The following is a 72089-nucleotide window of genomic DNA, read 5'->3' as shown; positions in this document are numbered from 1 at the left end:
TATTTTGTTTTTGGTTTTCTTATTTATTGTCCAATTTTCACACCCATAAGTGAGGATACTTCTTGTCATGATATTATATATTTTTTTCTTTGTTTTCATGCTGATGTTCTTATCCCATAGTACCGGGTTCAATTTTCGTATGCAGTCTCTTGTTTGTCCTAGTCTATTTTTTATCTCTTCCTCCGTTGTTCCTTTGTTTGATATTATGAAACCTAAATACTTATACTTGTCTGTTCCTTTGATTTGTTTACCTTCGTCTATTTCCAGCTGTTTTATTTCTGTATTTTCCGTTGTTAGGTATTCAGTTTTCTTTAGGTTTATTTCCATCCCATTCTTTGTATATTCCTGCTCCAGTTTTCTCATCATAAAACTGAGGTCATCCTCGTCTTGTGCGATCACTATTTGGTCGTCGGCAAAACTTAGCGTATATAGATATTCGTTCCTTACTGGTATACCCATTCCTTCGCACTTTCTTTTCCATGGTTTCAGGGTTTTTTCCAGGAATATTTTGAACAGGGTGGGGGATGTGGAGCAACCCTGTAGTAGTCCCTTTGTCGTCTTAAATGGCCTGCATATTCTATTGCCCGTTTTGATAGCTACTTCGTTATTCTTGTAGAGTGCTTTTACCGCGTTTATTAATCTTCGTGGAACTTCGATGTCTTCCATTGCTCCAAGCAATGGGAAGGAATTTCTGTATCCATATTTCTTTTATGAGCTGCTTCAGTCCATTCTGGTATGCTGGTCACCTCGTTTATATAGTTCAGCTGGAAGATTATCTATTTTGGGTGATTTGTTTCTGGCTAGATTTTTAACTCCTTCTTTATTTTCAAGAATCGTTGGTGGTTTCTCTTCGCTCTTATCTGTTCTGCCTACCTCATATATTTCGCCTTTCAGGTATCCTTTCTTTTACCCTGTATTAAGTACTTGGCTAAAGTATTCCACTCATCGATTCAATAAAACTTTTCTTGTTGTTAATAGAACACCACTTGTACTTCTGCATTGGATTGTGTTTATATTGAATTCTTTTCTGTTAATGTTAACTTTTCTATAGAATGTTCTGAATTATTTCTCTGTATTAGGGTTTCCTCTACATTTTAGTTCGTTATTTAAGTGATTTCATTTTTTTCTTCTGTGCATCATATTTTTTCTCTTCTCTTTATTTGGTAATTCGTTATCATTTTTCTAGTTCATCGGGTAGGCATTTTTCTGTAGGCTTCATTTTTTTTATTCTTGCATTCATTCTTCGTCAAACCAATGATTTTTGAGAGCACAAATTTCTGTTTTTATTTCATCTTTTCCTGCTGCTTTAATATCTTCCTTTATTTTGAACCAGTAAGAGTTTTCATCCATCTTTTGGTCTTCTTCATTTACATTTTGATTCCTTAGCCTGTTGGTAAAGTTTTCCAAGTACCGTTCTACAATTGTTGCAAAAATATAATCGATTATGAAATATAAGGGTAGATCACTATTTCTAGAAATAAATATAAGTCGATATGAAATAGAAATGATAGGTAGAGATGGTCAACTAAGAAAATACCTCTACAACATAAATAGTAGTGTTGCCCAAAATCGGTCTTGGTCTTGCAGTCTTGGTCTTGTTCTTGCGTTTTCGCAAGACCAAGACCAAGACCAAGACCGCGTAATTTTAGCAAGACCAAGACCAAGACTGGCCGTGCAAGATTTACGCAAGAACAAGACTAAGCCTGCGAGACTCTTGCGTCTTGCAGTTAGGACGGAGTGTCGTTTTAGCGAGTATTGTAGTTCGGGTATATGCTTAAATACTCTGACACGCAAAAAAATATGTAATAAAAATTTAAAAAACTGGACTTATGCGCATTACGAACAATACCATAAACATACATCAAAATCATCAATCAAAATATTCATTAAAAACAACACATTTGACACGTGCTCAGAGATAATATGTAAAAATAAAATATTTTGTACATTCTTTTCCAGCAGACGACTTCTACGCTCTGAAATTAATTGTCCAGATTTATAGCCGCCCTCTAATCATAAAATAATCTTGCATTGATACGTCGACAGTAATATCGTATCGAAATTTTTTAAAAATATGTCACCTTAGCTATAAAAATATAATACTTATTATTACGGACACCCACTTAATAATTCAATTTTTTTCCCATTATAATTTAGTTAGAAGGAATCTAAATAAACAAATCTTATCGGCCTAAGACTAAACATTGTTTCTGCTGAGTGTGCGATGAGATCATTCGGTTAAACCAAATTTGCTGAAAGAGCGCGATAATATTCAAAAGTTTATTAATAACAGATAATGTAGCTTACTGTGTAAACAAAATACCGAAATATTTAGAATAACGAAGTAACGATAATATTATATAATTCTCGGTTTGTTATTAGATACTTAGGGTATTGAATAGTAACGGACATTTATAGTAGTAGGTACTTTTTCGACATCACTAAACTTCATTTGACAAGTTTACAATTTGACATGGGGGACAAAGATTCAAATAGTTTTAAAATAGTCGGAGTAGTGAGCGTTGGAATTATAGATATAAAAGACCTAAAAGCAAATTTGATGAGTTTTTCGAAATAATTTATGCATCCCAAATTGCTTTGTTTGAATTGAGCCTACATAGAAAGGTTAAAATGAAAATGAAAAACAGAAACACTTCAGGTTTAAGGAAGCACCTAATATCTTTTCACAAAAAAGAATTACAAATATTTCTTCCTGAAAAACCAAAATTCTGGTTCCTAAAAAAATATTCCTACTACTTTATTTTGGTAAATTAATGTATTTATTAAGTAGATATCTCCTTAATTTAAAATAACTTCTTTTGATTATCATTGCTTTCTTACCTATTCTTTATTTTTTCAAGTTGGTTTTTTATATAAAAGTAGAGCTAAGATTGTTAATAACATTTATGTTGCTTTAATAAGTGCATTATAGTTTGTTATCTTATCACCTAAAGAATATGTGCCCTTGATACCTGTATTTGGATTTTTGCCACGTACCAATCTTTCTTAAGATTTCCATTTCATATATGGTGGAGGTCCATCAATACCTTTCTAGACAGAAAATGTTCTTTAAAATACAGTCAAGTTTATGTCATTAATTTGGTTTTTTTGTGTTTTAACCATGTTTGATTGACTTTCATGGGGCATGGTAGATAGCTGGGTTAGTTAGAGCATAGGCACGGATCGCTTAGATCGTGGCTTCAAACTTCCCTAGTAACGTTTAATAAATAGCAATATTCTAATGGGTAACTGCAAGACTTGCAAGACTCTTGCTGCAAGACCAAGACCAAGACCAAGACCGGGAGTGCAATACCAAGACCAAGACCAAGACCAGGTGTATTGGCGCAAGACCAAGACCAAGACTGTCTAAGTCTCGTCTTGTTCTTGCATTTGGGCAACACTAATAAATAGTGTTAATGAATCATGATGCAGAAATTGCAAAAAGTTTTTGGGGTCTATCAAAAGCACAGGATTTATTTGTGCAGTTTAATAAAAGACCAGTATTGGTAAAGAATTCCACGATCATGTGCCAGAAAGGAAGTGTCACGCCTGAATAAGAAAGAAGACTTAAGTTCTTTTATAAAAACAAAGGATGTCTTCTCACATTTAAACGTTTACACAGAAAGTATGTGTAAAAAATAAGTTGAAGTAAAACTATGTTAATTGGGAATAAGCCACAATTTAAGTTAAAAAAAGTTTATTGACGTTTCAATTTCCATTTTGGGAATTATTCTCAAAATACATATAATAACTCTCAAAAACATTAATAAATTAAACAAATTTTGTTTTTTGTTACTTAGATATCCTTGGTAATCGATCGTAGAGGAGAATGCCTACAAACATACATAGGATAGGATGGATGGTTTTTGAATTTGATGTTACTATTATGTTCTAATCCAATATTATACACAGTCTACAATAGTGACATCCCCCGCCCACAGCATAGATTGGAATCCCTCCAAAACACAAATTATTTTACTTAAATCTTTAAATTGTAGCGTTGTCCGGGGCCAAATAGCTCTGTTAGGAGAGGACCTTATTCTCAGAAACTCGGTTTCCTATTTGGGAGTCCACTTTTCAAGGACCCTCAACTGGAAAACCAACATTCAAGATATCCTTGACAGGGTGAGAAGTAGGTTTAAACTCCCGGCAGTGCTAGCCGGCAAATTGGGCAAGAAGTCATCTAAAACTTTATTGCACACCTATAAAACTTTTATTAAACCTATTATCGAATACAAGGTATGCATCTACGCCTCTCTTAATACCTACAAAATCAATGAATCAAAGAAAAATCCTCAGATTCTGCATGAGGCGGAGCAGGCTATATCCATCAGAAGACATACACACACTGGCAAACATAACACCTATTAAGGACAGAATCTTATCCCTCAGCAGGAGGTATGTCCATTCGAACAGGCTCGAATACCCGAGCAAAGCAAATATTAAGGACACCTTGCAATTGCCGAGGGCAAATACTCACCAGGCTTCGTCAAAGAAAAGTTCCATTCCCTCCAGCTAAACTTCTTCACAACACTGGACATGAACTCCCTGATGAGTATTTTGAAATCTTAGAATCAATGCCCATCAAATATCGGAGCTAACTACTACACGCCAAAAAATGCTAATTAAGAGCCGTTCCTATTGTATGACTGGTAACCCCTGAAAACCTCCTTCGACATGTTTGGCACAAATCACCTAAATTCCTCTTGTGCGCTTCTTAACACATCGTCCACACAAACATGCCACCTTCTAAACCCCAGTTCCTTAGTAGGCCACTACTTCTCCACCCATAACATCATTCATCACGTTTTATCATACCTCCATTACTCCGAAAAAAAAAGGAGTACCCCTTCCTTGAAGAAGCGAAACAAGGTTAAAACTCTGGAACCATTATGTTCCAAGAGTTCTTATGTTAAAAACAAATTATTTAAAAAAATTTCTTTATAAAAGATTTATTAATAAAAAAACCGTTTTCGGAATAACTATTCCATCATCACTGTTTTCCTAAAATAAGTATAACCACTTTAATTAAAGCAAACGTGAAAGTGAATATTTTGACGAAGGTTATTACAAAAGTTTGGTTACTTACTAGGTGTACATATTTGAAGCCACTAAATAACATAAATAGTTTGAATAACTTTAAATTACATCTTTGATATTTAAAAACTATGATGTTAAAATTACAAAAGGCATTGATCAGATGGCAACGTAGGACTCCACTGAACGTTTCCATGTGATCAATTTCTTTTATAACTTAAACATCATATTTTTAAATATCAAAGATGTAATTTAAAGTAAATCAAACTACATTTAAAGGATTTTTACCTACATATTTAGTTACTTCAAACATGTACATCCAGTAAGTAGGTATTAACAACACTTTTGTAATAATCTTGGTCCAAATTTTAACTTTCACGTTTGCTTTAATTAAAGAAGTTATACTCATTTTAGAAGATAATACGAACAATAACGGAGAAAGATTAATAGATATATGTGAACAGAATGGACTCAGAATCATGAATGGATATTTCCAACATAGAAATATTCATAAATATACGTGGATTCAGAAAACACGAAACCTAAAATCAGTTATAGACTATGTCATCCTCAAACAAAAAAGTCGACTGAAAATAACAGCCGTAAGAGCAGGTAGAGGACCCACTTGCGGCAGTGACCACTACCTTCTACGTTCAGATATTTTATTTCCACATAAAAGAGAACAGAAAACGCCGCAAGATAACCATACAAAGGATCAAGTACAAGAAGTACGATACAATTTGACTAGTTTACACCAAGAAAGTGTTAGAAACCTATATAAACGTAGACTGGAACAAAAACTAATTGAAACGGAAGATAATACCAGGAATGTTAATCAGTTATACAAAACCATCAAAGAATGTATACACGCCGCTGCCCTAGGAGCACTAGGGCAATATAAAAAGATCTGACAACAAAAACCATATTGGTGGGATCAAGATATTTCGCAGTAAATAACACGGAAAAGAAAATTGTATCAAAAATATCTGAACACAAGAAATGTGGAAGACAGAATCGAATACAAAAGAATGCAAGCGACGGTCAGAAGAAAAATATACCAAAAAAAAAATGAATCTGGGAAAAAAAGTGCACCATGCTAAATACATACATTGGTGGAAGCCAAAGTTCAGAAAGCTGGAAACTGTTAAAAAATTTAAGAAACAACAGAAAAATAGATATTATTCGGTCCATATCACCGCAAACTTGGAAAGAATACTTTAAAGATTTACTAACAGAGACAAGAGAGCCCTTCAAACAGGTAGAGAACTATGGTCTACAAGGCGTCAGGCTGATAGGACCACCAATCAGAATAAATGAGAGAGAAGTCGAAACCATATGCAGACGTCTAAAGAATGGCAAATCACCTGGCCCAGGAAATGTAGCTCCGGAACTCATCAAACATGGACCCAAAATACTAATTTAATGGCTACGACAACTTTTCCAGGAATGCATAAATAAACATGAAATACCTGAGAAATGGAAAGAATCGCATATGAGCACCATCCATTAAAAGGGAGATGAATCAAAACCTGAAAACTATAGAGGAGTTGCAGTTACTAGTAGTATTAGCAGAATATATGGAAATATAATAAAAAATCGAATATAAAAAGAATATCAAGATATGGAAGCCAAAGAGCAGGCTAGTTTTCGTGCAGGTCGATCTACAATAGACCATGTCTTCTCTATTACTCAGATAATTGAAAAGAAAGTTGCTCGTGACCAAGAAGTCTACCTGACGTTCGTAGACCTTAGGAAAGCATATGATAGTGTCCCGCTTGATAAATTATGGGAGGCACTGGGGAAAACAAATATAAATATAGAATTGATTGAAGTGGTCAAAACGTTGTACTACCAACAAACAACAATAATTAAAACAGGAAATCTGATAACACCGGGATTCAAAGTGACTAAAGTACGTAGACAAGGATGCTGTATATCCCCAACATTATTCAAAATGTACCTCGAAGCAGCACTCAACAAATGAAAGAAAAAATGTACGAATATGGGCATATCACTAATTGACTTAACTTTAAGTAAGTCTTAACTTTAAGAGTTTACAGAGTAGGATTTGGAAATGAATATGGAAAAAACTGAGTACATGTGTATCAGATGAGATCACCATAACCTTCTTGTAGAGGAAAATCAAGAGATTAAACTATGTGACGACTTCAAATACCTAGGAGTAAAGATCACTCAAGACGGAAAATTAGATGCAGCTATTAAGGAACGAAACACACAGGGAAGGAAAGGCATAGCCTTACTAAACAGCATACTGTGGGATAAAAACATACCTAAAGAAAATAAAAGAAGAATATACAACACCATAATAAAAAGTAATACAACATATGGATGCGAAGTGTGGCCCCTAAAAGACAGAACAGAGAAAATGCTTACAGCAACAGAAATGGACTTCTGGCGCCGCTCGGCGGGAATCTCCAGACGCGACAGAATAACAAATAAGAGAGTCCGAGAAATCATGGGGGTTACACATAATATTGTTGATGACATCCAAACGACACAACCTAGAGGTACGGACACGTAAGGAGAATGCCGGAGAATAGAATACAAGACAAATTCTTGAATGACAACCAAGAGGTAGGCGGAGACCAGGAAGGCCTAGAAGAAGTTGGAGAGAGGGAGTTGATAAAGAGATCAGGGGAAGAGAACTAGAGGACGATCTATGGAACGATAGAATGAGATGGAGATTGGAAATCGGAAGACGTCGAAGAACGTTGTAACCCGACATTATATATATTTATATATTATATTATTATATATATTATATATATATATATATATATATATATATATATATATATATATATATATATATATATATATATATATATGATAACACTGATGATGGAATAGATATTCCGAAAATGTTCTGTGATGTAGTCCGATAGGGTTTTTATTATTATGCTTTTTATAAAGGAATTTTTTAAATATAATTTTTGTGATACATGGTATACAGCCAATATGCGGTTTTTATATTTGTTTATTTGTGTATTTATATATTTGATATGTGTTTTTGAATACTATAAGCGTGCTCTTTATGATTCAATTTAAAAATCAGACATTGTGTACTGTAGTGAGTCTTCAATATTTACAATTTTTTTTCTATTTAAAATAAACTGAACTAATTAAACCGCAATTAGTTGTGATTTCATTAAAGAGTGTTTAAATGTGAATATTATTTGATTCGATTTTATCAATTAAAAAGTTAAGTTGTTCAGTTTTAATTCTTCTTTCAAATTTATAATTAATACTTTTCGATTGCATTAAAAAGTAAAAAGTTTCAAACCTAATCCAACCATAAAATCGCCGAAATCTACTTAAATTTTAAAAGCCCATCTGAAAAGATCTCGGTAAACATTTACTTAGAGTTTACAATCCGAGAAAGCCATTCAAATATCCCCTATTTACTATCTTTCCGTACACACCACTGATTTTACTTTAGCTTCAGCACTTCGGCAAAGGTTTGTGCCATTAAGGGTCCTTTTATTGCTGCCATCCAAATCTTGAAATGTTTGTCATTCCATTGTTCAGTCCCTTCCGGTTTTTGGACCTATTCAGGTTCACAATCATAACTTCAATTTGCCATAAATGTAGTGATTAAATTATCTCGATGAGAGATATTTTGGTTCTGCGAGAGTTTGGATTAGATCATAACAGAAGGGAAAACATTATATTAATATAAATTGGTTGCACAGAAAATGATATTAGTTAACTGAAAAGTAACTCTAAATGAATAATTAATAACCAAAAATTATGCGAGCGATAGGATACACTTAAAAAGCACGGAATTTATGAAATTTTTTCTCAAACGAGAGAATTTCAACAGGTTTGGTGCTTCTCACCAGCAGTGGAATATAACCTACACTCCTACATAAATTATTATTACTACTATATTATAGGAAGTAAAAATTACCTTGCAATCTAACAGGAAGCTTACAAAATAAATAAAAATTCTTTAACGCAGTCCTGATCTCAGATAAAGAACATAACATGCACGTAATAGTCAAAACATTCAAAACGGCGCGCGGCGATTAATTATTGTTTATGCTGGAAGCGAGAAGAGCTCAATTGATTTATAAATTAAATTTGATTTGATTTAAAAAACATGAGGCAAACAATAAGAAATAAAATACAGTGCATTAAAGTTATAAAAATAATTAATGTGGTTTTCGCAAATAGAAGCAAATGGTATCTTAAAATATATTTATGCAAAAACAAAAAAACAAACAAAACAAAACAAAAAATTATTACACCTTTACAGTACTTTTTGCATAAAATATTTTTTTACAGCTGCCAGAACGAACCATGTTTTACCCTACGTTAGGCGCGTGGATATCACCGACTCAGTAAGGCGCGTCGGCTACAATGGTAGCCCAATTTTTTTATGAACTTTGTTTGGTTAATTTATCACAACTTAAATAAAAAAAAAAAAATTCTTAGTTTTATATTAGAATTAGACGATTATATGAAAATAATATAAAATAAATAGTGAAAACTTCTAAAACTTTAAATCCATTTGTCAAACAACGAATTAGAGGTGGGACTACCCCAGAAGATTCGAGAATAATACTTTTTGGTATATATAAGTAACGATGTTAGAGTGAGTTGAGTTGTTAAGATATTACCGAACTGTAAACTAATAAATAAATATATTTATATAAATTCGAACCGCTCGTTTTATTTAATTTCGCTACAGTTGGTGTCCGGTGTGAGGATAATTGATTTATTTAAAAAATAAATTTAGCAATGACTTTTGAAAAGTATTGTCCGTCGGGAACATCCGCGTAGTTCGGTAGTGATCTTTGTACGAAAGAACATTTAAAAAAAGTACGTGTGTGCCTGACCAAAGATGCTGCTAGTAGAACTTTCAGTAAAACAGTTGCGTAAGCAACTAGAAGAACGCGATGAAGACTGCAGCGGGTCCAAGAAGATACTCCAAGAACGACTGAAGACTGTTCTCGATGCATGAAATTAGGGATGATTTGTTTTTCAAGGAGCTGAAGGAGAAAACCACATTGTGCAAGCATAGCGACGAAGTGAAGGTTCTGACCTTTGACTTCCAACAAAACCTTCCACTTCCAAAAATTCCTGCTGGGGAAGCTTTCTACAAGCGCCAGTTGTGGACATACAACTTCTGCGTCCATTCTGGTAGGACAAATCAAGCACACTTTTATATCTATGATGAAACTACGGCTCGAAAGTCACCACCATGACAACGAGGTACTGTCATTTGTGTACCACTATTTAAAAATATACTCCCTAAAAATGTTTAAGTTTTATACCTTTTCTCTGATAACGCTGCTACGCAAAACAAAAACTCAGTAATGATTTAGTTTCTGTATTTCTTGGTGAGAACTAGGTCTTTTGATAAGATAAAGCACCGCTTTTCTGAGCCAGGACACTTTCTTCTCTGTTATCGCTGATTTGGAGTTATTGAGAAGTTTTTAAGGAAGAAGGACTACGTTTTTAGCCCCCAACAATATGCTGATTTTGTTAAACGATCATACAAACAGTTTATTTCCATTCTGGTAAAACAAAATATGATCCGGAACTTTAGTGATCACTATGAAGGACATTTTAAAAAAGTTATCTCAGATGCAGAAAAGCAAAGATTCCAGATTTCCAAATACCGAAATTTTCAGTACAGCAATAAACATTTAGATGGTATCTAAAGTCAGTATATCTACTGGCCTTCCAAGTTTTCACTTATTCCAAATCTTGAGAAACCCTGACAGCGACCTCTCAGTTTCTTCTGATATCCCTGTCTATTGCAATCCTATACCTGACAAAAAATCTAAATATGCAGATGTAACGCAGTTGGCAACACGATTCGTTCCTATGGACCAAATGGCTTTTTACACCCGTCTCACAAGTGATGCAGCCATGGCAGAGAACCAGAAATCCAAATCACCTGGAACGGATGATGACGACCAGGTAGATGAATAAAGGATGTATTTGCCCGTGTGTTTAATGTTTTATTTTTTTTTCTGAATGCTATTTTTTGACAGCAACCTGTTTCTTTTTACAGATGTTTTCGTATTTGTGTAGTAGGCACACCATAGCCGTTTGATTGTTGTAACCGAATAAAAGAGTTTTTGTTGGGAATTTGTTTTTTTTTTCTTAAATATGATGGTATAGAAGCATTATTTCACGTGTTTGGTGCAAGAATAATGCAGGTCTAACTTTTTTAAATTTTTTCAAAAATTATCTTCTTGAAAATAGTCTCAATTATAGACTAAATCTGTTTGTCATCGACTGATATTGTGTCTTTTGGGATAAAATAAAAACTTTTATTAAAAAACATTTTTTTTTTCAATTTCCCAACAATTACCAAATATGGAGCTGCATCTTTCTTACAGCAAACTCCACAATTAATCGTTGCCCTTTTGAAATGAGTCTAGCTACTCCTTCATTAGAATTGTCGTTTCAACAAGTAGCAACGGTATGCGAAGCATGAATATATATAAGTTTCGTCTATATATACAATTGTTTTATTTGTCTGTCTGTACAACTTCATGGCATAAAAAAAAACTATTCTTAAGTGACGAGTATCATGTCTTCCCAGTAATATTTTTCTGTTTGTTTTCGTCTTTCTCCAGCGGAATTCCATCGATTTTATTACTTTTCAAAGAGAATCTTCGCCTCCTGTAAATCTGGTTTCATTAAATTTTCTTAAGATATTCAGCACTGTGGGCACAATTTTAGCCTTTATTTTATTTTTTTATTTAGTTGGCGATTTAAAAGAAGAATTGGCACCATGTTCTATATCCCTTTGCTCTGTAACATGTGTTCTAATACTTCTCTCTGAAACACGTGTTGCATCGATCACTCTTTTCTACAACTGATCCAATGACACGTTCGGTATCCCAGACGTTTTTTTTCCTCCATCTATTTAAACACATTAAAAACAACTTCACGTGTTTGAATTTTTAAAATATGTTTATAATATTATAATTTACTTTTAAACTTTATTACTAGCTGAATACGGACCTGAATTTCAATGTTTACCGCTAGGATATTTTAACCATGGTTCGTTCTGACAGCTGTGGAAACAATATTTTATGCATCATATAAAAACTAATGCAAAGGTGTAATAATTTTTATATTTGTTGCATAAATATATTTTTAGGTACCATGTGCTTCTATTTGCGACAACATTAATTATTTTTATAACTTTAATGCACTGTATTTTACTCCGTATTGTTTGCCTCACATATATCAGGTCAAAAATTAATATTATCAGCTATATAATTTGTGGATAAAATATTTCCTTATGAATCCTCCTGTATAACCTGCGTTGTATAAGCTTCGAGTTCGAACTTTTTTTAAGTTTAACATTGTAAAGATATTGCTTTTGGCTGGCTATTTCGCTACACATGAAAGCTTTTTACCATATTTCAATAATACTACCGAGCTTTGAAATTTGTCCAACGTTTGTTTTTACTGAGAAGGATTTTATCGACATTTTCCATTAGGGTCATTCATCTCAATCAAAAAAACAGTCATTGATCTCTCTCTAGTGATACAGAAACAAAGCAATTTACTATATATTATACACTATATTTTCTTGTGTATTGACACAGAGCAAAACCAGATCCAGTTACTGTTATTTATCTCGTGTATGCTTTATTACTACACTTTATCGATTATGTGCTGAAAGGATAAAATTTATCGCCTGTGAATAATGCCAGTAAGGTTTCTATGATTTTCGTTACAGGATGGACCATGCAGTTGATAAATCTCTTATTAGAGATATACGTATAAACAAGTATTTACTTACAAAATATATTTTTCAAGCGTTAAAAGTAAAAAGACGTTACCATAGATATGCTTAAAGTGAAAAAGTTCCCGGTGGTTCGCTGTATAGTGTAGTAGTTAAATAACTTTATTAAAAACTATAATAAAGTAAAAACTTTGAACTACCTGCTAAACAAGCTTATGGCCATGCTTTGGGTATGTTTAAATTACATAAATATTTAAAAGAATATACCAAACGACATATTGTCGATGATTAAAAAAATAATTTTTCGGGAACAATATGTTTTTACATATTCGAAACTACACCCACCTATAAATCTGACATAAGAAGACAGTCTAATTTAATCACATTATATTATTAAAAACTCTAATTCTAATGTTAGACAGTAACCAAACATGAGTGCTCAAATGTTTATCTATGATAATCATAAATGACTCATTAATAATTGAGCAAACATTGGAATAAAAGATAACCCACTAAAATGAATAGAGTCCTACTCAGAACGTCGTCAGTATATCTCCTTAACAAATATATCACAACAATCCGTAAATATTTGCAAATCTGATTACATTTATATTTCTATGGGTGTCCTGCAAGGTTCTGTAATTGGCCCAGTATTATTTCTTGTTAACTTAAATGACATGGTATGGTGGAACTGAAGGAAGATCTGAAAACAATAAAATGGGACATTATCAGTTTCAGCGAGATAGAACGAAGACAAGAAGCCCAAATTACTATTAAATCAGGATACCGATTTCATTTTAGAGGAGAAGAAAACTCTTCAAATGGTAAAGTAGGATTTATTATACATAGAAAGTACACAAAATATAGTTAAAATTATCAGCATAAGCTAGAGGATGGTATACCTTTTCAAACTAAATGCAAGATATATCCTTAAGGTAATCCACACATAAGCTCCTAACGTTTCTCAGTCGGACGAATAAACAGAAGGATTTTATGAGGACCTAGAAACAGCGTTACATGCCACACCATCATCTTTTTCTTATTACACCGTCTCCTTTCGAAGGTTGCCGATCCAAATGGCAATTGTAGCTTTGGAAACTGCTGCATAAAAGATTACTGTGGATGAGCGGTCACCAGCATATTACACAATAATTATGGGCGACTTTAATACGAAAATGACGAAAATGGGCTTTAAACAAGATGTTGCAAAAGTAGCAATGGGCAACTATGGATATGGCGGAAGAAATAGACGAGGACAAAGATTGCTTAACGTCCTACACCAGGAAAATTTATCTGACAAAAAAACACTGAAATTTCTTTTCCAAGTTGAGAAAAGCAGTCTGCCGAAACAGCTGTAGGGATGAAAAAATAAAAATTATAATAAATTATGTAAAACTTTTAAAAGCAAAGTTTCATTGTTTTATTGTTAGAAAAAACTAATTTCCATCAAGCAACGGTCGAGTCCATCACTTATTAGAAAAATTTATCCATGATAAACTCTGTTTTCGATACAAAGCCTCAGCGTAAATGAATATGTATAAGCCCAGATGACAGTTTCAAAAATCAAACATTTCGTATATTATAACGAAGCTAAAAAGCAAAAGGCATCGAAGTATACAGCAAAGTTTTAATAGGAAGCGATTACAGATTAATCCGAGCTAAGATACGATTAAATGTCAAATTGGAAATAGAAAGATGATTCTAAAAACACGAAAAAAGAAATAGATTCCCTTTAGAAGACAACGACCTGTACGAAGATGCACTAACCAGACATATTTAAGACTTGCAAGATGAAATAGAAGATGTAGAATAAGCAAATGATGGCATAACGAAGACACTAAAAGAAATGAAAACGGAGTGCTGTCCGACTGTCCTGACACAAGAAAAAACTTAGTCAAAATACCAAAGAGCTAATAGTTTAAAGAAGGCAGCGGACGAAAAAATGGAGAAATATAAGTCTAACTGCATGAAAATAAAGAGATTAAATGAATATATTAATCCCCACCAATGCAAAGATACGTAGGAGAAAACAATACAAGAGAAATAACTAAAATAATTCAAGAAAATAAAAGTTTAAACAGGTTCTGAAAGTACTTTCTTGTAGCATTGTTAACATAATCCTATAGAAAAAATAATATTGAAATGCTTAAAAGTTTAGAGGCAAAATACGAATAACAGAGGCTACAAAAATACGTACAAAATTAGAAACAAAGAAGAAACATTACTAGGAATAGAACCACCGAAATCCTTAAAATTGTCAGATCCTTTTGTTGCGAAATGTAGAGAGCACTGAGAAATACCACCATACGAAGCCAAAACATCACTTTTAGAAATAAAAAATAACAAATCACCTGGCGATGATGGAGTAGTGATCGAGGCGATTAAACTAGGTAAAAATAAAATAATAAAATAATTCAGGCTTTGGCCAAACTTTTCACCGAATACATGTGTCAAAGAAAAGCCCCTGACTAATGCAGTTATGGTTTGCAATGCAGAACGATGCAGTCATGGTTGTATTACACAAGCAAGGAGACATAACATGTAAAAAATTACCATACTCTCAGCTTGCTCTAACACTAGCTGCTATCAGCCTAGAGAACAAACTGGATTTAGATCGAAATACAGCACTAACGAACACTTCGTAGTGACAAAGAAACTGATAGAGAAGTCAGCAGAATCCAACAAATCATTAGCACTGATATTCGTATACTACGAGAAAGCATTGACAAAATTCCGAATAGATCATAGCTACAATAATATAATCGAATATATCTACCAAAATTTCACAGCTAGCGTGGATTACGACAAGGAGATACCGTCTCTCCAAAACTATTCACGACGATTTTAGAACATACTTGTAAGAAGGCAGATATAAACGAGTATGGAATCAACATAAACCGAAAGAAGCTCAGTCATTTGTCTATAAGGTCGTTACAAGTGACGAAGTGGAAATTGAAACGTCAATAAACGTAATTTAACCTTTAATTGTGAGATATATTATTTGTCCAAGATAGAAGTATATGTTGGTAGACAGCTAGCAGGAAAATATTTTGTTGATACGTCAAATATGTCAATTGTACCTTGTCTGTGTGAACCGATTTGGGGAACGGGAAGGAACGTTACCATAGATAATTTTTTCACATGCGTTCAGCTTGCGCGATTACTTTAACGTGAACATCGTCTAACTGTTATAGGAATATTACGAAAGAATAAACCTCAAATTCTTTTAGTGCTAACACAACGAAGGCCAGAAACAACCAGTATGTTCGCATTTCAAGTGAAGTGTACCCTTGTATCGTATGTGCCCCGAAAAGGTAAAAATGTTTTAATGTTATCTACTATACATTACGACAACATTGATAATGCATTAGGTACACCAGAAATAATCATAGACTATTTTAAGACTAAAGGAGGCGTGGATGTAGGAGGCAAACTCTGTGCGGCATACAATTGCGCTAGAGCAGTCCGTCGCTGGCCAATGGTCATTTTTTATAGTTGTTTGAATGTGGCTGGGATAAATTCCTACATTCTATATAAATCGAATACAGACACACGCATTCCTAGACGAAAGTTTTTGGAAGACTTAGGTTTTCAACTTATTGACGAACATATTCGCAGACGAGCCCTAGAACAAAATATTTCAAGGACAATTGTATGATGTTAGTGGAAATTTGTGCATGTAGACAAGAAATCAACCTATCCAGAATAATGTGTATGGAAGATGTACGTTCTGCAGTAGTAAGAAAAACTGTAAAACTTGGTTTCTTTGTAGGCAGTGTGGTAAATATATTTGTTTGGAACATTTAACCGGACTATGCGTTGTATGCAGTGTAGAAGAACATGAGGAAGCAAATGGACAATAGTTTCAGTTTATGTTGGACATCTGTAAAATAATTTTATTTTTTTTGTGACATTTCAACCCTTGTCTTTATGTCTGTTGATATTTTGTATTCAAAAACTTGACATGTTTTTGAAATTGTGTGTAAATTACGTTAGTACCTAAAAAAAGCCAATTTTTTTAATGTGCATTTTTTTTCGAAAACATGTTAAAATCAGTGGCGGCTTTTGGGGGTAGGCAGGATAGGCCGGGCCTACCCAATAATTTTAAGAGCTTTAAAATTGAAAAACATATATTTAAATATTATGTTAATGCATGTAAATAACTTTTAAATGTACTAAATCACTCAATACATTAGCGTCCGTTAAAACAATTAAGTTATTATATTACCACAAAAAGCATCGAATCGTATTCAGGCATTTTAAATATCATTAATAGGCCCGATCGGAACTGGCCGACCAGGTTCACATAAGATCCCCGTACAAAAAGCGTTTGAAGTTAAGCAGCTTGCCGGACAACGATTTATATTGTCGTGTTTATGCTTGCTGTTTAGGCACCAGACGATCGGGCCTACGATGACCATCGTTGTCACTTGTAACGTAATTATCGAATTGTAATATAAATTTTCTTTTAAATTATGATAAAAAAATGTGTAACATAATCCATAATTGTAACATATTTTTAAATAAACAACAGAATTGCAAACAATTGCACGGTTGCCCAAATAAATTTAAAAAAATTCGTAAAATTCGAAGAAAAAAATCACATTTGCGTGTGTTCTATATCGCCTGATTGTATGCAACTTATATATGTAAGATTGTTTTATAACTGATACATAAAAATGAGTTTTTATAACGCTTTACCAGGTTGCAGTAATAGTAATGTTGATATTGAGTGTTTGGACATTGTTGTTTCACTATTGGAATCGCCATTATCTAGAAGAACTGAAATTGATAGAAAAAAAATTATTATGAATGAAAGGCCTACTCCAACATTGCGTATTGACCAAAAAGATGGGAAAAAGGTGCGTACTTTTAATTGCTCTTGGTATGATGTCTACAAATGGTTGTCTGAAAGTATTACGAAAAAAGACTATATTGTTGGCCGTGTTTGTTATTTTCTAATAAGAAATGTGTATAGAATTGTGAAGGATACTTTGATTTAAAAAATATGTCTGCCTCCTTAAAAAAACATTCCAGTTGCAAGGAACATTTAAGTAATTTCCTGTCCTTTAAGGATGTATAGAAGAGGACGTTTTCTGTTCGCGATTTGTTAGATGAAAAATCAAAAATCGCAAAAATTTGATACAACGCAGAAGTTAAAATAAACAGAGAAATCAATAATCAAAAAACAATATAAATATATAAATAAAACAATATTGGAAATAATCTGGTTGAAGTAATTTGGGACTGGGGTTTATCTACGTTCTTATCCCCGCCCAAGGCAAGTGGAGAAACGTATAGTGTGCTGATAAGGAATAACGTAAATTGGATATTTCAAGGACCATTGTTTTCGTAGCAAATAAGACACAGTGTAGGATTAAGCTACTTTAACAGGAAATGGTAATAAGAACGTATAAAATTATCTAAATTATGTTTATCAATTATCAAAATTAGACCTCATTTGCCTTGGAAACTTGGAGCGACGAATATATTAATATATGCCTTACAAACGGTCATATTGAACATTTTGGCATACAATAATTATTAAAGTTTCAAATTAAGGCAGAATTTGGTTGGATTATTTAGGTAAATGAGTTTTTTGCCTTTCCGTATTTTGTTGCCTTCAATTCTAGAGAAAACATCATTTTCTAAATAAATATTTATTTTTTCTGTTTTTTAATTTGTTAAATTCCATAGATTCTAATAAAGATAGTTTAAGGCCTTTATTTTGGATGTGAAGAATTTAAAATTCGTCATTAAAAAAATGATTATGATCTAGAAGGCGAAGTGCGTATGTAGAATCTGTTTTTCTATTATTGAAAGCCCTTTTATGTTCTGCTATCCGTTTGTTGAAGATTCTGCCAGTTTGACCGATGTAAGTTTATGGGCAGTCGCCACATTTAAGTTTGTATACACCACTGTGTAAGTGCTTTTTATTTTGGATCTTGTTGTTTTCAATACATTTGTTTAATTTGTTTGTTCTAAAAGCTGGTGTTATTTCTTTCTTTTTTATGTGTGTTTGGCTATTTTTGTTGATATTATAAATATATAAAATGAATTTCCATCAAGTAACGGTCGAATCTATCACGAATAAAATTATTTACTTACCTCTTGTTTTTAAAGTACTTAGTAGGTATCTGAAATAGAAAAAAATATTATAAAATTAAAATTCAAATAAATACTTATATTAAATCCGTAAAATAGTTTCAAAACACAATTCAGATATCTGCCTTAATCCGAGCCTTCTAAAAATTGCAAGGCATAGCAGACGTTGATAAAGATGTTAATAGAGACATGGGGAATCTAAAATTTGCATTCCACGACATGTCTCCTCAACTAAGCAGAAATCATTAGCGAATTGGTTTCTTGTACTCATACAGAGTAGATCCGAATAAAATGAAAAAGACAGTCAAGATTTCATTTCACGTACAAAGCGTCTATGTATCTGTTTATACGTATTTCGCTTTAATAAAGCTCATCAGAACAGATATTCATAGGCGTTCTCAACTTGAAAACGTTAAATGAAATCTTGACTGTCTTTTTCATTTTATTCGGATCTACTCTGTATGAGTACAAGAAACCAATTCGCTAATGATTTCTGCTTAGTTGAGGAGACATGTCGTGGAATGTAAATTTTAGATTCCCCATGTCTCTATTAACATCTTTATCAACGTCTGCTATGCCTTGCAATTTTTAGAAGGCTCAGATTAGGGCAGATATCTGTGTTTCGAAACTATTTTACAAATTTAATATCAGATATGGCTATTGCGTCCGTTTCGAAGCCATTTTATTGTTGCTTCTTAAAGACAGGAAAGATTTATTTTTCACGTTGAGAACGCCTATGAATAGCTGTTCTGATGAGCTTTATTAAAGCGAAATACGTATAAACAGATACATAGACGCTTTGTACGAGAAATGAAATCTTGACTGTTTTTTGAAAATTTGAAATGAAAAATCATTTCAAATACTTATATATTTTCTGTTATTTTTTAACATTAAATTTTCTAGATAATTTTTCTTGACGTTTCTATGTACGTGTGTTCATAAAAAAGCAAATATTGGCTGAGAAAGAAAATGAGTAAACTGAAACTAAGAACAAATAGGCTATTTGTTGTGTCCAAAAAAGAAGGTTAAAATGAACTACAACGTATTATTTTTTATATGGTCAAAGAAACTCCAAATACGGTACAATTTAGAAAACTAGTTGCTTGTACTGTACCATGGGTTTTCTCAATTGTAACCGTAGTGTATAGAGGGATCAGTTTACAGTAAAATAAATTTTAGTGTAAATACCAATAATCGTGTTTTATTTAATAAAATTTATTTTTCCTTATCAGAAATTATTGAGTTTGAATGTACGTAATATTTTTATCTACGTTCAAAACAAGAAAAAGTTTGGGTTCCAGGTTGGACTCCTGCACAACTTCGTGGCTCCATGAACGGCATTTGGTGCATTGGATAATGTCTTTAATTCTTTTTTCCTCGCAAATTGAACAGAACCACTCATCAACACACATCTCTTTAACAACATCAGGTTGATTTGAGCTTGACGATGCATTTAGAAGAACAGACTTTTCTTCTTTACACTTCTGTATTCGTGATTCTATCTACCCATCGAATCCTTAACAATCTTCAAAATGTCCACATTTCAAACGCGTTAAGTCGATTTATTGTATTCCGGTTCAATGTCCATGATTCAGCTCCATAGTAGAGTACACTGTATACATAGCATTTAATTAGCCTTATTCTGAGGGCCAATGTCAGATCTTTGCTGCATAAAATCTTTTTTATTTTCACGAAGTTGGCACGTGCGTTTTTAAATTCTGACTCTTATTTCTGCAGTATAATCGTTATTTTCTGTGATAATCGTTCCCAAGTAAGTATATCTTTTTACTCTCTCAATCTGCTGGCCGCCTACCGTTAATATTTCGTTTGTATTGTTGTTCTTGCTAATTTTCATGAATTTGGTTTTTTTGATGTTAAGAGAGAGTCCGTATTCTCCACTTATATCTTAATATTTTGTTCATTATTCTTTCTAAGTCTTCCAAGTTGTCGGCTATTATGACTGTATCGTCGGCATACCAATTTGTGGGTTGTTACTATGTCTGCTAAAGAAATTTTATGCATATTAATAAACACAGACATGTAATATTGGCATAATTACTATAACTTTTTTTGATCTGTATCCTTATAAGACAGCACCCTAATATGGGCTTTTTTGTAATTTCAGCATTTAATTTACTTTGTACCACTGACCTGATTATGCTCTGCAAATTTTAGAAAGCGAAACCTGTCGTCTTGGGTAGTAAAATTAAAATTGATTGTGAGTAAGTCTAATTTATTTCGTTTACCTCTTTTTTTTTTCATTTTTATGTATTATATCTGTTCCTGCGTTAACTGTGCTGTTAAGCTTTAAACTTCATTTTTTCTGTCTGTGCCTTTTGTGCTGTTTCTTTCTTGGTTTTTGGATGAGGCTTCGGTATCGAGGAAATTGAATCTATTGACATGTTAAGTTTTAAACTTGCTTTACGAGTTTTTTTTAGTAGGCCTAGTCGGTGTAGTAGTCGTAGCTTCACTTTCTTTAGCAAATTTTAACTAATAATTTAGAGGTAACGAAAATGAACGAGCAATATCATGAACCGCGACATCTTCTAGGTGTCTCCAGGATACCTAACAAAAACCTAAAAAAAAAAATCCAGGAGAGATAAATCTGGTTATCAACAAGCCCATTTGATGTTGCTTCTTTTCCATATATAATGCCGTGGAAAATAATGATTCTAAATGTTGACAAACAATAACGCACAATGTAGAGGAGCACCATCCTATTGAAAGTCGAATGATCTTCATCATCATAGTGTTAATTATTTTTAATATTATCAGTAAAGGCAAGAGTAATTACTTTTTCTATTAATTGTAAATTCATTTCGCCAGTTAATTGTTAGGTAAAAAAACCTTATGAAAAATCGTGGGTTGTGAATTAGACCAGTAAGGGCAATTATTGTGATGGTTTACAGTTTTATTAATAAAAAAGTATATTAATCGGAAAAACAGATATTAAAGAGAAACTATAGATCGTTTACTCCTCGCTCATTTATTATTTCACAAAATTGTAAACGGCGCCAGCAGTCAGAATAATCCCCATTAAGTTTCTAGGCTAAGTGTATTTTATATGGATGGAATTTGTTCTTCTTTCAGATGGCTTGGACGCTAGCTCGGTTGATTCCAGATACAGCCGTTAGTTGTCTCGTACATAATACTTACAAAAAATGTTTTTGAAATTAAAGGATTTATATAATTAATTTTACTCATCTTCGATTAGCCATGATTGGAAACTATAAACAGTATCTCAGGTAACATCTAAAATGTTGCAGCAAACATAGGATTTAGACAACGACTGTTGGATTTTTTTAACCCTTACGCTCATGGCATCCACAAATATGGACATATATTTATACGCCCTCAGTTGTCCGAATTTATACTAGTACTAGTGATACAGCCCTTCACCATGCGATGGGGATCCAATCAATTGCATCTACAATCACTTCACTTTTTTTCTGTCTTCCTACTTTTTAAGGCTAGGACGACAACTGAATAATGTTTCAATGTGTTATACAACTTTCATAACAAATAAGTCACTTTTGAAGAGTCAAAACCATTGCCTTTTGTGCTGTTTCTTTCTTGGTTTTTGGATGAGGCTTCGGTATCGAGGAAATTGAATCTATTGACATGTTAAGTTTTAAACTTGCTTTACGAGTTTTTTTTAGTAGGCCTAGTCGGTGTAGTAGTCGTAGCTTCACTTTCTTTAGCAAATTTTAACTAATAATTTAGAGGTAACGAAAATGAACGAGCAATATCATGAACCGCGACATCTTCTAGGTGTCTCCAGGATACCTAACAAAAACCTAAAGAAAAAAATCCAGGAGAGATAAATCTGGTTATCAACAAGCCCATTTGATGTTGCTTCTTTTCCATATATAATGCCGTGGAAAATAATGATTCTAAATGTTGACAAACAATAACGCACAATGTAGAGGAGCACCATCCTATTGAAAGTCGAATGATCTTCATCATCATAGTGTTAATTATTTTTAATATTATCAGTAAAGGCAAGAGTAATTACTTTTTCTATTAATTGTAAATTCATTTCGCCAGTTAATTGTTAGGTAAAAAAACCTTATGAAAAATCGTGGGTTGTGAATTAGACCAGTAAGGGCAATTATTGTGATGGTTTACAGTTTTATTAATAAAAAAGTATATTAATCGGAAAAACAGATATTAAAGAGAAACTATAGATCGTTTACTCCTCGCTCATTTATTATTTCACAAAATTGTAAACGGCGCCAGCAGTCAGAATAATCCCCATTAAGTTTCTAGGCTAAGTGTATTTTATATGGATGGAATTTGTTCTTCTTTCAGATGGCTTGGACGCTAGCTCGGTTGATTCCAGATACAGCCGTTAGTTGTCTCGTACATAATACTTACAAAAAATGTTTTTGAAATTAAAGGATTTATATAATTAATTTTACTCATCTTCGATTAGCCATGATTGGAAACTATAAACAGTATCTCAGGTAACATCTAAAATGTTGCAGCAAACATAGGATTTAGACAACGACTGTTGGATTTTTTTAACCCTTACGCTCATGGCATCCACAAATATGGACATATATTTATACGCCCTCAGTTGTCCGAATTTATACTAGTACTAGTGATACAGCCCTTCACCATGCGATGGGGATCCAATCAATTGCATCTACAATCACTTCACTTTTTTTCTGTCTTCCTACTTTTTAAGGCTAGGACGACAACTGAATAATGTTTCAATGTGTTATACAACTTTCATAACAAATAAGTCACTTTTGAAGAGTCAAAACCATTGCCTTTTGTGCTGTTTCTTTCTTGGTTTTTAGATGAGGTTTCGGTATCGGGGAAATTGATTCTATTTACATGTTAAGTTTTAAACTTGCTTTACGAGTTTTTTTTAGTAGGCCTAGTCGGTGTAGTAGTCGTAGCTTCACTTTCTTTAGGAAGAGGTAGTTCAGGCCAGACTATTCCGTACTCTACATTAGTTCTTATTGTAGATCAAAGTGGTTCCTTGTTTGTCTCATTAGACTTTTTATTTTCACCATCTTCCCGAGTTTCACTACCTTTATGGTCACTTAAATTTTCAGCCGCACAAAACTCAGCTACGTGAAGTTGTGTAACACATAACTCGGGGCTAGAACAAAGCCACTTTTTAACTGATTGAGTGTAGTAGCTTTTAAAAGGCTTAAAGAATGATCTATCCAAAAGCTGCACGTAAAAAATTTTATGCTTAGACAATTGTAGCATTATTACACTGTGCTCTCTAGCACGTAACATTGCTTCAAGATTCTTGGATAGCGTTTTATGCACATCCAGTACCAGAAGAACATTTTTTCTACTGTTGGGTTTACAAAATCAATAAAATTCTGGAGCCGTTTTAAAAAGAGATCACTAGTCATGTAGCCTAATTCTGATATCTTAACCATGCTCCCTGGTGAAGCACAAACCCCCAAATCATTGTTCATTCGCATATGCTTACATATAAGCATAGGTGGAACATAAATTCTTGAAGCACTCGCACAACAATTAACTGTCGTGTTGACTCTACGATCTTCTGCTGGATACTGGCCCAACTTGCCTTTTACCTTTTTGTGTGAAAACCTTTTGGAATTTGTTCTGCACAGTGCTGACACCCGTTTCGTTAACGTTAAATATGCAAGTTGCATCAATCTTATTCTCATTAACAATTTTTTCCAGAAGGTCGAAAAAGACGTGAACATTCCTTTTATTTAATCATTTTATGTGAATCATGGACGTTTTTTAAGGTTCTCTTAGTGAGATTATGTTCTTATGAGGAGCTTTGAAAGCATAAAACCACTTGTTTTCTTCCATTTTCGATTCTTTATCAAAATTATATGGTTTTTATTTCTCTCGACGATTTAAAATGCAAGCCGTCGAAGAACATTGATCGTGAGGACAAAAATCAACGTTTCAACTTTTAAAATGTGCTCAACTAGCTCCTTTTCCACTGCTGTTGGTAATACACTGCATTGGCCAAAAGCATTTGTTTCTTTATTTGCTTTGACATTGGTCCCCTTAAGGTGACGGAGCAAAGTAGGTTTAGGGACTCCATATTGCCTGCAGCTTTTATTTAATCCCATGCCCCCATGACGAAATGTTTGAAGCCCGGCTCATGTCGTCCACATTCCAAGTTTCATATTTTTCTTTGACCATCTAAAACACACAAGAATGGTGTATGTTATTTATTTATTTTTGAGAATAACTACGTCATAAATACCCAATGGTATCAACAACTCAGTTTGATACACATAAATACATGCTTTTCTTTTAATTAAGAATCCAAATGGTTTGCACATACCTTTAAAGATGCTGTAACTTTACGTATGGAACAAGAAAACTATACTGAAACACCATGAAATACAAAAAATTTGATAAAACAAGATCTACAAATATGAACGTTATAAAACTTCAGCACTTAACTCTAGGTAGTAACTAGTTAAACTAAACGACATAAAAGCGCTCTGGCTTCCTCTTCTTCTTCTTCAGTGCCTTATCTGGTCTGGATGTTGGCGATCTTCAAGGCTATCATGGTTTTGTTGACTGCTCTGCGAAACAGCTCCGCGGTAGTTATCCCAAACCATTGTCGGAGGTTTTCAACCACGAGATACGACGGCGTCCCGGTCTTCTCCTGCCAAATACTTTACTCTGCATAACGAGTTAAAGAATTCGATATTTTTCTTCGTTCCGCATCACGTGGCCGAGGTACTCAAGCTTACATTGTTTAATTAAATTAAGCACTTCTTTTTCTTTTGTCATGCGATGTAGGACCTCAACGTTGGTGACATGGTCCACATAAGATATTTTTAGTATCCTCCGATAGATCCACATCTCGAAGGCTTTAGTCCGCTTTGCTGTGGCTTGCGTCAGTGTCCAGGCTTCAACTCCATATAGTAACACTGGAAGAATGTAGCACCTCACTATCCGCATTTTGCTTGCCAAACTGAGATCACTGCAGCACAGCAAGGATCTCAACTTGATAAATGTAGACCATGCCATATCAATTCTGGATCTAATCTCTTAAGCATAGTTCCATTGCTAGTTGAGGGTAGTTTCGAGTTAAGTAAATCTGTCGACTCTCTGGATCTCTTCGCTACCTGCCATTAGGGCCGGGCATCTAAATTTACACGGCTCACAACTATGAATTTAGTTTTCTTAATATTAAGCTCTAGTCCGTATGTTAGGCTCAAAGTTCTCGGTCTAGTAAGGCTTGTAGATCATTTAGGCTGGTTGCTAGTAATGCAGTGTCATCAGCGTAGCGGATATTATCGATGTATTCAACGTTCACTCATCTCTAGGTTTGTGAGGCCTTCAATAAAAGTTTCCTCAGAGTATATATTGAATAGTCGGCGAGAGCACACATCCTTGCCTTACACCTACCATGATCTTCACTTGGTCGGTCAGCTGGTCTTCGACCTTGACTTGAGCACGCTGGTTCCAGTATAAATTCATGATGATCCGAATGTCCTTCTCATCCAATCCTACTTTATGTATGGCGGTGACCATCTTCCGGTGTTGACAACAGTCAAATGCCTTGGCGTAGTCAATAAAACAAACATAGACATCACAAATGACATCGCGGCATCTCTGACGTAGGACTTGTAAGGTCAAAAGTGCTTCACGTGTACCCATAGAATTTCGGAATCCAAATTGCATTTCACCGACATTTTCTTCGCATTTCTTGTAAATTCTGGCATGTATGATTTTAAGAAAAATCTTAAAAGCATGAATCAAAAGGCTGATAGCTCGGAAATCTACGCACATTTTTGCAGATAGTTATTTTGGTAGTGTTACAAATGTTGACAATAGCCATCCCTCTGGGATATTACGTGAATCGTATATGGCGTTAAACAGTTCAGTTTACTCCTTCGTGCTCACTTCACTCATCACCTTAATGAGTTAAACGGGTATTTCGTCGGGACCTGTGGCCTTACTATTCATAGACTGTTTTAAAGCTACTTTTATCTCGCTTTCTAGTATTCACGGCCCTGTTATGCAATTTATTTCTGGAAGATTACCTCGGTATTCCCAGAAAAGTTCTTCGATGTACATTTTCTAGGTTACCAACTTCTCTCTAACTGTCGTCGACAGGTTCCCGTCTTTGTCTATGAGAAGGTGCATGTTTCTACTTTTGTATTGATCAGTGGCTTCTCGAATCTTTCGGGGATATTTATATGAATGTGTTTCACTTGGAGCTCTTCGATTAGTTTACATTTTTCTTGCATCCATGTCTCCTTGGTTCTTTATATTTCTTTTTTAATTGTTTGGTTGATTTCTTGGTATTTCTTCACGTCCCTGTTTTTCATTAATCTTCTTTGTTACATCATCTTTAGAATGTAACCAGTCATCGATTCTTTATTTTTTACTCTTGTTTCCTTTCCCAGATGTCTTTTTCCTGCATTTAGCATGACGTCTATGATATAACTCCATTTTTGTTCTACACTCTGTTCTGGTTGTTTACGGTTACTAGTTTTTCTCTCATTACATCTCTTACGTTCTGACGAACTGAGTCGGAGTCTTTTAGAGTGTCATATTCCAGCTTCTGTTTAGGTTTACTTTTGATGAGTTTCTTTAGTTTAAGTTCTATCTGGCCTACTAATGGGTTGTGGTCCGATGAGACGTCTGCTCCCGGGTCTTCGCCGAAATCAAGCTGTTCTTGAATCTTTTGTTAATGCAAATAAAGTCTATTTGATTTCTGATGATATTGTTGGCTGTATCTGCAGGTGACTTCCAAGTATAAAGCCGTCTCACGGGAAGTCTAAACCAGATGTTAACACAAAAATGCGTTAGGACAAAATTGGATAAGTCGGTCTCCCCTTTTGTTTTTCTCCCCTAAGCTGTGTTTTCCGATGATGTCTTCTATTCTGATTTTGGCAACTTTGTCATTGAAATCACCCATGATGATGGTAAGCTCGTTGTTTTTGGTATATTTTAGTGCTTTTTGTACAAGTGCGTAAAACTCCTCGATATCTTCTTCTGGCTGTTCTGATGTTGGAGCGTAAATTTGAATGATGTTCCTCATGTTTTCTCATAAAAGATAAATACAGCGGCGGTGCAATATTGGCGCCGGTACAATTTGAGCTACTTTTTCCTATTAGTTTTGTAATATATACCTTTTCAACTTTTCCTCAAAGTTATGGACAAAAACAATAAATTGTTTGATTTGTGCTAACAACGCGACCGTTTTCGGATTGTTGTAAGATAAGATAAAAACTTAAAATCTTGTATTTGCAATAATGTAGAATATCTATAAAACATTTTTAAAATATTGTGTATTGTATACTATTTTTAAAGAAAATAATTTTGAAAAATTCGGAAGGTCGACAAAAGACTTGAAGGTCGCTAAAGAGATGATGATTTATTAACACAATAAAGTATTATTTTCACGTCGTAACATACCGTGCCACTATCGAAAAGCCATTTTCTCGGAACAGACTAAAATTTAACATTCTGTCATCGCTATAGGAAAAAGTTTTAAACCCCATTAAGCGGTCAATTTATAAAGCAAGTGAGCCGTTGCATATAGCACGTCACAAATACGGATCACGTACTATCAATATAAAATATCCATAAAAATCAATGACTGGGATATTCATGTGGGAAAATAAAGAAGATAGCAGTAAGGAGTGCTACTACCAAGTTAAGGCTCTTGTAAAGGTTCTATATTAAATAAAGTTTTCACGTTTATAACATGTTAAAACAATTTAATATTTTTTATTTCTTAAATGTTATATACAATTTTATTTTATATGACAGTTTTATTAAATTATACACAGCTATAAATGTAAGCTATAAATCAGCTTAATATACATGATTTTTATGGAACATATAAATTGTGTTTGGACAATGGAAAAAAAAGATTATATACAACCAGTATTTCTGCCCTACGGAAGGTTCAATCAATGGCAATCTGCAGTCACTCGATAAACTTTTAAACCAAGTAAATATAAAGTGTGATCTGATACTCTTCTTACTCTTCTAATCATTTTTTTACTATATTCTGTATATATATATATATATATATATATATATATATTTTTATGGCACGCTATATACATATTATATCTACTACATGTCTCATGTCGTTTTATTTGATGAGTCATATGGTAGGATTCAGCTAGTTGTTTATTTTGTACTTAGTCAGAGGCCTTCTTCAAGTCAATAAAGCAAATTGTATCGTATGGTGTGTCTATTATTATCCATAGTTTCATGTGATATCTCGTATATGACTATTCGTTCATAAATAACGAAATGCTGTGTAACGCCCTTTTGGTAGTCGATTTGTTTGTTTTTTCTATCTTAATATATTCGTTTTATCCTCCCCCTTCATTTGCTATGTCGCATGTTAGGATTCGGTCAGTTGTTTATTTTGTACTAAGCCAGAGGCTTTCTTTAATTCAATAAATCAAAATTTGTGCTACTGTAAATATATTTTTATTCATAGTGTCCTATGATATCTACTATGTCACTATACGTTTATTAATATTGAACACACTATGTATTGCCCTTTTGGTAGCTGTCTTATTTGTTTTTTCTATCTTAATATATTTGTTATTTCCTTACCTTTCATTTAACACATCACACGCTCCAATCGGACCAATAACAACGGAGATATGATATAATACCCTTTTGGCACTGATGTCCCCCCTTTTCGTTTCCAATGATGTATCATACGTCACGATCCAACGATCTATTCTACACCCACCACAACTTTTTATCGCAAAATAGTGTCAGCTATTCTTTCCGTACAGTTGATTGCAAACAAATATGCTAGGTTAGGTTAATAATATAAATAACAATAAAGTGCATGTGAACACATACCTAAATGGGATAATAAATACCAAAGAAAGTCTATTATTATTAAAAAGGAAAAAAAAGGAAAGACAGTTAAGATTTTATTTCACCTATAGGGAGCTTGCACATCCGTTTATACGTATTTCGGCCCAATAGGCCTCATCAGAACGGCTTTCGCAAAGGCTCTGAACGTGAAATAAATCTTTTCTGTCTTAGGAAGCAACTCTAACATGGCTTCGTATAGACGCAATGTAGCGTCTGATAATAAAAAAATCGAAAATTAGTCTACGATTCTATTATTCAGATTTAGCCATACGGCTCACACTCCCTCTAAGGCGAAAATTCACTCATCCCAGATACCTACGATATCAAAAGGATTGAGCTCTGGTGGGACTCTTTCCGTGTTATCGAGCCCTAGGACGGTGACTTGGTATGCTGGAGTATCTCCCAGAAATTTTCGTACACATCTGGACGTTGAGAGTAGTATAGCTTTCTGCTTGGTCTTGTAGAGATGTTCATTCAGACCTAGCTTTTTTTATGTTTTCTAGGAGGTTCTTTGGAATGACTCCAGTGCTAGAGAGAATAATAGGTATTGTCTGGGTACTTTCCATTCTCCACTGTCTTCGTATTTGAATTTTCAGATCCCTGTATTTGGCGATATTTTCGTTCTGTTTAACACGAAGATTATTGTTGTTGGGTATCGCCACATCAATTAATGTTGTTTGTCTCTTTAGTTTATTAACGTAGTATAAGTATGAGATCTGGTCTATTATGTGCCACTGTTTGATCTGTGAGCACAGTGCAGTCCCAGTATAGCTTGTAGTTGTCATTCTCAAGTATTGTCTCAGGGACGTATTGATAATATGGAAGATGGTTTGTTTGAAGAAGTCCCAGTTTGATAGCTATCTCTTGATGAATGATCTTATAATCAGTTAAAGCAAATGCCTGACAGCCTCCGGTAAGATGTTGGATGGTTTCCTGAGCTTGACATCCATATTGGCATTTGTCATTTTGGACCTGAGGGTCTTTGCCGATATATTTCAGGTAATTTTTGGTTGGTATAACCTGATCCTGAATGGCCAGTAGTGAACCTTCTGTTTCAGGAAACATCTTTCCTGATGTCAGCCAATAGTTCGGCGCTATATTGTCGACATGGTCTTGACTGACCTCATTGGGATGTCGCCCGTGCAGAGGTTTACCCATCCAGGTGCGCATTTTTTCGTCTTTAGTAAGATGATTTATGCGCATTTCTGGTTCCCTCAGTTTGATAGGTGTTGTATCATCTACTGCACAAATCGCGCGATGTAGAGTAGGTGTCTCAGCCTGCACTTGAAAATAAGTTCTTAAATTAGTAATTTGTTTTTCTAGTTGCTCACTTATATCCATGAGTCCTCATCCTCCTAAATACCGCGGTAATGTCGTTCTTTCTACTGCACTTCGAGGATGGTGTTTTTGTGCCTTTGTAAGGGCGTGTTCGTACTTTTCGCTGATACGATTTTATTATTATTATTATTATTATTAAAGAAAGTCTATTATTATGTATGCTTTATAAAACGAAATACGATTTTTCACAACGACTGTATAGGAGCAAATTTTCGTTGGTGTTCATACTTATGGGAAATGTTTTAATACATTTTACTCCTTGAGAAAAAATTTACATTTTGTGGATACAATGGATAACGTTGGTCATCAGGACAGGTTTTGGAAAGCTCGTCTTTTGTACGAAACAATACGCGCCCGTCAGTTGTCACTTCCATTGAAGACAGATCTGTCAATTGATGAAAAAATGGTGCCGTTCAAAGTATAACTTAATGTAAAGCAATATTTAAAAGAAAATTTAAATCTATGGGGTATAAATGTATTTGCAATCTGCGGGGCAAGTGGACAGATGTTATATTTTATAATACATCAGGGAGATACAACTGAATTGGATCAAACAAAAATGACAGTTTTTGGACAAGGGGCGGCTGCCGTTTTGGAGCTGTGTGATCGCATCACAGAGGATAACCGCAAAGTATATTTTAATACTTTTTGTTTCTTATTATATTGCCTTTTAAATGTGGTTTCTTTCGGTCTGTGTTATCATCTTTATTTTTACTCATGTTCTTATTCTGTACGTTTTTCAATGGTAAAATATGGTAACCAATGTTTCCGATAATGGATTTACCGCAGAGGAAAGTCACCCTTTGTAGTAGAAAAAGCTATTTTTACCTCAAATAGCAACCCCACACTGATTAGGTCTTATATATTTTATTTATTTTTTGATGGCTTTATTTAGTTCTATAATGTCTATACTTCCGCTTTTGCCCATCTCTATAAGTTTCTTCTTTCTTTCAGTAACATTTTCATTGTATTAGAAATTTATATTGTATTGTATTATATTTATATCTTACATAGTACCATAGATAAATTAAATTTATAAGTAAACAATTTAATTTAATTTTATCAAACATTGATTCTAGATCCTTATAGAACTATTTCGATATTACGACCATGTAATCTGCGAATTGTGTATTGTAGGATCGACCATATATTTTTACGCTAGTCGTTAATTCTTCCAATGCTTCCTAGAATATTTCTCTGAGGAATATAACTGCACTATTATATTAATCCCACAGGAATCTATAATCTATAGTTTAAATACCGATACCGGTTTTAAATAAATCTCTGGCGAGACTCTTTTTCTGAATTGAACGCGAAATATCGTCGTTTGCATTTTTTGATATTCGGGTTATCGCTTAAAAGTAACGTTGTGCGGTCTGCGGCCCATAAGCCAAATTGGATCGGTGTTTAATGGAAATATTATGCATGGGCAAAATAGAAAAAGAAGGCTCTTAATGGCCGTTTGGATTTGCTTTCATTAGACTGTTTATGGCAAAGCAAACGGCAAATAATTATGACTATTTTAAATAATAGCCTTCGAAGTGGCTTTATTTAGCATTTTTGGTGCGGTAAAAATGTTTTTTTTACATTCTTTTTCTCATCAATAACTTCTGTACTATCAGCAACTTTAGCAGGCTATAAATATTTAACACATATCTTTGTGTAGTAGTAATCAAAAAGTAATCAAAGTGTAATAGGCTTAATTTCTGGATAATGGTCATTTTATTTTTTTTTTATTTAATTTAGAATAAGATTATTATTATAAATTTTCGCCCCTCTTGTTAATTAAATCGTTCGTTTACACGAGTAAATTGCATAATTCCAAAATCAAGTTTTTTTTCTTCTTGTTTCTATTGATGACGTTTACTCCTAAAAGTTTTACTATAGCAGCTTTGTCAGTCATCTTAATGTATTCCTCTGGACCGATAATAACCTCATGACTTTTGATTGCTTTAGCGATGTTAACTAAAACTCTATTGAGTGATAAGAAGCTGTGCTTTTGAGAAATACGAGTTGAACGTCTAAAAAGTTGGGAGGCGCACAATGGTGAAACCAGTAGCCTACCATAGTAACCATCACTTGCCAGGCAAACATTGATGTAGGGTTAAAAATCAAGGATGTTTAAACAATCCTAGGGGCAAGAGAAGATCTATTATAACTTTTGTTGAAATCATTTTTTGTCTAAATATAACAAGATAGATTTTCTTGGATTTGGAGTGCCTTTTGACAACAGAAAAGTTAATCAAATAAAACTGATTACTACAGTACGTTGTTTGGTAGGGTAGTTTAGGCAGATCTTGTTTTTTTTTGCTATGGTAAAAGTTATTATTAACATGTTTGCTTGTCTTAATATTAGGTGACGCCTTAATGTAATTATCTTTATATGACTTGATTTGCTCTGCCACCTGCAATCAAACTAAATATACGTCCACTTAAGCCCTTCGCAATCACAGATTTTAAAAAACTTAGGGTTGAACACTTTGAAAAACAGACAGAGTCATGTTTACATAAAATGAAGAACAAGAAAACATCAGTGTTGCTCCTTCAAAGTAGTCCCCATCAGATATTATGCACTTGTATCAACGCTTGTGCCAATCCTTCAAACACTTCTCAAACTCGATGTTTGGGATAGCCTTTGGGATAGTTCTATCAGCGATACGCTTTTAATGCCATCTATGCTTGTAAACGACGGCATTTTATAATTTTCTTAGTTTTTGGAAATAGCAAAATGTCACAAGGAGCCATATCTGGCGAATATGAAGGATGAGGGATCATTACAGTATTGTTTTGGCCAAAAATTAACGAACAAGCAATAAAGTGTAAGCTGTTGCATTATCGTGATACAAAAACCATGAGTTCTTTTTCCGTTTTGACTGTTTGGCTGTTTGACCTCGTGGCAAAAATTCATAGTTCAATAAGCATAACCTTCACATTTAAAAGCAGTTGTCAAGCCTTTTTTGGTCTTGGCGAACCAGAATGTCTCCACTGGTACGATTATACTTTAGTTTTGACGTTATATTCATAAACTCATATTTCTTCACCTGTTGAGTAAATATGGGTCGTCGTTTACGTGATTTAGTGACTCCTGAGCAACTTTCATTCGCCGCTGTTTTTGTTCAAAATTCAATAATTTTGGAACAAATTTTGCTGACATGCCTTTTATACCCAAAACGTTTGAAAAAACGTAAATGCATGAGCCAGTTGATATGCCAACTTCATCAGCGACTTTTTTGATTGTGACTCGGCTGCCGTTTATATTTATAACAATTTCTGTCAGTTTTTTTAAGTTTTCATCGGTTCTTGATGTGCTAGGGTATCGGGTGCATTCACCATTTTCAACGTCTACACGGCCGTCTTGGAAACGATTATACCGCTCGTAAACACTTGTTTTTTCTACATCGTATGTTTACCATAGGCCTTTGTTAATATTTCACCCACTTTGTTACACTTTATTTCATTTTTTTTTACGTAAAATTTAATACAAAGTCTTTAATCCATTTTTTTAAACAAATGGAAATCACCGAGCTCATAAAAACCGTCGAACCTTAGTGGCTGTCACAGACAAGGTAAACGATGTATAAAAATGCAATTTTTTTATACTTTAGGAACATGCATACCAACATAATTAAAAAAAATTGCGCGAAATTTTCAAACTCCGGGTATTTTCTGAACACAGCTCGTATTTGGTGTAGAGGAGAATGATATTGGGGTTTGGATTGTGGACTTTGGAATTACAAATAAAAAATATGTATCTATGTATTGGAGATGTAATTTGAAAATGGTATCTGTACTGATTTAGATACATTTCTAGACCGTTGAAGTATACTACAAAATTAAATTTAATTAGTTTAATGTAGACTTATATCATACAATAAATATAATGACCAGAAATAATATACTAAACGACCCAAAGAATAAATATCCGAAATATTTGTGTTCTATTCGCGAATTACAAGAAAAATCCCAATAAAAAGAACAATCTTATATCCTCCAGAGTCATAAAAAATCCCTTAGATCCGAATATTACCGTTATGCCACATAATTAGTAGAGTTCTGTTGCCGTTTTAGCAACAGTTTTAACGGGCTGCTGTGGATACAGAACATATCTTATTATCTCATCTCGTGACATTTTCCGTTATTTCAGACATCGCGTCCATGGGCTACGCAATTTACGACAGCACATGGCGTGGTCGAAAACAGCTGCAGGCTTAGTATTACTTTCGTGTGTTTTTCTAATAAAAATATTGCGTGATTATTATAGAAATGATATTATTTTACATGCAGGCCCTAAAGAAGAAAAATATGATGTTTTTTTTTAATACCTTGTCAGTAATTTTTCGATAAATTAGACCAGCACTTATACCCATTTTTTTTTATTTATGAACTCGCATCAGTCTGTATGGCTATTAGCGGAAAATAAAAAGATTAACAGTCATAGAATATCACAACAATCAAATTGTGTATAAATAGCTTATTGCTTTTAAATATTAAATAATCTTTTTGGCACCGCACTTTAAGAATAGTCCCTTCAAATTCTTTGGGATTCAGAAATCACCTCTTTCCGCACTGTGTAACGGACACTCCACTAGTAGGTATTTTATTGTTAGCGGGGTCTTGCAAGCATAACACTGGTCGAGGATCTCTTGTCATCATATGCCCTTGCGTAGGACGACTATAACCAAGCCGTAGTTGCGCGATGATCGCCTCAGAAAATGTTGGTTTTATTTAAAGTAATTTTGCCTGTTTTTTGTGCTATCTGCTATTTCATATTTTTATTCTTCCATCTTGTAACTGCTGTTTTTATGTCTTGTAGTTTTTGTTGAGATTGTTTCCATTCTTAAAGCCACCGTTCTTTCAATGTCAAGTTAATCCAGTGATGTAAATCTTTCTATCGTTTCTATTAACTCTTCGTTGTTAACTGAAGATTTGGAAGTAGCATCTACTTGTTTATTGCCATGTATATCTGTATATTTTTGGCTGACGTTGACACAAATGGTTCTTTATCAATCGCAACAAAGGATGAGTTGGGTAAATGGTGTCTTAGATCATAGAACTTAAAGAGACTGCCATTATTAAGAATCTGTCTCAGTTAGCTTCTTTTTGCAGTACCGTCTCCTATCGGAGGTTGGCTACCATCACAGCAATCTTTACTTTGTTGGCTGCAGCTCTGAACAACTGTATTGAACTGCATCCATACCACTCCCTTCAATTTTGCAACCAGGAAATCCTCCTATTCTAATGCTTTGAAGGTTGCAAATAGTTTTCTTATATATACCGTGCTAAAATTTGAGATTTTGTAAGAAGCAGTATAGTCATTGTGTGTGAAGGCACATCCCACTTCTTCTTCTGGTTTGGAGGCTTCAGTACAAATATGTTGGTAATTCTGGTCCCTATCAATCTGTAAAATTGTTCAAGGAAGTACTAAGATGATTACTATAAAAATAGTTATAGTCATTGTTAAACTTATGTCTAGGAAGGGTTTTCAGACCGTACAAGAGGGAGTAGTTAAGAGGTTGGTTTGGTATATTTTAGGTAAGACAATATTGTTGTTGGTCATGTATCTCTTAAGTCTTTCATTGAAAGGATGTTTAGATATTTTCTTCTGCCGATACATTGTGTGGAAACGAGAAGCAAAGACAGTATTTTTGGCGGGATTTTTACTATTTGTTCAAACTTTTGCAGCTTATGCTGCCTAAGATAATGTCTTCTTAATTTTAGAGGCGTTTCTACTACTAAATATAGTTTACTATCTGTGGGTGTGGTACAAAAAGCTCCTAAGGCTATCCTTATAGCAGCATTTTGGATTGTTTCCAACTCTTTTAAAAGTGATTGACTGGTAGACCTAACACTATTAAGTCATAATTGATTTTAAAACTAATGAGGTGTTTATATACTGTCAATAGGTTATCTTGATTACATCCCCAATTTTTAGTAGATAGGAGTTTCAATATATTAGAATATTGTTGACAAAATTTTTTAAGATGATAAATTTGATACATTCAACATATTCTATTCTTTTATTAAAGATTGTAAATTCACTGTGAAATGACTCTACAAGAGAAATGTGCCAAAGGAGGCTAGCATAGAGGATACAGCTGGAACAAATAGACGATATCGAAGATATAAACGCGACCTGGGAGAAAATTAAAAACAACATTGAAGAAGCAGCAACAGAAGCTCTAGGAAAACGTAATGTCATACTAAACAAAAACAACAACAATACACCATGGTTTCGAAAAGAAATAAACGAGAAATGTAAAGAGAAATGAGATGACTAGATGAAGTACAAAACATCAAATACTCCAGAATCCCGAGACACCTATAGAAGAATACGAAATAAAACAAAGCAGTTGATAAGAAGAACAAAAAATGAACACTGTAAACAGCTTACATACAAAAAGGGTGAAACGCGACTTCTACGGTACACAAAAACAAATATAAAGATTCATAAGAAACCAACGAAAATAAATGGCAGAATTAAAGAAATACAATAACATACCAGCAAACGAATGGGAAAGTTACCTGGCATAACTGTTTGAAGGAAAGAAACATTATAATCAACAGAAAAACGTACCTGAATTAGGACACGAAATAGAAATCAGTTTTCAGGAAGTAGAAATAGCCATAAATTCACTCAAAAATAGAATGTCACCAGGACCAGACAGAATAACCAACGAGCTTCTAAAACACTGAGGAGAAAGTATAACCCTAGAGATGACAAAACTTATACAAAAACTAATATTGCACTGGAAGATACCAGACGCATGGAATAACAGCATAATAATACCAATGTTCATTAATTATTGAACGTTCATAAATCTACTAAACACCACACTTAAGCTTACCACAAAAGTCCTAACCAACAAAATCAATAAACTAACAACTTTATCAGACGAACAACTAGGATTCAGATCCAGAAGATCCTGCGTAGATACCGTATTTGTACTAAGACAAATCACAGAAAAGGCCATTAAGGACAATAAACCAGTATATCTATGTTTTATAGACCTGACAAAGGTTTTCGATCGCATCCAAGTCGAAGAGGTCTTACCCCTGCTGTATAAAAGAAACATACTAATCAATATTATACAAACCATCAAAAACATGTACTTCCATAATCAAATACAGGCAAAGATAAATGGAAAACTAACACAGTGTATACGAGTACAAAGCGGAGTCAGAGAGGCTGACTCGTTAAATCCACTTGTGTTTAATATAATAATGGACGAAATAATACAAGCAGTACGTAAAGATCATGGCTTTAGAATGGGAAATAATGAAATCCAAATATTATGTTATGCAGACGACGCCGCATTAATCGCCGAGACAGAAGACGAGCCAAAGATAAACACACATCTTCAATACAACAGCCAAGAAATACAATATAATAATATCAACAGAAAAATCCAAATATATGACAACATCTAAATACCCACTACGATGTAAAAGCAGGAATCGAGGTTTAGATATCTGGGAATAGATATAACTAGTTAGGAGATGTTGAAGAAGAAGTACGACAACAAAGCTTAAAATCAAGTAAAGCGGCAAGATCTCTTAATGACACAATTTGGAAGAACAAACACCTAAGACAAGACACAAAAACAAATTAGGCCTATATTAACATACACGGCGAAGACCAGACCTGACACATCTAAAACGAGACGACTACTAGAAACAACAGAGATGAAAATACTCCGACGAATATCAGGGAAAAGTCCGTTGGACAGGCAGAAAAGCGGAAACGTAAGAAGAGTATGAAATATAGAAGACATAAATAGATAAGTGACAAAACGACAACAGGAGTGGAACGAACACATTAGTAGAATGATAGAGGATAGGGTAGTACGAATAGCACGCGATAAGTCACCTAATAAACAATTTAGGAGCCTACTATTGAAGAAGGAAAAGACTTTAAAGCCTACATATAAAAAGGAAGAAGAAAAGTTCTGGACTCCTAACATTACGTTTTTTGATGAAATGTATAATTACTTTTGTTGAAACAAAATTTCGTTCCTCATTTCATTGAGCATTTTTCTAATGCAGAAATAGTATCTTGTAAAGTTTGTTTAATTAGTTCTATATTTCTTTCTTTATAATAAATTATAAGTCACGAGCAAAGGCTGCATAGTCATGTGAATGTCGAGCCAATCCAGCTACTTGATAACACTGAACTAAAGAGAAGACTGATAAGGAAAAAACCATTTGAGTTATTCTAAATGTGTAACAGTTTAGTGTAAAAAGCAGAGTATAGTGCTGTGAAGTTATTGCATGTTAGTTATAGTGCATGAGTTGATAGATAAAATAAGAGTAAGCCATAGGGTAAGCACTTAGATTAAGGTATTTGCTGTTTATTAAGTTAGGCCAAAAATAACTGATAATTGGTCATTTGTGACTAGATAGCAGTATACAAACACCGCACAGGTGTTATACAGAAAAAAATAAATTATAAGATCATCTGCGTATAGTCTACTCTTTACTGGTTGAGTATCATTTTTCCTAATGCGGTTAATAACAATAAGAAAAAGAGTAACACCAATCGATGATCCTTGAGGATCCATTTTCCTGTTTTATTGTTTTAGAAATAAAATCGTCTACTTTTACTTTGTTTATTATCCATGTTAATTTTCCCTGGCCTTCTGTATCCGTATGTTACTAACCACAATTTAGCCCATCCGCCTTAAGGATCAATTCTAGAACTTAAAATAAAAAAGTGCCCTTTTTGATTCTATAACAGCCCTAAAACCAGAGGACAACTACCTGAGCCGTCCACACCGTTGTGAAGAATTTCTTCTCCACCATGGATGCTTTGGTGGGTTTCACCCGTAACTCTAAATAAGAGACCCTTAGCAGGTAAGATTTTCTAGGGTCAAGAAATATCTGGAAACTGTAAGCAATAGGGTTTGATTTATTTCTCCTGATACAAAATTTCCCTATAGAAAAAGAGTTCCCACCAGCTAGGGTATTGCATGTTATTTAAAAAAATAAAGGTTTTCTTCTTTTTTTTTATGTAGACATGACTCTATCTGTTTTTCAATGTGCCTTCAGTAAGTTCGTCTTCCTGTTCGGGAACCATCTCTTACCGTCTTTACCGCTCAATTTGTTTTCGGCTTAAATGATCATTCCATTCTACTCTTCTATTTCTTATCCAGTCATTAATGTTCTTCTCCTTGCATCTACGTCGTGTATCTGTAATTCTAGCTCTGTGTCATAGTGTTTTACCAGAAATTTTTCTAAAAGTTTTCATCTGTGCTGTTTCTAACATTCTTTTTGTCCTCTCTATATCAGGTCTGTTTCTGAAGCATAATATGTCATTATTAGTCTGATGACTGTTTTGTAAATTCTGCCTTTATTTCTTTTCCAATATTTTTATTTCTCCATTTTATTTCATTTAGGCAACTTAATATTTAAGTTATTAATCTCATTCAGGCAATTTATTTAATAATATGGTTGAACAATAGAGGACTCCGGGAATGGGTACACGTAAACTCATCACCAATTACCATAAATACCCTCGTACATACTACAAACTCATCACCGCCATAAAAGTAGGGTTTTCAAAATAGACCCTAAGAGATTGGTAAACTGATCACTGGCGTACCTGCACTCCGGATCAGGTATAGACCATAAAATCCCAGCAAACGTCTAGTTTTTGGTAATTTCACAGAATAATCCAAATCCAGATGTCTTAAAGCAACTTCAATTTATTGGTTCTTATTTTAGAATTTCACAAAATTCTATTAATAGCTACCTAAAATCATGCGAAAAGAAAAATTTCTCTTCATTTGCCCTTGTTTCTTCAACATAGATAGTGAATTGCTAATTGATTACGTTCTGAGCGAACGCGGACAAAAAATTATGGTTATCAATAATTTCAAATTTCAATTTCGAAAGACTCTAAAAAAATCGAATTGCCTTTTGTGGACTTGTGCGACGGAAGGGTGTAAGGCTAAATGTCATACAACTGGTGAGTAGAAATTTTATACCGTTTTTGTTTAGTTGTTTCGCACTGGTTTTCGCGAATCATCCTAATCAAACACAAATTGTTATGTATATATATATATATATATATATATATATTGGATACCCTATATATATATATATATATATATATATATATATATATATATATATATATATATATATATATATATAGGGTATCCAATTAAGTCGGCACCATATGTGAAACCTTTTTATTTTAAGTTTTATGAATTTTGTTATATAAAATAATTATGTTACATAAAACTTTTGAATGATCTAAAACCTAGAATACAATCAGATATTAAATTTTTTTTAGTTGTATACGCGGTTTGTCAAAAAAAAAATGAATTGTGGATATTCTCAAGTCTTAATAAAATTCATGTTGTTTAACGAACCGCCTAAATGACTGAAGAATACTAATATCTCTGATTCTGATGATTGAAGTTCTCGATCATTCAGAACTAGAGAATAAATTTTTTTCATAAAACTAAAAATAAAAAATGTTTCCATATGGTACCGACTTATTGGACTCCCTATATATATATATATATATATATATATATATATATATATATATATACTGAAAAAGCGATAAACGTTTGTAGCCAACGCTGTATTAGACTACAAAACACGACTATTTGGGTGTGCAGATAGGACACCCGAAGATAGGACAAAGAAGTACTCTTTTTAGTCTACCAAGCTTTTGCAAATCTTTATTTGCATCATCAGGGTGCTACAATAAACAAAATTAATACAAATTACAGAATAATATCTTACACTGAATATTTTGTATCTTTCACTAATAATTGAGGTTAGTTGTTTATAAAATGAAATGAACAATTCATCTGACTCCTACAAATAATGGCGAAAACTAACCAAAAAATGTAAAAAAAATGCTTTTAAAAGCACTGTAGTTGTGGGATCTTTGTACAAGTCATTAAAAGATAAAGTACAGGGAACTGTACTTAAGCATTTTGATGCATTCTGTCACAATAAATGCATTGCTAATTACTTTAAATTTAAAAATTTCCTCAAATGATGCCATAAAATGTAAAGCTTTGCACGTGTCAAAAATTAAATTTTCCTTCGACTTCTATGCACTAATAGCACACTCAAGTTTTCAGCTTTTCATATTTTTTAGATATTTTATATTTACTAACTGTCCAAAATCGTCTATTATTTTTAAGATAGTCAAATAACGCCAAAACGGTAAGATTTAGACCGAATGTATGCTTAACAAATTATCTCGAGAATTCAATAAGAAATATAAAATGCAATGAAAATCAAATAACGAAGTTAAGGACTACCTCCAATATAAACAAAAATAGCACATATTGACAAATATTTTCATTTTAAAGTTCACTATCGAAATCCTATGCAACTAAATTTTTAGATCTCAAAACCATTTAAATTGGCGGATACGTCTAATAGGTCACACCGTGAGACATATTAATATCTCAGTTAAATTTTAAAGCAACGTGCGTAAAATAATTTCTGAATTTATTAAATTATCACATAAACAAGAAGTATAACAGGTAAGAGCAATCTTTCGCATTAGAAACCAGGCAAAAATCCCGGTGATGAGTTTACCTATCTGCGGTGATGAGTTTACCAATCTCCAAAGGATGCCGGTGATCAGTTTACTATATCTCCGAGGGTCTAATAATTTTATGGGGGCTATATAGTGATGAGTTCGTACACGTCCCCGGGAATCTCCCTGTCTTATCCCGTTGTCAGCTTAAAAAATGGTATTGAAAACAATTCGTTAATTCGTTTCACTAGATATTACCTAAACATATTCTTAATAATACAGATCCAGATTACCAGAAAAAATATAAATTTATTTGTGTGGTGGTCTATCTGATGCCCAGTTACATTTTAATTACAATAACTATTTGCAAAAACAAATTTCTAGCAAAACAAATATGAATAATCGGAATTTCAAATTTAACTAAATGGTATTGATACACAGGTGGCCTCACTTTGCAATTGAAATTGATGACGTACGTTTCACGCCGTAAAAACGTCGTGGGGTATGTAATACTCCCCCAAACTGACGCCGGATTAAAATATGCTTTTATCTTTTATAACACCGCAGAATAAATGGTGTCACATTTCCTATTTCTTCATCACATATATTCTCTATTCGCGGCTCATATCTAACCTAATTCTTCATATATTTTCAGTTTTTGATATATCTCTGGCATTTGTATATTCTCATACGAGTCAGTTTAAATTCCATTATGTAAATGTTATGTAAACTAATTTTTGTGTAAGGTTTCTATCACAAATGTATTCATTTTTCGGGAAATTAAATTCCGCGAGAATCAAAATCAGACGCGAATTCAAGTGTGGGAAAATCGAATAAATTTCAGAAAGAGCAGATGATTGTTCAATACAAATACGGGTTCTAATAAAAGAAAACTCATTTTTCATGTAAAATGTATTTTTAGATACTGCGAATATTAGTGCCAGATGGGGAAAATTCGATCCTATTTTTTATCAATTGAATGAAAATTATTATGTAAATAATGAAGGGGATTAATAAATAATTATATGAACTTTGATCAAATAAAAGGCATATATCGAGCACAGTTTAATTTAATCTTGCCCAAGTACTTTCGATCACTAGATGATCTTCAGGGGCATTTCGTCAATTGCGGCCTATCCGACAAGAACAAAATGTCATAAACATATAATTGTACATCACACTACACTACAAAAGGACAAACAAACACTTTAAAATTATTGAAGGAAAGCTACATTGCGTGCAGAAGCCGGAGACAGAATGAACAAATAATTATATAGCTTATAAGATATTGCTTGGTTTGGAACTGTCAAAGTTAAATTACGCATTTAAAAGTTCTCCGTGAATTTTTGTGATTTAAGAAGTCCTCAGTACAGTTGTGGCCTTTGTACGAGGAAGTTGTTTTGTCGTTCGAAGCACATTAACGTAGAAGACGTGTTAAGTCTTAACACTTCAAAGTGTTAAGTGTTAAGTGTTAAGTTATTAAAAACTTGACATGGATTATGCGGGGAGACCACCAGACAAACCTCCAGATATTAGACGGATGGAGGAAGATGTTAATATAGAAAAAATAAAATCCAATATAAACAACACCTGGGACGGTAACTCAAAAAACAACGGAGAAACTGTAAGTAGTAAAACTTCTAATAATTCTACAGAAAATATAAGAGAACAATTTCTATATCAGAGCAGTGATACAGGTCCTTTTCATGTATATATAGAAAATAATACTCCTGATTTTAAAGGTAAGATAAATGCCATCAAAATCGGTGATATTATACTATCAAATTTTCCAAATTTAGATAACAAAATTACTAGTATTGATTCAATCGGCAAGAATAGAATCAGAATTAAATTAAAAGACTATCAATCGGCCAATTTTTTAATCAATCAAAAAACTTGCTCATTATTTACAAACAACAATTTTGATATTTACGTTCCAAAGTTTATACTACATAGACAGGGTATAATTAGAGATATAGATACTGAATTTTCTGAGGAATACATCAAAAATAAAATTAAACAATACGATATGCACTGTAAGTTTGAAGTAGCTTCAGTTAGAAGAATAAATAGAAAGGTAGAAAAACATATCGAAGATAAAACAGTAATAGACAAGGTTCCAACCAAATCGTGTATTGTAAATTTTAAAGCTCAAACTCTTCCAAAATATATCATAATTAATAAAGTAATTAAAGAAGTCGAACCCTATGTTCAAAAAGTTTTATTATGTTTCTCTTGCCTTCGTTTTGGACATCTTGGATCTCAATGCAAAGCACGTCCCAGGTGCAATAAATGTCATGATTTTCATAACACAAAAGATTGTACAGTAAATATATATACTCCTAGCTGTTTCAGCTGCCAAGGTAATCATTTTACGACACACCTAAGTGCATGCCCTGAGTTCTCTAGGCAAAAACAAATCAAGAATACAATGTCATCATTAAATTTAAATTTCTTTGATGCCTGTAAACAAATACCGAAAAAATCATATGCCAATATCGCCGCCAGACATAATAGTTCTTCCTTGACAACCAACTCTAATACCAATGATCAGTCCTATCAAGTAACTTCAAATCAAACTGGTTCGTTCGCAAAAAAGTTCTCTTCACAAATGTTTTATACCAGCAGTAGTCCAGAAAACTCAAATTTAAAACGACAACGTCCAAGTACCCCCGATCCTTTGGAATCAGCTAGAAAAGAAATAATTTCCCCAATAAATATCCCTAGACAAAAAGGTGGTATTTATAATACCTCTAAATATACAGAGAATAGAAATACAACAAATTTGCAGACACAAGGAGTATCATTAGATTTAAATAATGTAATTTTAGAATTGGTTCTTAATATAATTAGTTCATTAAAACTCACTGAAAATTTAGATGCATCAAAAACAGAGATTATACAACAAATTAATAAATACTTAAGTACGGCATCGATTTTGCAAGAAGACTTACATGGACAAACGTCATCTTCTCAGACATAACTAGTCCTATAAATTTTTTACAATGGAACTGCCGCTCAGCAGTTTCTAATAAACCAAATTTAGAAGCCTTACTTATTCAAAAAAATGTGTATGTGGCCATGTTATCAGAAACATGGTTTAAACCAGAAAAGTTCTATAACTTCGCTGGTTATAATTGCTTTAGATCTGATCGCCCAGATGGCTATGGAGGTACAGCAATTTTAATTAAAGATAAAATAATTGCAGAAGAAATAAATTTATTAGATAACTATAATTTTACTTACACATGCATGGCTGTTAAACTTTCTTGTATCAATAAACCTATACATATAATATCCATATACAAAGAACCACGTATTAGAGTAACAGTTGAAGAATGGATCCATTTTTTTCAACATATTCCTCCGCCATTCATCATTGGAGGGGACTTCAACGCTCACAATATGGCATGGGGATGCGAAACTAATGATACTCACGGTAAAGTTTTATTAGAGGCGATAGAACAATGTAATCTAATATACTTAAATGATGGTTCTCCAACTCTTGCACTGAGTTCCAGTCAATCAGCAATCGACGTAACAATTTGCACCCAGGACATTATATCTAAATTAACTTGGTCTGTTATTCAAGATCCACATGGTTCTGACCATCTACCCTTGACCATCTCCTTAGAAAATTCCAAACAAGCAATACCACCTGGTAACAATACACAAAAAAGATGGAATCTAAATAAAGCAAATTGGAATCTGTATTCATCCAACTTTTCTTCAGAAATACTTCCTCAAACTTATGAAGAATTAGTCAATGAAATAAATAGATGCGCATCCATTGCTATTCCAAAAGTATCAAAAAACAAAATACCCTACAAAAAAGATTCCAAAACCATGGTGGGATAATAACTGTGAAACAGCTGCAAATAACCGTAAAACAGCCTATAGACGTTATAAAACAAATCCCAATATTCATAATTTAATTGAATACAAAAAATTGGATGCATTAGCAAAGAAAATGTTTAAAAATAGAAAAAAACAAAGTTGGATAAACTACTGCGAAAGCCTTAACTCCCACAGTCCAATCAGCGACGTCTGGAAGAAAGTACATCGCTACAAAAACCGAAAACAGTCCAATAAACTCCCGATAAACTGCGAAGCTGCATGGATAGAAGATTTCCACTTGAAAATTTCACCTCCTTGGGTACCAAATCAAATAAACGAAGTTACAGTCACCGTTTCCAGAGAATATTCAAATCTAGAAAAACCATTTGAATTGTGGGAATTAAATTATGGACTCGAACAAAATAATATTTCGTCTCCAGACTGTATATCATACTCTGTGTTATATTTTTTACCCACAGAATACAAATCATTATTATTACAAATTTTTAACAATATATGGCAAAATGAGAATTTAATTCCCAAAACATGGAAGGACTATATTGTATTACCTATAAAGAAGCCAGGAAAGCCAGATAACAACGTTGAGTCTTACAGACCTATATCTTTAAGTTCTTGTATACTAAAAGTCTAGAAAGATTAATCAAAAATCGGCTTGATTACTGGCTTGAATCCGAAGATATCCTTCCCAAATCTCAATATGGCTTCCGGAAATCCAGGTCTACACAGGATGCTCTCACTTCACTAGTTTCCTCTGTTCAGTTCAATTTCACAAATCAAGAATCAACAGCTGCAGCATTTATAGATGTAACCTCTGCATTTGATAACATAAATTTATATATTCTACATAAGAAATTGTTATATCTTGGAATGTCAGTTAAAATTTCAGATTTCATTATATCCTTGTACAAGAATAGATGGACTTACTTAAAAATAAATAAGGCACTTTTAACGCCAAGGCTAACGAATATAGGTATACCACAGGGTAGTATTTTAAGTCCACTTCTTTTTTCATTGTATAATATAGATATAGAACAGATAGTACCTCCACATTCTAATATATTGCAGTTTGCAGATGATGTTGTGTTGTATACCTCTCATACTACCCTTGACATTTGTAGACGTCAACTCAAATCTACACTATATTGTGTAAAAAGTTATTACCATTCTCTAGGCTTATCAATATCAACTACAAAGACTGAAATTTGTTTTTTTTTCCAAAAAACGCCAAACTCCCCAAGGTAACTTTAAATTAGGAAAAATAGAATTTCCAATCAAAAATTGTGTAAAATATCTAGGCACATATTTGGATCGTAAACTGTTATGGAAGGATCAAATTCATTCTATTATAAAAAAATCGGAAAACTCCATGAATATCCTTAGAGCATTTTGTAAAACCAATTGGGGAGCTGACCCGAATATTGCATTGCTATTTTATCGCTCAATGATTCGACCAATTTTCGATTATAGTTGTCATTTATATGGGTGTGCGCCAACAAAACATCTTAATAAAATTGAAACCCAGAAGAATAAATGTTTGAGGCTATGTCTTGGTTACTTAAAATCTACTCCTATTAGTATTATTGAAATTGAAGCTAAAGAGCCACCCCTTACACTACGCAGACAGTTTTGTACAGATAAGTTTGTAGCTAGAGCTATATCAAAAAACTCCAGCTATTTAAAAAATATTCGTTACTTGAATATATTAGACTTAAACCATAAATATTGGCGTAACAAAAAAACTCCCATATACGTTAAAAGTTATCGGAAACTAACAATATTTGAAGAACAATTGTATCAAAATAAAATACCACCAATTTATACACAACCTCCTAAGACTCTCTTCTCTAGGATAATAGAAACATATTATATGGATTCAAATCTTCCAGGAAGTATGATCAATAAAATAATTAAAGATAAGTGGCCTGCATTTCAATATATTTTTACTGACGGCTCTAAAATTCAAAATAAAACGGGTTGTGCAATATATCACTGGAATTCTGATTACAAAGAATCATGTCGATTGCCCAATGAAGCTTCAATATATACTGCCGAACTATCAGCTTTATTTCTTGCGTTAAAATATATAGCCTCTAATGGTATGAATAATTATATCATTCTGACTGATTGTAGAAGCATTATGGACAAACTCACTTCTATCAAAACCACAAAAATCCTAAACCATATTGAGATAGAAATAAAGAAGTTACATTATGATATTATTTCCACAGGTAGCTCGATTATTATTTGTTGGGTAAAAGGACACTCTGGAATATTAGGAAATGAAGAAGTCGACAAATTAGCTAAATCTGCAGCTTTAACCAAACGTAATATAAACAACATACTTCTTCCAGTAGCAGACATAGATAATATCAATAGAAACAACTGCAAACAAAGATGGCAACGTTTATACAACCAAAGTACAACTGGAATAAACTTTAGAGCTTGCCAACCACTAATACCCAATGAGAGATGGTTCAAATATGAGACAAATAGGTTATTTATAAAAACAATAAACAGAATAAGATCAAACCACGCACTCACTCCTGCATACAAACACAGCATAGGTATTACTGATAACCCATATTGCTCCTGTGGTAAAGTGGGAGATCTGCAGCACTTTATATTGGAGTGTGGACAGTACAAACAAAGTATCAAAATGATGTATGAAAAACTAATTGAGCTAAATTGTTCATTGCCTGTCAATTTAAATACAATTATTTTTTCAAATAATAAACAGATATTAAAAGATATTGCTTTACTTAACGAAGATTTTTGAAAGTGAAAACTTCATTAAGGTTTATTACTATAGCCATGGTAGCCAATACAGTACGTAAAGTTGTAGATTAAGATATTGATAATGCGCTAAAATCGGCAATATTACTTAAAACTACAACGCCCTCTTATAAGGTAATTATAATTCTCCGATCCCCTCCGACACCATGACAGAAAATCATTTAGTAACTCACAAGAACGCACAGGACGTACACCTCCGTCCTTCGATATTTGTTTTCATTACGTATACCCGATTCGTTTCTTAGACTACCTAAACTTGATTAAAATACACTGACATTTATAAGGCGGTACATTTCTATCGGTTTTCTATAATGTGAGCAATTTTTTGAGATTGAATTAGAAATAAAAGCATATTTTGTTAAAAAGATAAAACAAAAAATATACTCTTATTGAAAATAAAAAACAGTTCCTAACAAAATAAGAAATAATTCTTTATTCCCTACAGAAATGATTCAAATATTTGACCCTCTATAGGTGAACAGTACTCCAATCTGTCCTAAAAACTTCTGCGGACAGATGAAAGAGTTTCTGATGTAACAGAATTGGAAGACTTCTCTTATTCGAAGATGATGATTTTTAAATGTCTCCTAAAAAAGTCAATGGGTATAAGATCTGGAGATCGCGCAGGCCACTTGGTATCGCCTGTAAAACTTAACGCACTATATCTGTAATTAGAGGATTAGCGGTTTCTGTCTATAACAGATTTGCGGTATTTTTCACTCTATACACAGTACTGTTTCTGTTAACTGGTCGTTATGACTCTGAGAGGGGAAAGCACCTCTGTTATCTGCGGGAACCAATATCAGACGAAAAAGCAAAATTCAAGATAAAGCGAAAATACCGTTTATTTTATTATGTTGTGGGCATTAAAATCAAAAAGATGTTCAAAAAACGTCTGTTGTCTGCTGGAACTAACAGTCAAGAGATATTTTTTTGCATTGTATAAAAAATATCGGTACTTGAGTAGGGGTAGAGTCGGAGTAGAAATTATTATAAAGGGTTGGATTAACTAACGATTTTGATATTGTGGTCAATAATTGTATTATTAAACTTTTTAAGAATAATTTTATTCGGAACATCAACAATATTACAATACTTGTTTTCAATAACTCAATCACAACTATAAATTTCACTGTTTTTTAAAATCATAAAATCCACAGCATTACTCATAGTTTTCGGAGCTTTCAGAACCACGCCAATTAGCAGCCTTCAAGTCTTAGCCGGAGAACCTCCACTATTTCTTAGAAGGCAATATTTTTCAATGTGTTGTGCTAGTAAATATCTCAGTAAAATGAAAATGAAAACTTCTTCATAAAAAACTTAATAAAGAAAATCTCCAAATCTCTACTCAAATTACTCCCCTAGAAACTTACCGTTCAACGAACGCATAAATCGATTTGCATATGATATATATCAGTTGAGAGCCACTGCTACAAACAGATGCCAGTCTCCTCCCTAGAAAGTTCAAATAACAAAAGTAGATTTCACCTTAATCAGCTATTCCAAGCATTCACACAATTCTTCTGAAATTAAATATCAATTCCACTCTACCACCTCCAGATATCCTGATTTCAAACTAATTTTTGCTGACGCCTCGAAAATCAGCAATGGTGTAGCTGCTGCAGCTATTTTCGGAGACAGTACCTCTGTTACCCGCTTAGCCAATGAGTGTAGCATATATATACTGGAGAACTTCAAGTAATCTGCAACGAACTAAACCTATGTATCAGCAAAGATATAAATTTTCTTATCATATCAGATTCTATGAGTGCCTTAAAGGGTATGAAACAGGTGTGTCCTACTCATGCCAATTTAGCACAAATAAAAGAATATGCTTTAGAGTACCCAAACAAGCAGCAAAAACATAAGATTCTTGTGGGTGCTGATAGAGCGGCAAGAGAAACTGCTAATAACATAACACTTCCTATGGTAAAACATACCATTTGCAGACCAAAAAACATTAATAAAAACCCAACTTCATAAAACCTGGCAGGAAAAATGGAGCCAAACAGAAGCAAAACTAAAAATTATCAAACCAGATGTTGCTTCTGCTTTACTACCACTCCCAGGACAAAGACGTGACCAAGTAGTCCTCAACAGATTGCGGCTAGGGCGTACAAAAATTACACATGGACACATCATTTCCAAGGACTCTTAGCCACTGTGCTACAACTCCCAAATACCATTTTTAGTATACCATATAATAATAGACTGTCCAGTGTATTTAACAGCAAGATCGACAGCAAAAATACAATCCAACCTAAAAGAAGCTTTAATAGAAGATAATCATATATGTATCTTAAAAATTGTAAATTGTACAAAAAAACTGTAAAATTTCACAACGTACTTTCAAAAACTGCTATGTAAATATGTTATGTAAATATGTCATGTAAAAACTATTACTAAAATAAAAATAAACACCCCGCTAATAACCTTAGGGGTTAATGCGGTAATAATTTAAGAGTTTTTTGATAACATGTTAAACATTCTAGTAAATAGTTATTCTTTTTTGTCATGGGACTTCTTCTGTGCGGGATAAATCTTATGGAACTCCCGTAACAATAAAAATGATACAGAGGAAAAGACAATATTGTTTTTCGCATGTGAAATTTTAAAATGTAATTACCGAAATTGCCATCCAACTAGGGGAGTAGACTAATCAAAATGAAGATACGAATTGACAAATTTAAACAAACAACATCTTTGTTAAAACAGTGCAATTATTTATCAAATCCACTATCTACATCACGTAATAACCTTAATAGAGGTTTTAACCAGAGAGATTTGTTGTGGTTGTAGACACAAATTACACAGATGATTGATGGTTCTGTTTCTAACAAAATAAATTAAATAAATTTAAAATTGTTTAATAGTTCATAATTTTTGTAGTCACAGTGTAACGGGTAGCTCTTTTAAGGCGACAGACTCAGTAAAATACAGGTTGAAATAAAAATAAATCTATTAATTCTAACAATCAAATCATACACATATGTACAAAAATAAAAATAAAATATATTCTATATACCCGCCTGTATTCCGCGAGAGTGAATTCCCCGGCGGACGTCTGTGAAAGAAAAATTATTATTATTAACAGAAAATGAAATACGCGAATTCGATCACACGCAGACTTATACTCGCTTCCACCTCAGTCCAGTGGAAGCGCCAAACGCTTTTGCAATCAATATAATCGATTGTGCAGATCCACATTATACTCTGAGTCAGACTTTACGGTAACGTTCAATCCGCTATACCCACGAGTTCTGCTTGATTAAGGAGAGAGCATAATCCTCACTGCGGAAGTCTCTCTGTCCAGGTTGGCTCGCAGATTCAATGCACTAGCGAGCTAGGGAGCATAGAGCATTAGCCACAAGACTGATTTAACTCCGTCAGCCGCTCGCTTTTAAATAGCCGCTCCAGACCCCACCTCGTTGTCTTGTCGTGGAAATGGATGCGTGATTATCGACACTCCCACGGTCGTTCCCAATGCTGTTGCTCTAGGACGTTCAGCACATCGTCAACAGTATAACAGCGGGCTAATTTTAATAATCAAAAGTCAACAAAATGAAGAATATTTGGGACTTCTGTCTACAAAATGTCGCACAAACCTAGTCTTTGTTTAGACGTGTGCCACCATAAATACAAAAAAAATCAGGCCCCAGTGCCCACATTTTTTTTTCGTAAATGATGTTTTTTATAACGTTTACAAACACGTATAGGCACTCTCAGCCTATAAAATAAGAGACATATAAAATATGTCTCTTTGACAATAATTTTTTTTTTGTTTGTGGATAACGGGTATCCACCATAATCAAAACTGATAAATTTTTACTGTGGGGCCATGGTGGACAAGCGGGATCCACCAACGATTTCAGACTATTCGAGTGAGTGACAAAGCCTTAATTACGTGCAAAAGAGCTTTTTGGTCTTGGGAATGCGTTTCATTAGTTTCCAGTTAACTTTCAGTTGCAAAGTGTAAAACTGAAACAAGTGCATGATTAGTAACAAGTACCTATTTCCTCTTCTAGCTTTTATTACTGCTTGTATTCTTCTTGGCATGCTTGCAAGTAAATTTTGGACATATTCTTAGAAAATTGCATTTCATTCATACTGTGCAGCAAGCCGAAGCTGCTCTATCGTATTTGAAACAGGATTTCTTTGTAGTATGCGGCATTTTAGCTGATCCCACATGTACTCTATTAGATTTAAATCTGGACTAAAGGGTGGCTAGTCTAATCTTTGAATTTGGACCTCATCAAGATAATTAATTACTATGGCAGCAGTATGTAGTCGAGCATTATCGTGCATTAACATGAGTCTGTCATATCCAATGTAACCAACATGGCAAAACATAATCTTGCAGGGTGTTTTGAACGTAAGACTCACCAGTCATCCATCCAATCACTTCCATAAGTGCGGTGCATCCCTCCCAACTAATACCTTCCCAAAGCATTATGCCACCACCTAAAAAATTAATGGTCTGGGCGAGATTACAGGTGGCGAATCGTTCCCTAACTCTTCTGTAGACGTGGTTTTGACCACCTGGTTTCCATAAGAGGATTCTGCTCTCATCAGTAAAAAGACCATTTTTCAGTTGTCGATATTCCACTGAATATGTGTTCTTGCAAATTCTAAACGATTATGAGTGTATGTTTGGGTGCTATGAGATCAACCCCTATACAACCCTTATATGTTGAAGCCGCTGAGCTACCCCTGGAAAATAGAAGAAACTTCTTAAGTGAAAAAAGCCTTCTTAAAATTCTATTAACTATTTCCCAGTTATTTGGGGAGAAAAACCTTCCCCGCCTTTATGCATGGCATTACAGAATAATCCTTTTTTTTTCAAGAAATTGCACATGGTTGACAGAAGCTTAGACTACTTCTCTTTATTCCACAGAACTGAGTTTATAATACCCACTTATAGTGAGAACACCATTATGAGTAGCAATCTTCTAAGATTTCTACTGCAGGGTTATAGGGAAGCCACAGTAATATACACGGATGCATCAAAAACAACAGAAGGGACTGGATGCGCATACTTTTTACCTGCTACAAACGTAGAATTCAAGTATAAACTACCATATGAATTTTCAATCTTTTCAGCGGAATCAATAGCTATACTTGAAGCTCTAAAATATGTTAAAAACACCTGCAATAGACATATTTTAATTCTGTCAGATTGCCTTTCAGTTTTGCAGAGCATAAAAATCATTGAATTGCCCTCAACATTTAGCAACCCCTACACATTTGAAATAAAAGATCGATTGTATCATTTATCATTGACTGGAGTCAACATAAAATTTATTTGGGTCAAAGCACATATTGGTCTCAAACATAATGAATATGTAGATCATTTAGCTAAAATGAGTGTAACAACTGGCTCTACGTTGAAATATATGCTTAATACATCAGATGTTACTACGATTTTCAAAAAAAATCAGCAACTTAGATGGAAGGAGCAATGGAAACATTACTGTCCTACAAACCATAAAAGGTATACCTCTTTACAACCAATTATACCTCAAACAACCTGGTTTCAGAATTTCAAAGCTCCTCGTAAATATATTACTACTATAAATCAAATACGCTTTGGACATGCATGCTACCCATGCCATTTATTTAAAATAAAAGTCATCGATGATGATAGTTGCAAACATTGCGGTAAGCTAGGTGACCTCGATCACATCTTCTTTGAATGTCCTAAATTTATTCAGCATATACAAAATTAACTAAATGCAATACATACGCTCCATATAATATACAGTCCTTGTTAGCCATAGATTCTGTAACAATATATGTAACATATGTAATTTAATTATAGAATTTTTGTCAGACACATGCACAGCTTTATAAATCTGGTACTCGTTCATGAAAACTTTCATGAGCGTGTATAAGGTTAGACTTATACCCTTTGTTTATCCTATATGTAACAATACCTTATCCGTGGTCCAGTATTGTTTGTCTGTTAAAATAAATGTCTTGACGGACCCCTAGACGAGAAGCGAGTGTCCTTGTATTTTCCTTCGACGTGTTCTTCTATTAATTATTCGTCTATTTCGTTTTAGGGATATCGCTGTACATTTGTCTGAGAGAAATAATCTGTACTTATTTGTATATACAGTACTTTCTTAAGGAATATATTATTACCTTTCGAGACTGGCGGAATAACAAAAGTCTATCCTACAAAAAAAAAAGAAAAAAAATTCTAAACGACGATCTTTATGATTTTGGAGAAGACGTAGAACTTTGGCAGAGCATCTAGGCTTTTAGTTTGCTTCTTTTAATCTTCGTCTAACTGTTTCTGAACTCACATTAACTTGTCTAACACTTAGTAGATTATTTCTGAGGTGTATCGATGACAATGAGCAATTTCGTGTAGAATTAAGAACCAAAAAACGGTCATCAATTGCGATTTTGCACCATGGGCGTCCTTGACTAGGCCTTCGTACAAAATTTTCTGTTTTGTGATACCTTTTTAAAGTACTTGAAGCTGTAGATTAACTTCTCCTGACACGTTGTGCGAAATCTTTTTGAGTATATCCTTCCTAGAACAAAATTACAATTTGTGCTGCTTGGGCTTCATCGCAGTGGCGAATTGGTGGCATACTTGTTTTAACCTTAGTTAAATCAAACAATATTTAATTAAACTTAATAAATCAAACTAAAAATAACCGAATTATTATGATTTTTCCCTTACGCAAAGAAAGTTTTTTATGATAAAATGTACGAATGACACTAAACGCTGAATAAACGACAAAATAAACGTCAAAATATTCTAAACTGGTTGAGAACATCAGCCTACTATACGAGTAACATCAGTAATCTAAAATTATTTTGAAATAATAGTGACTACAAAAAATTGGAAAATTCTAAAATATTCAATATTTTTGTTCATGAGTGTACTAGACGTACAGTGTACATTCAGAGGACAAAAAATACACAGGATGTAGCAAATCGGATTTAAAAAAAATGGATAAAACCATCGAGTTAGAATCTTTGGAGAAGCTATGAGCATATTAACATGTGTATTAAAAACGGCGTAGGTAGGCGTGGCTAACGATGATACCAATATGGCGGTGGGATCATGGCCGGACTCAATAATATTAAAACTACTATAAAAATATGACTAGTTATTCAGAAGATTTAATCATAATCTAAAAAAGTACAATACATTTTTAATAAACTATGATTTATTTATCCCGCGGTAAACACTAAAAACACGATATATTATACATAAAGATAAATTAATGCAGTCAAATACTATTAATTTATTCTCTGAAGTACGAGCCATTACTTTTTTTACAATTTTGTATACTAACCTGTAAAACGTTATTCCTGAAGATTTTTTATTAACATTGCTTCTGCTATGCTCTGAAACCATTATTATGCACTATCACAATATATTATTACAGTTTCTATAAAAGTATTATAAAACTACAAATATTCGAAAAACAACAAACGTAAACAAACATATACGATCTGTCAAAAGTGTCAAAACAATCTTAACAATAGGGCCGAAGTGAGGTCGTTTTTAGTCACGTGATGCCCTCTCCATCGATTCTAACTCGATGGATAAAACTGAACGTTTAGTAATAAATTCTAGTCTCAAATTAAATAAATGGAAAAGTTTGTGAACAGGAAGTAAGTGTTACGTAATATTTTTGTTTCAATTTGGTAGTATTTTTGACACAAAAGTTAAAAGATTATTTTTGCCAATAATTACTGTTTGTCAACATAAGATACAAAAATTTCAAAGCTTAATCCTTTATCGACGTCTATGTGTGCGCCCATAATCACTGCGTCTCATAAATATTAAAACGCCTCTCATCTCAACTGCGGGACCTTATTTTAAGTGTGTAGTTGATACTTTATGGAGTATTTCCCCATCAGATAGGCCATTAAATTTTCTATATGCCACAGTTAATGAATTCATCGCTAGTCTTCTTGAAGCATAGAAATTAAAATGAATGCGGCGGTGTACATAAGCTTTTATTCAAGATATTTTGGTTTACAACTTCACTTTGCACTTCGCCGAATCTGAGTTTCGTTTTAGCGTCGAGGAAATATCTACATGGAAGTGACTAAGAGGTTTAAAATTTAAAATTCAATGGCTCAGTTAAAGGAGCTACTTATACGATGATATGCTGTTTAATTTCTTTAAAAGGTTGGAGAATTATTTGACTTATATTAGAATATATTATAAAAAGGTTGTTTTAAAGCTTTTACAATATCGTATATGCTTTTAAATCTCTTTTATTTTTTAGTTTCGTTTTTTATCTTATTATGCTTTAATAGGGTAAGTCCGGGAGAGATGGACCACCGGGAGAGATGGATCAGTCCATTATTTCCGAACTGTGACGCTCGAGCGCTACCATCGTTTGTTGTGAGTATGCTTCAGTTACAGTGAAGACATGCTGTTAGTTGTGTGGTATTGTTGTTAATATGTGTCGAGAAAAACGTCATTGTCTGTTTTGGTAAGTCCAACATAGTTTTAGCTTTCAGTTTAAGTTTACGTGATATCGACGTAGGATTCTTGTAGCGATGTCAATAAACATGTAGGTAGTAACCTAACCTAAAAAGACCGCCATGTGTACGTTAAAAATGCGAATTATGAGGTGGTCCATCTCACCCGGACTTTTGGGAGAGATGACCCAGTACGTTTTGGTAGAGATGGGCCACGTATTTCAATACGGGAGAGATGGACCAGTACCAACGTTTTTAAATGTTACTTTTATTAAAACGACTTATAGTGTTATTATTAACTAAGTAATAGAAAGTAATAGAAAGGATACCAGTAAAGGGGCGTGGATGGAAGATGCATTAATACAAGCGGTTAATGCGGTGGAAAATAAAGAAATAGGTGTAAATGCTGCTGCTAAAGCTTATCAAATTCCTAAAACCACTCTTAAAAGAAGGATTAAAAAACAAAAGTTTACGAAGGACAGCTTAGGGTTTTCCTCCATTTTAGGAAGAGTAAATGAACAGAAGATTGTATGCCACATAAAAAAGTTACAAGCTCATCGGTTTACTCCTTACAGGGATTCAGTGAGAAGCATGGCGTTTGAACTTGCTGAAGAGCTAAAACTACCTCAAAAATTCAACAAGGAAACTAGAAAAGCTAGTTATGATTGGCTAAACTTTCTTTTAAAAAATCCTACTCTTACTATTAGAAAATCAGAAGGTGTATCTGTATGCCGAGCTAAGGGAATAAAGACGAGCTGTATGGAAGAGTACTTTAAGTTACTTGAAAGTGTTATTTTGGAAAACAATTTGGTTGAAAAGCCTGGGCACATTTTTAATATGGACGAAACCGGGCTTCAACTGAACAAAAGGCCAGGAAATGTTGTTGCCATTAAAGGTTCCAAAAATGTAACTTCCATTACTTCAGGTAAAAGTACCGTTGAAGGTACATTTCTTCCCCCATACTGCATAATGAAGAGCAAGAACTTGAAAGTTGAGTTGAATGAACGGGATGCCTCCTGGCTCAGTTGTAAAAATGTCACAAAAATCTTCTTATGTCACTAATAAAATTTTTCTACACTGGTTAAAAAGTCATTTCCAACCCAGAAAACCTAACCTAACGAAAACTACTAGTGTAAACGGAGCAAGAAGGAATCATTTTGATGAGCATTCCACTCCATACTTCGCACTGGCTACAACCTTTGGACCGATCCTTTTTCAAATCACTTAAGTCCTACTTTTATAGTCTTCTTCTTCTACTTCTTGGAGATCTTTCGATCTGTTTAATTCTGAAGCTGCCTCTGGTTAATTTCCTGGGAGGTAGATTGCTAACTATCTCTCCATATTTTAGGTTGTCTTCCTGGAGGTCTTGAACCGGGCGGGTTATTTTCTAGGGCAATTTTTGGGAGTCTATTCTCATCCATTAGTCTTACATGACTGTACCACATCCTTTTACGCTGCCTTCCCCATCTTACAATATCTTGAATTTTGCACTGCTCTCTAACGTTTGTATTTCTTACCCTGTCTCTTCTTGTTTTGCCCACTATTGTTCTTAGGGTTTTCATCTCGGCAACCCTTAGCATCTATTTCGTTTTGTTAGTATCTTTGCGCACTTCTATGCCATATGTCATGATCGGTCGTATGCAAGTCTTGTAGATTCTAATTTTACTATCTGTGCGCATATACGGATTTGACCAGACTATCTTCCGCAGACATCCCGACAATGCGGATGCTTTGTTGATCTGACTCCTTAGGTCCTTTACTGGGTCGTGTCTGCTTGATATATCTATGCCCAGATACTTTTATAGTGCTTGTAATTATTTTATTACAAACAATCCATCCAGAAAGATCAATTGCCTGAAGTTTGGAAAACTTCTCAACTCTGCATGGACCAAAGCTGCAGGTGTACAAAACGGTGTGAGTGGATTTCAAGCTTGTGGCATAGTCCCTCTAGATATGTCTGTAATCCTAGCCTACCTAGAGCCTGATTCATACGGTGTAGTGTCCATTGTCCAAGTATTGGCGCACACTCTCGCTAGTGCACCAACCGGCGAGGTTGATCCTGTTGCCTCCAATGCAGAACTTATCGGCCAACACGTCAATGCTGTAAGTAGTGTGCCAACAAGTGACACTGTTATTTCTTCTGTCTCCAGTTCAGTACCAAGAACTCAATTTGATCTTGCTAATATCCCCAGTACCTCTAATATCCTTACACCATCAAAAATGACTTCTTCTAAACTTCTAGAACATATATCATCCGTCCCTTCTCTCATGCAGAAAGTAACCGTGAAGAGATGTTTGACGATTGTTTTAAAAGTATTAAATTCAGCACAGAATATTTCTGTTGTAAAAAGGAAGGCAGTTGGGTAATCAATGAAAGATAAAAAAAAAAAAGAAAAAGAAACAAGATCTACTAAGAAAAAAAATTGAATCAAAAAAGAAGTTTCTCAAGCCAAAAAAGGAACCATCTGGCAAAGTGACACAATTTGAAAGTTTAGACTCAGAAAGTTATGAGTCTGCAGATCTAGTCCAAGGTGACGGTATGTCACTAGAAGAATGAGATGAAGATGAGTGTGTGGGATGTGGGGAGGCTTACAATGAAACTACATAAAAAGAAGACTGAGTGAAGTGTGTACAGTGTTCTCGGTTGTTTCATGAAGGTTGCTCTAGATTTGAAGTAAAATGTGACTTTTACGGTACCAGGGAAATAATGTCACAAAAAGGTAAGTTTTCCATTAATAGGAAGATTGCGGTCAAGAAACCAAAAGAATAGACTTGTTTGTTTTTATATTTGGTTATTGTAACATTTACTATTATGTAAAATATACATATTTTTTACTTTATATTTGGTTTGTAGTCATTGATCCTACTTTTTACCCCTGGTTCATCTCTCCCAAGCTACTGATCCATCTCACCCGGACCATGCAAAGTTTAAAAAAAATGCAATGTAGCCTTTAATAATAATATTCAATTAGAAAGTAAATTCCCAAGGTTATAAAACTAAATTCTTTACCAAACGCCTAAATAATACATAATGTTAATAAGTTGACAAATATAATTTTAGTGAGCGTCCAAAGAAATATGGTCTAACTCTCCCGGACTTACCCTATGTATCTCTGGAAAATCATAATTGTGAGTAAATTGTAAATGAATAACAATTTATTTTTTATCGGGGTCTTAATCAGGAATTTAATTTATATCCTTCGGTATAAACTGAGCGATGGTCTTCTATAATTTCTACTTTCTATCGATACCACGCCGCTATTCCCTAAGTTATTAGAAACCTTCACAAAAGAATATATACAAAATGTGAGGAACAACTAACAAGAACACAATTCTGATTTCGTGATGCTCTGGGAACACTGGAGGCTCTTTTTGCTGTACAGGTGCTATTTCAGAGATGCAGGGATGTGAATTGTGACATATACGTATGCTTTATAGATTACCAGAAGGCATTTGACAGAGTAAAACATAACAAATTAATGACTCTAATGTAAGAAATTGGAATTGACAACAAAGATCTTAGAATTATCAGAAACATTTACTACAATCAAACGGCCAAAATCAAAATAGAAGACCAGTTAACTGATAAAATTGCAATAGAACGTGGAGTACGACAGGGCTGTATTTTGTCTCCATTGTTGTTCAATATTTATTCTGAATGGGTATTTAAGGAAGCTTTAGACGGTTGTGCGAAAGGAATACTACTAAACGGTGAATGGTTGAATAACATTAGATATGCAGATGACACTATAGTTTTTGCCGATAATCTGAATGACTTACAGATATTAACAAATCGCATAACAGAAGTCAGCAACAGATACGGACTAGCTCTTAACATAAAGAAAACCAAATTTATGACAATTAGTAAAAAACCAATACTAAACGCTTAACTTACAATCAACCAAGAGAATATCGAAAGAGTCGAGCAATATACATATCTAGGCACCAATTTAAATAGCCAATGGGACCACTCAACAGAAATTAAACAGCGAATAATAAAAGCAAAAGCAGCATTCGTTAGAATGAGAACTATTTTCAACAGTCGAGACATATTATTAAAAACAAAATGCCGTCTATTGAACTGCTACAACAGTTCACAGTTCTGCTCTACGGAATGGAAGCGTGGACACTGACTTTTGCATCTATGAATCAGCTCGAAGTTTTTGAAATGTGGTGTTATAGGCGCATCTTACGTATATTTTGGGTTGACAGAGTTACTAATGTAGAGGTCCTGCGTAGAATGGGGAAAGAATGTGAAATTCTCATGACCGTCAAAACTAAAAAGTTGGAATATCTAGGACATGTAATGAGAAATCAAGAACGTTACGGCCTTCTCCAGCTGATTCTACAACGGAAGGTAAATGGTAAGAGAGGACCGGGAAGAAGACGCATTTCCTGGCTTCAAAATTTACGAAAGTGGTATAACACGACTACCACTGAACTGTTCCGCACTGCAATAAACAAAGTAAAGATAGCCGTGATAATCGCCAACATCCGGAACGGATAGGCACTTTAAGAAGAAGATTAGAAACCTGGTGATATTATTGAGCATTACGTGTCTTTAAAAAAAGTTACCCACCGATACTTATGATATTGAATATTCCCAGAAATACAGTATTCTTACTCTAGAAAATTATTACAGCACGAGTGCTCTCTGAATGTTTACTTTTAAATTCATACTCAAAACTTTATATTAATAACGCCAATTTTTAAAGAAGCCATAAAGATAGGTGATTTGTTAGCTTTCTCAAACTACGATCAGGATTATATAGGTTACTCAATTAATTAAAGGGTGTGTGCTTTTCACCTGAACATCTGCGGTAAGTTAATATTCCTTACTACGTACTAAAACCATGCGAAGCAGGTTACCAGACACGCCTTTTGGTGCGGAACGATATTGCGAAATACACAAACAGAATATAATGACAAACGATCGATATTCAGCCATCACATTATTTATTGTCCCATAGACAGTTCTATCAAACTTCATAAAAAATCACAAAAAATAAAAATGAGGGTTGGCCCTAAAAATAAAACCAACATTTTACGAAGGCAGGAATTTTCCCGAGAAACTCTATTAAATTGGCAAGATTCAACGTTGACAACTTGGCTGAAGCGGAGTAAGATTGATTCCGTATTTAATCGAAATCTCCCCAAAGTCGGGAAAGGAAGCAGGGGGATGGGACGCAACTGGTGAAATACTTCCGAATACTTCTCGAAAGACAAAGTAGGGGATTGGGCATTGTTTTTATTCTACGTAACAATTGCTATTTGAAATATTTGACAAAAGCTAGAAATCCAACATAATTTGGTCGACGAGACGAAGTTTGACCTTTTTCGATTTTTACTTTATTAATAACTGTTTTAATACTGGTATTGTACAAATATTGTTGATAATGTCTACTACACTTTTCCACAACGTTTTTGATTCTCATATTATTGCAAAATAATACTAAACATATCTTAATATACAGTGTGTAAAAGCCAAATGAAATAAATTCAATATTTAGGTTACTGTACATATTTATAAAAAATCCCGAAACACGTCAAATTTAAATTATAACTTGACATTCTTTAACGTGAAAATGCAACCCCTACCTTCAACCCCCTTAGAATGACAGGTACAAGCCCCAATTTTTAAAATAGGAAGTATAGGCTTGTGATATATCGTTTGAAAGGTTTTTTCATTCTTCATTCAAAAATGTTTCAAGTGTCGCTTTCAAGTTTATTAAGATTAATTAAGATAAAATAAATTAAAATCATGTGATTACCGAAATTCGCTAAAATATACTCAAAACTTTGGGTCTTGATAATGAGAAAGTGAACAAAAACCATAGCAATGTGGCTTTTAGGTGGTAACCATTAAAAAACTTTAAAGAATTTTCGTGGCAACGTTATTTTAACACACATTAGTAAATTGTTTTATTTAAGTTGTCAGTATTTTAATTTAAGTAAAAAGTTCGTTCAATTCAATTCTGAAAAATGGTTAGATTAACGGAAATGCATAAAATAACAGTTTTACAAATGATTGGTTACGGAGATAACACCCGAACACAACAGGAAGTAACTCGCCGATTTCATGAGAAATTTCCTAATTTACCGCCTATATCCCAAGGAACAAAAAGTAAAATAGAGAAGCAGTTTCGCGAGTTTGGTCATGTAAGGCAGATAAAAAAAAGCAGCTGCCAATGCACTGAGTGATGAACTCAAATTAGATGTGTTGCTTGAGTTTCAGGAAAATCCACATACATCGAGTAGACAGGCATCCACTACATTCAATGCTAGCCATACATCGATAGTAAACATATTAAAAGAAAATAAATTGCATCTCTATAAGATGATACCTACTCAGGAGCTCATGGAAGACGATTTTGATAGGAGAACTTTTTTTTGTGAGCAAATGATGGACATGTTGGATAACAATATTATCCAATTAGAAGACGTTATGTTTTCTGATGAGTGTACTTTTTCACTTAACGGTCATGCTAATCGGCAAAATTGCCGCTACTGGGCCACAGAAAATCCTCACTGGATGAGAGAAGAACACACTCAATACCCTCAAAAGGTTAATGTTTGGGCAGGGATTGTAGGAAACAATATCATTGGTTCCTTTTTCATAGAGGGCAACTTGAATGGCAACAATTATTTGGCACTACTTCAAAATGATATCATTCCAACGTTGGCAAATTTATATCCTGATCCAGGAAACCCTCAAGTTCCAGAGAATACGATATGGTTTCAGCAGGATGGAGCACCACCACATTACCAACTTAATGTCCGGCAATACCTCGATACAATATTTCCCAATCGGTGGATAGGGAGGCGAGGATCGATTGAATGGCCAGCGCGATCACCTGATCTTACATTATTAGATTTCTTTTTATGGGGATATGTGAAGAGCCATGTGTACAAAACTAAACCTTCTGATTTAAATTACTTAAAAGAACGAATAACTCTTGCGATTAGGTCGATCACGCCTGTTATGTTAAATAATGTTAGAAGACAGTTTTATTTGAGATTAGGATGTTGCCAAGACGTTCGCGGTGAACATTTTGAACATCTACTTCACTAACATTCATAGTTCTTTTTCGTGTTCTACATTTTATTACGTTTTGCATTACATTTTAGTTTTTGATTGTATTGTAGCGAATTTCGGTAACCACATGATTTTAATTTATTTTATCTTAATTAATCTTAATAAACTTGAAAGCGACAACATTTTTGAATGGAGAATGAAAAGACCTTTCAAACTATATATCACAAACCTATACTTCCTATTTTAAAAATTGGGGGTTGTACCTGTCATTCTAAGGGGGTTGAAGGTAGGGGTTGCATTTTCACGTTAAAGAATGTCAAGTTATAATTTAAATTTGACGTGTTTCGGGATTTTTTATAATTATGTACAGTAACCTAAATAATGAATTTATTCCATTTGGCTTTTACACACTGTATAAAAATCTCGTGTGACGATGTTTGTCCACGCTAATATTCACAAATCATTTAACCGATTGCAATAATTTTTTTTTATTTAAAGAGAGAAAGTCGCATCCACCCAAAGGTTGGATAAAATATTAGCGACATTCATGTAACATTTCTAATAATATTAAATTTAACATTTGTAACAATCAATCATTGTAACAATTAATTACAATTTGTGGACAACTGAACATTTGTAACAATTAATTAAGTTAAATTTTGTGTAACATATTTATATATTTGAAATAACCTAATAAATTGTCCGGAACTAAACTTTTGTTGAGGAGTGCTTTCAGGTTATTGGCAAATTTAAAACTGTCTTTGATTTACATATTTAGGGCAGTCTATCAAGAAGTGCTTTATACTGCCTACTGTATTGCATGTTTCGCATTTTGGAGATTCACTATTTGAGAAGAGGTAGGCGTGAGTATACCTACAGTATCCAAGTCGTAGACGTGTAATAATAGTTTGGCATCTTCTACTTCTGGCTGTGGACTTCCATGAAAAAATGTTACTTTTGATGGTTCTGAGTTTCGAACTAGAGTCTTTCACTCCCGATTCCATGCACTTAACACCTTATTTTTGAAATAAACTTTTAAATTGACTAGTGGTCGGTAATTATTTTTCGATACTCTGGTAATTATTTTTTCTATAATTAGTATCGGTCCGTTTTGATTTGGTTTGAGTCTTCTTACAACCTCTCTCATGACGGGTAGACCCAGTAACACGTGTTAGGGAGTGGTAAGAGACTTGAATTAAATCGAAACGCAGCCATTTTCGTATATTTATCGTCCTTACTCGACGCAATGAGTACAAGAATGATAGTAATTTATATGGGTAAATTGTTGATGCATAGTGGAATATAAATATTCTCAGCATTGCTCTTAATGCTCTTAGATCGATTGACAAATATAACAAATTATTATATAGAATACATATTTGTTTTATCTATAAAATAACAGTAGTTACTATTTACTACAAATTTTCAAACATTTATTTTAGTCTTACTTGGGAAACATGTTTTAAAACATAAATCCTCAAATGGGCTATGCTACAGGAAACATATTTTGCATGAAACAAGCTATGGCAGATTTATGGAGTTTTATGAGACAATATTACTGCTTTTTTACTTTTCAAAATCGCTGAGTATTATCTCAATTGCTTATGTTGGCTTATTTCCAAACTACATGCCATATTTGCAACTATATTTTCAGAGTATGAAGTACGTCTGTGAAATAAGACTAAAATAATTATGAAAAATATTTTTTTTGGTCCCTATTTTAAAAAAATGTTGTATGCATTAATTCGTTGTTAGTAGATACAACAGATTTAACACTTATTTTCTTACTTCTATACTATACTATACTTCTATTTTACCCCAGTTAAAATAAAAACTATTAAAGTCGAGTCCATCGATATTTCGTCCATCGACAAACAGATAATATTTGTATGTTATTACAAATGTGTATTACAATGTGTAAATGTATAACATTGTGTAAAGTGTATATTATAGTCAAAGAGCAGAAAATCTGATTTTGGAAAAACAAGCAAAACGTTATATTTCTTTGTTTTTTAAATGGTTGAAAGTGAAATGTAAAACAAATTATCACTCTACCACCCTGTCAGAAAAAATACTAGGTGATACAACGACATCTTCTATAATGCTTTTTAATACTTCTCATTTGTTTCAGGCACCAGTTATATGTCATACAATTTTAATATATCTAACCCATACGTCTTTGATATGTATAGTTATTGGTATATACTATATACCAATACCGTATGACGTAGATATATTAAACTTATACGACATATCACAAGTGCCTGAAACACGTTGAGAAGCCCTATTAGCGTTTAACGATGACGTACATAGACGAAACTGTGGAAAAGTATTTTACATTTAAAAAAATATTGTTTTAAACAAAGTTAGCAATTTAGAATGAAAAACTGAGTTGTTTTAATTGAAATAATCATGATATTAGCGTACCTTGTCTAAAATATTTCTCCTGCAGGCGAGCTCTCATCATCGTAACTATCCACCAGATCAATAATAAGTTGTCCATTGTTTGAAAATAATTGTCCTAGTCTTCTGTACTCATTTTTTACTTTCACTACATGGTTTACTGCTTTTTTCCACTTAGCACTTGTAATCTCTGATAGTTCATATCTAATTAAATCGACCACTTTCACGTCAAATTTTGGAAAACTATTTTTCCTCCGAATCCGTCTTTTTACTTGTCCCCAAATAAATTCGATAGGATTGAATATACAAAAATAAGGTGGTGACCTTAAAACAGTATGGCCATGTTGTATTGCAATAGTGTCCAGTATATATTGTTTCTTATAAGTTTTAGTACGAAGCACTTCAAGTAACTGTTTCTTTTTATAGTTGTCTTCAAAATACAGATCATTATCTGAGAGGAAATCTTTTAGTTCCTGTTTTTAAAAATTTAAATTTGTTAAAAATTTTTTTGAGAAGCTTTGAGTGGTAGCTAGCATTGTCCATAACTATTACTTTGCCCGGTGTTATATTGGGAATTTTTAAACCATTCTTGAAATATAGTAGAATTAATATTTTAATGATAATCTACACTACATTTCTCTATTTTTTTCCTTAAAGCATTAACCAATTTGGCACCCAACCATTTGCAGATCCACAGTGCACAATAATCATCCGAGAACCTGTATACGAAGGTACTCCTTTCAACTGGCACCTAAGTGAACCATCAGTCCAACCCTTGTATCCCAGCGGTGTCATACCATGTCTCGTCTAAATAATATATAGTCCGCTATTGGTCTCGATATTCTTGAATTTTTATAATAGTCATCTCTTACTTTTCATAATAGCCACCCGTTTATCAACGATTTTGTATTTGACCCAAGTTTTTTCAGCCGTCTACGTAAAGTGATTTTAGAGCACCTTATACCCATCACAACAAGCTTGGTGTATATATTATCAATTGTTGGTATTACATTTTTTTTGTATTCCTCGTAAACCAAATTCCTTACACATTTAGCAGTCACGATATTAATTTGTTTAGGTTTTTCAACATCCAATCTTGTTTTTCTCTTTTTAACACCACTTTTCACGATGTCGCGGATGGTAGAATATAGAATTCCTATTAAAAAGGCCGTTTTTCTTATAATATTGCGTTTACAACTATTTTCAGGATCATGTTTTAAACAGGACATTTTAAACATTTATTTTCAGTAAGTTTACTTGATTTTTCCAAAAGTACTGAAAAGAAATATTTATGTGGGAATTTTGAAAACATAATTGAATGACCTTTAAAATGAAGTATCACTCAGGTATTGTACAGAGTGATGCTGAATGCTTTCACTTTGTAATTTTTTAATTTTTTTCTTTTGCTAACCTTTATAAATTCAGAATACGATTTGTACGGATTTTTGCAATGAAATGTATGCCTCGTTTTGCTAAATATGACACCAGTGGTATACTTGAAAAATAATTATCGTAAAAGAGTTTGTGATGTTTATTGGACGGTATTTCTCTTCTCAATCGAACTACAACATTACTAGCAGCTCCCAAATTTACTTAATTCGGTAATTATGTGTAACCCTCTTTTCCAGCCTGAATTTTAAAATTATATGAAAATCCTGAGATTCCTGAGAGAACCCACATCTGTTATCTCCATTTATGAGGCTTTTTGGGATTGTATGTCTTCATACTCGAACGTTCTTTGAACGATATAACTTGTTCGTTACAAGATAAGTGTTCTTCTAGAGGTATCTGCAAACACGATCTTTTTATTTGTTCAATCAGGAGAGATTTTATCAAGACTCCGTGTATTTTCTTAATTATTACTAAAATGAAAAAACCTTTTGATCGTTTCTAAACGATTGATAGACGTTTTGTAGTAGGTTGTCTTATTAGAGATATCGACAGCAATATCCTCATAAAATTTTCAATTTTTACAGAACATGTGGTAATTGGCTTTTGTGAATTTATTTTAGCGCTGTATATACAAGTTTCTCGATCTACCTCAATTATAAAAACTGGTGTCACTGACACAAAAAACTAAACAATTTGTAAGGAGAATTGAGCTGCAATATGCTGGTTCGAAATAATTCACTATCTTTAAAATGCACATTCATCTACATTTCGCACAGTTTTTGAAGGACGACATATCATATGACTTTTTTTGATAGATTTTTGTTTTATAGGTAATTCAGTATCCGATTTTAAGGTTGACAAATTTTCATCTTCATTATTAGAATCTTCTTGATTGTCAATGATTACTATAGCCCTGGTGGTTTGTGCAGCTAACGGCTCAACGTTATCTTCATCAGATAGTTCCGAATATTCACTTTCAGAAGGAATCTGTTGTAACTTATAGGGCTATATAGTTTTTGCTTTATTGTTATAAAACGATGTTGTTGGAATACTCCCAAATTCATCCATTTTTTTTTCTGAAAAGAAAGTTTACTTCAAGTTTATTCAAATTAATTTATTCAAACCAAAAATGCATTGAAGAGGTCTACCCAGTTACAAAAAACAAACTACAAAATATTTTCTTTTTTCAGTGTGAAAATTTACCTTTAGCACACAATGTTCCTGTACGGGAACAGTAACAATTTTGGGTCAAATACTAACAACAACAAAGTAAATTTATTATTTAAATATATCAGTAGATCCTTACAACACTTATAAGCGCTTATATCATTTGTATTACTTAAACTTGCCTTATTTTTAACTATTATTTGAAAATAAAAGACACGTGCTGCACTAACAACCTACTCCAAGGTCACTTTAAACAAAACTGCTATTTATTCAAACAACCGATGGGTATATCAGCAACACAAAATACACATTAAAACCGAATGTTCCCAAGAGGGAATAAGATGTGTACGCGGTTAAAGTTGTCCATAGCAAATACTCATGGAAATTTTATAATTTGAGTTCCCATTTGGGTCCTTTATGCAATAGAGGGTTAAGCAAAAACCTCCATTTTTATTTATTTTTAAGGTTTACTGATTTTTAAAAATCGCTTATACCTAATATACGTTGGATAGATATTAAATTGACAAAAAAGTTAATATTGTTCTACTTTTTATGACGGTTGATGTAGTTTCCCGCAAAACCATAACCAAATACTAAATAACACTTTTTATGATGTACATCTGTTGTATTTTAAAACCCGGCACATTGCGAGTTTTTTATTTGTTTTTAACATGTCATAAATATTTCCTATTTGTATGACCATTCGTGTTAAAAATTGATAAAAAACGAAATGGCAAATATCAAAGTAAATTGGCGTACCAAATAATTATATTACCTATTCATGTTAGTATTTTACAATCAAAACGAAATATTAAAATAAACATTGCACATGCCTTTGACAATTTTGTAGCGACCTTTCGATGCCATCGGACTTTTTATCGATTTCCCATTATGCGTAACTTCGTTTATCAACAACAAATCCGAACGTGCCATGGAGTTATCGTTATCTGGAGATAATTTAAAATCAGAATGAGGATGAGAGCGACATGAATAGAGATGGGCATTACTCAATATAGGAACTACGAAACAATTTTAGCTATGGAACATTTTAACTTTGAGGTATTAACCAATTTCATCCTGTTGTCCTCCTAGGGGCGGACTAGGCAACCTAGGAACGTGCCTAGGGTCCGTAATTTTTGGGGACCAAATTTTAATTTTTATAATTAATTATGCCGAATCGTTGTTTGCTAAAGTCCACAAGTGTAAACGAGCGTTCCCGTGCTTATGCATCTACACCCGCAAGTGTCGATGTAAATGTGTGTAAATACGATAGTCTCGCGCCTATCGAGTTTAAAAAGTCAAACGTATCTATTTAAATCAGTCTCATGAACGTTACGTATTGTATCTTATGTAAGTTTTAATTGAAAATTGTGCAATTAGTACTTAAGTCCTAGACTTGATTGAAAATAGATTGTTTGGATTCATAGTTAATACTTTGTAAAATTCGTAAATATAAAAAACCAATCATCAGCCACTTCGGCTACGTCGGAATCTGGAACGCCACAGCTTCACCATCCAAAAATGAAAAGAAGGCAAAAAATTCAAAAAAAGGCGGTTCTTATCTTTAAGCTATGAAGAAATATATCGATGCGAATTACAAAGTACATGCGGAAAAAGTTGCACCGTTCATCGAAAAATATTTAATGGATCGTTGGTGTAAACAAAGGGAAAAGCAGCGTTAGGATCTTCAAGTTATCGTCTATCTCATCGTATTCTGGATCTACAAAGCCTAGTTCAGTAGAAAAATGAAAGCTAAAGGAACAACTAAACCGAAAATAAACTGCCACTGCAGCCAAATGTTCTGCTGTCAGCGAAAAGGCAAAGTCGTTAAAATAAGTTACTAAGGCTAGCATCAAAGACAGAGAAAAAGCCGGTCAAGGCGAAAAAAGTTGAAAAGAAGTCATCTTCATCCCCAGTTTCGACTTCCGCAGAGGCTAAAGTAAAAACACCAAGCAAAGCGAAAAAATTGGCATTCCTACGAAAAAACAAAGGCACCTAAGCAAAAAACCGCCAAGGCTACCTCAAGTTCACCAAAAAGGCAAGAAAAGTTGCTGCTCGTAAGAAAAAGGAATTGGAATAATTAATATCTTCGAATTATTTAAATAAATGTAAGTTTTCTCCAAAAGTACGATAACAATTTTACATTATTTAAAAAATCTGATAGTCCATCATACCTCTTTAAAATCAAAGCATTAGAGAAGTTAAATAGTCATCACAAGTCCATCCACATTTATACTAATGTGTCAAAATCGGCAAATGGAGTGAGTGCTGCATTTGTAACAACCAGCGAAGAACGGTCATTTCAACTCCCTAAGCAATTCACTATATTCTCTGCTAAACTATTTGCCATTCTTCAGGCAATAAAATTCGTCAATAAAAATAACATTGTTAATAGCCTAATAATTAGTGATTAA

At 33.6% G+C, this 72089-nt stretch overlaps 1 protein-coding gene across 1 annotated transcript; it reads left to right on the top strand.

The window, feature by feature from the left end:
* The first annotated feature begins 58022 nt into the window (after positions 1 to 58022).
* On the top strand, positions 58023 to 58739 carry LOC140435728 (uncharacterized). The gene has a single exon (XM_072524448.1). It carries the CDS (start codon positions 58023 to 58025, stop codon positions 58737 to 58739), a length of 717 nt encoding a protein of 238 aa, XP_072380549.1.
* The last annotated feature ends 13350 nt before the right edge of the window (positions 58740 to 72089 follow it).

The sequence above is a fragment of the Diabrotica undecimpunctata genome, chromosome 3 (genome assembly GCF_040954645.1).
Source record: "Diabrotica undecimpunctata isolate CICGRU chromosome 3, icDiaUnde3, whole genome shotgun sequence".
NCBI classification, from domain to species: Eukaryota; Metazoa; Arthropoda; class Insecta; order Coleoptera; family Chrysomelidae; genus Diabrotica; species Diabrotica undecimpunctata.
This window is presented reverse-complemented; position numbering and strand designations above follow the sequence as displayed.

Coding starts and splice junctions, on each gene's coding strand:
- LOC140435728 (XM_072524448.1), top strand. CDS start 58,023: ATGGAAGATGCATTAATACAAGCGGTTAATGCGGTGGAAAATAAAGAA.